Source organism: Biomphalaria glabrata, chromosome 8, assembly GCF_947242115.1.
Source record: "Biomphalaria glabrata chromosome 8, xgBioGlab47.1, whole genome shotgun sequence".
NCBI classification, from domain to species: Eukaryota; Metazoa; Mollusca; class Gastropoda; family Planorbidae; genus Biomphalaria; species Biomphalaria glabrata.
Genome location: NC_074718.1, coordinates 614,026 through 669,717, shown reverse-complemented (window position 1 = coordinate 669,717; position 55,692 = coordinate 614,026). Strand labels below are relative to the sequence as shown.

The 55,692-nt window shown below is 34.6% G+C and overlaps 2 protein-coding genes across 21 annotated transcripts in view; both read left to right on the top strand.

Moving 5' to 3' along the window:
* Positions 1-25,391, top strand: part of LOC129927616 (uncharacterized) — a 25,912-nt gene extending 521 nt beyond the window's left edge. Inside the window, exons 2-15 of one of the 18 annotated variants that reach the window (XR_008779220.1) lie at positions 2,567-2,746; positions 10,191-10,299; positions 11,728-11,852; positions 12,767-13,078; positions 14,239-14,349; positions 15,504-15,626; positions 15,891-16,033; positions 17,368-17,430; positions 17,578-17,644; positions 17,875-17,977; positions 18,084-18,207; positions 18,707-18,777; positions 18,977-19,099; positions 24,430-25,391. Coding sequence is in view for 1 of the 18 variants with exons in the window: in XM_056037303.1 (XP_055893278.1) it covers positions 13,306-13,365; positions 14,239-14,349; positions 14,613-14,708; positions 15,504-15,626; positions 17,368-17,430; positions 17,578-17,586 (462 nt within the window). In the remaining 17 variants the exon portion in view is untranslated. Of the gene's footprint in view, positions 1-2,566; positions 2,747-10,190; positions 10,300-10,467; positions 11,063-11,727; positions 13,079-13,233; positions 13,366-14,238; positions 14,350-14,612; positions 14,709-15,503; positions 15,627-15,890; positions 16,034-17,367; positions 17,431-17,577; positions 17,645-17,874; positions 17,978-18,083; positions 18,208-18,706; positions 18,778-18,976; positions 19,100-24,429 lie in introns of those variants that run through there. The other 17 variants (XR_008779218.1, XR_008779212.1, XR_008779221.1 and 14 more) reach the window with 17 other exon arrangements.
* A 9,970-nt stretch (positions 25,392-35,361) lies between these two features.
* LOC129927615 (piggyBac transposable element-derived protein 4-like) lies at positions 35,362-53,119 on the top strand. 3 transcript variants are annotated; one of them, XM_056037299.1, is made up of 8 exons: positions 35,362-37,751; positions 38,163-38,367; positions 39,039-39,152; positions 40,580-40,697; positions 43,582-43,720; positions 43,957-44,046; positions 44,694-44,782; positions 45,257-53,119. In XM_056037299.1, the coding sequence occupies exon 1, from the start codon at positions 36,110-36,112 to the stop codon at positions 37,214-37,216; it is 1,107 nt and encodes a 368-aa protein (XP_055893274.1). In that variant the 5' UTR covers positions 35,362-36,109; the 3' UTR covers positions 37,217-37,751; positions 38,163-38,367; positions 39,039-39,152; positions 40,580-40,697; positions 43,582-43,720; positions 43,957-44,046; positions 44,694-44,782; positions 45,257-53,119. The 3 variants fall into 3 exon arrangements, with proteins under 3 accessions (XP_055893274.1, XP_055893276.1, XP_055893277.1); XM_056037301.1 differs by lacking the exon at positions 39,039-39,152; XM_056037302.1 differs by lacking the exon at positions 40,580-40,697.
* The last annotated feature ends 2,573 nt before the right edge of the window (positions 53,120-55,692 follow it).

Genomic DNA, 55,692 nt, shown 5'->3' with positions numbered 1-55,692 from the left:
CTGGTTCAGAAGCCACTCAGTCACCATGTCTCAATGTAATGTTATATAGTTAGGCATTATCAAATAAATAATCTTAATGTATTTCATAATCTTATTAATCAATCATATACATATTTCATTATGAAGCTAAGTTAATAATATTTTGTAATGTCTCTTAGTTATTCATTGTTCTTTAACTATACACAAAAATCTAGACAGGTACACATGGACATGTATTTGACTTGGCCATTTGACATTATAAATATTTATTTTCATCAGTATTTAAAACTAATATTTGCCTTTAGATGTGGGATCTAGAGGCTAAGTACGCTTGAGATTGGCTTGAATACCTATCAAAGCAGCACGGAAAACCTTCTCCCAGATAACTACCCCCTACTGGTCCACAAATGAGATTAAGCCAAAGCGCTCTGAGCATGCTATAAGCATGAAAGTTGCACTATATAAAAGCAATAAATAAATTAATTAATTAGTTGAAAAATTTGATTTTAGTTATCAAAAAAAGTGTTTCTTTTAAAGTTTTTTTTTATGTTCCTTGAAAAATGAAGTTTATGTAGTAATCCAAACCTCCTCAAGGGTGGTGGGGATCCCAGAGTGCATAACATATGACCAGGGAACAATGTTATAAAAATTAGTTACAAACATACCTGGGAGCATGGGTGCTGAGTCGTAAAATGCTTGGCTTCCAAACTGAGGGATATTGAGTTCAAATACAGATGAAGATTGTGTTTTGAACTTCTGGAATCAAGGATGCCTTAGAGTCCACTAAACTCTAATGCCTACCTCATATGGGTTGCCTGAATCAGCAAGGGAAACCAATGACTTAGCAGAGTAATTCACTGATTGACTTGCACGACTAGATTGACATAAGAATTGCAAAGTAATTATCTTGTCTTTTGATGGAACATATATATATATATATAAGCCCTTCGAAGTATCAAACGGGGTAAAACAAGGCTGTGTCCTATCACCTATTTTGTTCAGTATCATGTTCTCCGCTATGCTGACAGATGCATTCACAAATAGAGAAAACAACGGGATAAATATATCATACAGATTTGATGGTGGCCTATTCAACCCGAGGCGGCTTAAAGCAAAATCAAAAACAAATGCAGCAGTAATCAGAGACTTGCTATTTGCTGACGACTGTGCCCTAAATGCCTGCTCTGAAAACAATCTGCAGATCATCGTCAGTGACTTCTCAAGAGCATGCTCAGACTTTGGCCTTACCATCAATACGAACAAGACTGAAGTCTTATATCTACCTGCTCCTGGGAAAGCCTACTCGGATCCAAGCATTACTATAAATGGACAGGATATAAATGCAGTGGACAAATTCACATATCTTGGCAGCACACTCTCCAGAAATGGAAAAATCGATATTGAAATCGACCTGCGTATCGCCAAGGCCAGTGCATCCTACGGCAGACTGTCTACAAATGTCTGGAACAGACGTGGTATCACCACAAACACCAAGCTAGGGGTCTATAGAGCCGTCATCCTCCCTACATTGCTATATGCCTCAGAAACATGGACAGTGTACAGTAAACATGCAAAGAAACTAAACCACTTCCACATGACATGTCTGAGAAAAATACTAAATGTCAAATTGCAAGACAAAATACCAGATACAGAAGTTCTTCTAAGAGTGTGTCTGCAAAGCATCCACACAATCCTGATGCAGTCCCAGCTGCGATGGGCAGGTCACATCTACAGAATGGAAGACCACCGCATCCCTAAACGACTCTTGAATGGCCAACTAAGCGAAGGAAAGCGCTTGCAAGGTGGTCAAAGAAAGCGCTTCAGGGACACCCTCAAAGCTTCTCTGAAGGCGTTCAGCATAGACCCAGGCACCTGGGAGACAGAGGCACATGACAGAGCATCATGGCGTCGCGCTGTGAAAACTGGCGCACAGGTTGCTGAGAAAAAAAGAACAACGCTGGCAGAAGAAAAACGCCAGAAAAGAAAAGCAAGGCAAACGACACTAGCTCCAGCTGGAATAACCTGCCCAGTGTGCGGCTGAATATTCCGGGCTCACATAGGTCTCACCAGCCACATGAGGAGGCATAAAACCCCAGTGCAAAGCCCTCAGCCCCCTGGATGACAAAGTGATCATCATCGAACCACGATGGACGAACTATATGTTATTTATATATATAATATGAGTGTTTCTCCAGTACTGGTGACAAAAAGTGTCACTTTAGGCCAAAAATTAAAGTGGAAGGTTTTGGTTTTATTTTAAGTGTATTCACTTCTTTACTCATTGTACTTTAAGAATTTATCAATAAAAAATTAATAGGAATACATACATTTCCTCAGCAGTGCTGGCAAAAGGGGGTACCCACCTAATTCTAATGGGTACCTGAAATAAGTTGGTCATTTTGCTGGCCACGACACCCTTGTTAACCATTACCACATAAACAGAAGAGCTTTATATCATCTCTCATAGATTGCAAGTACCTATCTCCTAAACTTCACTTTTGATATCTGAGTTTAAGGCAATAAGTCGTAATAGTCGTAAGCTATCAGAATGCTTAACCTTATATATCTTTTTTTTTTTCAAAAATAGAGATGTAATTCTGCTGTGTCCCCGTGAGTTGGAAACCAGTAAGCAAGTCATCTAATAGAGGTCTGATAGAGTCATGTACATCAAGCGATCTGCACTAAAAGATGTGGACCTGATGTGGTGTCATGAAGCTTTTGCTTGCTTCTTTTGGCTGTTCGTTTAACACAAGACAAAGCACATACTGTAAGATTTTTTTCCATTTTATGTTAGATTTTTGTTTTAAATTTCTTTTAAGATTAACTTCATGTTTCTTCACTTAACCTCATGTAAGTAAGACTGTCTAAAAATTTGATTCCATGAGTGGTACTCAGACATTGGTCTTTGAATGAAGCTTGCAATAATCTCCTGGTTAACTGAAAACACAAATTGCAGTCTCACTTCGAAACTGAATGATGCATACATATTACATATATATAATGACTGTTTCTGGGTTTACTGGTTATTGCCCTGCTTCTTACAGTCCCTTATTGTGTTTATATAATTCACTAATTTCTCTTATAAAAATGTGGACCCTAGTGCTTCACATATGCTATATGTATGCATTGTTCATTGTTTCAGCATTTAGCGTCACGTTGAAACTGGCAACAAAAAATTAAAGAAGCAAATTTGTTCAAGCTATTACCCCATAATATTTTTCTTTCTTTCTTTCTTCCACTTCTATTCTTCTTCTTCTTCATCATTCTCATTGTTATGTTGGAGTGTTCATATGACTAGACCAATACATGAGATGAACTGCGCAGTGGTTTCCAAATCAGGGAGCTCTCCATATAGTTTTCTTTCTATTGGGGTGATTTGGGGCCAATGTCTTATACGGGCCTCTTGGTAGAGAGAGCAGTTTTGGAGGACGTGGTCGGCATTTTCTGGTGATACTCCACATGGGCAGATTTCACTGGTTCCAATTTTGAGCTTCCGGAACATGTGTTGTCGCATTCTGTTGTGTCCGGTCCTGAGTCGAAAGATTAGACGTTGGTCTTGTCGGGATAGCTTATAGTAAGCGTCATCTTTCTTGTGATTTGGATGAGAGCTCGTCCATTTCTCATTTATTTTATGTACAATTAATTTCTTCATTTCTTCTGGATAGAGTGCAGAGTTTACTTGTGAGTTTGTTCTCCCACTCTTGGCGAGTGTGTCAGCCTTCTCATTTCCTGCTAGTTGTATGTGAGCTGGTATCCATTGAATAACAGTTTTTTTGCTGTTGTTGTTGAGCTTTATAAGTGCTGTTCTGAGGTTTTTAATATAAGGGGAATCAGAGTTGTGCAAGCTTTGGAGGGTTGTTTTCACGTCTGTTAGAAAGACAATCTGACTGTGAGGGGAACTTGGATGATTCGCTAGCATGGTAGCAGTTAGTGCTAGTGCTTCCCTTTCTGCTCTGTGACTGTCAGAGAGCTCTCCAGTTGCAATGGATTTTTCTAGTTTTCCTCCATCTGGCCATTCGATAAGTATTCCAGCTCCTCCATGTGTGGTGGCTTTATGGGATGAGCCATCCGTGTAAACTCTGATCCACTGATTGCTAGGGTAATTGGTATGTAGAAAACACTTCACTATTTCCTTGAGCTCTGTTGGTCTGTAATCAGATTTTCTTTTTATGTTTTCGATATGGTCCCTTATAGTAGGAAGAGGGCTTTCGTCCCAGGGTGGAGATTCATTATATATTATCATTGTTTCAGCATTTAGCGTCACCTTGAAACTGGCAACAAAAAAATAACAAACAAAAAATTAAAGAAGCAAATTTGTTCAAGCTATTACCCCATAATATTTTTCTTTTTCTCTTTCTTCCACTTCTATTGAAAATGCCAAATATTAAAAAAACAACTCTTTGGTGCTTAAAACAAGAAACACTGTTTTTTGTGACTGTTCTAAAGCCTGAGCTGGATTATGTACATTAAATAAAAATAAAATTCATCAAGATTTTCTAGTTTGTATGAGACTTTATTGAGTTTCTGAAATTTTTTCAATTTTATGCTCCAGACTAGTGGCAAGAACACTAAATTATTTATGTAACTACACTTGAACCACTGAGACATGATCTGACACCATTTTCTCTTTTTTCTTAGAAATATAATAAACACAATAGTGAATTAATAAAGGAAATTTCACAGGAGAAGTTAATTCATCGCAGACAGAACCAATTACCACAAAACAACCAAGACTCTGTATGGCTGTGTAGAACAGCTAAAAAATAAACAGCACATTTTTTTCTATGGGACAGGTTGTGGTGACTAAGTGGTAAATCACTTGGCTTTCAAACTGAGGGGTCTCGAGTTTGAATCCAAGTGATGACTGGGTTTTAAATTTTTTAAGGGCGCTCCTGAGTCCACAAAACTGTAATGGGTACCTGGAAATAGTTGGGGAAATGTAAAGGCCATTGGTCATTGTGCTGGCCACATGATACCCTCATTAACTGTGGGCCACAGAAAAAGATGACCTATACATCATCTGTCTTATAGATCACAAGGTCTAAATGAGGAAAAGTGGGCAGCTAAACAGCCTAAAAGTCAGCAACAAAAATGTGGCTTGAAGAAGAATGAATTAAAGCTCTCATTTTATAAGGTTACATCCTGACAAGTTGATTTTATAAAGAAATAATGTTGTAATACAGAAATATAAGATCACAATATAGTTTCTCAATACATTGAGCCTCTAATAAGAAAGAAATGTAACAAGCAAAATAAAAAATAAACAAAGCTTATAAAATAACTGCACATTTACAGGCACATATCTCAATACTGTTAGTTCTATTTCACTTTTCACATTCTTCTTCTTCTTCTAGCCAGCTTTATTGCTGCTGAGCTGTGAGCTCTTTTGCAGACTGTGCCAAGGAAAAAAGTGTGCTGTTTTCTACAGTTGTTCAGCACTGCCGTACAGGGTGTTGGTTATGTTGGGCTGTAGTGGAAGTAGTGTCTGCCTAAGGTGGATTAGGGAGGGGCATTCAAAGAGGATATGGTTTACGGTTTCAAAGGGGTGGGCGCAGTGTCTGCAAAGGGGTAGTTGTGTGGAGTTTATTTTGTTCAGGTGGTAATTTAATAGTGGTGTGTGTCCTGTTCTTAGTTGGAAAATTGTAGATTGTTCTTTGCGGGGGAGGAAGTTAATACTGTCTAGTTTGTTAGGCGTAGTCATTTCTCTGTACATGGCTCTGCCTGTGTTTCCTGATGCCCATAGGTTGAGCCACTCCTCTTTGTGATTGTTGATTAACATTGACCTTAGGGTGAGGTAGTTAACAGGTCTATCTGGTTGTTCCATAGATGAACCTGCCTTTGATAGCTTATCTGCCTTTTCATTTCCCATGATGCCAATGTGTCCAGGGATCCACTGTAGTGTGATATTGATATTTAATTTTGATATCATCTGGTGGATTATCACAATGAGTGTTGTCAACTCTCTTGGGCTGTTTGAGGTGCTGCTGTTAAGTGCTTGCAGAGTAGATTGGGAGTCTGTAAAGACAACAATATCTGATGGTGGTTGCACTCCTTCATATAATTTGTTTTCCACTGTCTGAAGTGCTATGGTAATTGCCTCAATTTCGGCTTGGAAGTTTGAGCAGTAATCGCCACAGGGTGTGCTTATCTCAAAGTGTTTATTTTTAGGGAAGACCAGGAAGGCACCAAGACCAGCATTGATGGTAGCTTTGAAAGCCGATCCGTCTGTATAAATATGGATAGCTGTTTTTTCATGGCTTTCGATTGTTTCAAGCGTGCCTACTTTGAGCTCCAGTGGATTTGATTCTTTTTTTAAGGTGTTATTTAGTAAATGTGTTTTGATGGTTGGTTGTTTGTAGTTTAGTCCGGGTGTAATGTTTGAAAACCTGTTAATTTTTTCTCTGTTATTGGGTAGGTGGTGTTTTAGGGCTAGTTCGTCAGTAAGTTGGATCAGAGTCCTTTGCTTTTTTTTGGTTGTTTTTCCTATATTTCCTCCAACCTTCTGTATCTCTCAATAGCTTCTAATGCTGCTCTGTTGCGCCTTAACTTAAGAGTTTCAATATTGGAGTCTATTTCACAGGCTGCTGTGGGAGTAGTTCTCATACCTCCACTAATTAGCCGCAAGGCTTGGTTTTGGATTGTATCTAATGATGATTGATAGGTTTTTGTTGGCAGCTACTTGTATGGAGAGACAGTTATCCATTACAGATCTGACATATCCAGTGTATAACTGTCTTAAGGTTTTCTTTTCAGCTCCCCAGGATGTTCCTGTTAGGTGTTTTATTAGGTTTAATCTTTGTGATGCCTTTTCTTTTAAATCTGCCATAAAGTGTTTTAGAGACAGTCTTTGGTCTAGTTTTACACCAAGATATGTTGGATTTTCTTCTTTATTTATTGGCTGAGAGTCTATTTTTAGGATGTAGTTTCTTTTTGCTGTTTTGTTGCTGTGGCTAAAGATTGAATAAACTGACTTTTCTTTGTTTATTTCCATTTTCCATATTTTTGAATATGTGGAGATAGTTGTGAGGGCTCTATTTAGTTTGGATCTAGTCAGCACTGGATATTTCTCTGTAGTCCAAATTAAAAGGTCAGAAAGAGAGTGCAGCTAAGGGCTGAACCTTGTGGTAGTCCTTCTTCCAAACTTTTTTTACTAGAGATGACACCTTCGAATTGGGTTTGGATGGTTCTGTTTTTTAAGAATGCCCTGATCCAGCTGTACATTTTTCCATGGATGCCCATTTTTTTCATCTTCAAAAATAGACCTTTTCTCTACACTCTATCATAGGCTTGCTGCAAATCTATAAATACTGCTGTAGTGTGCTTGTTTTCATGAAACCCTTCTACTGTGTCCTGGATAAAACGAAAGAGGTGGTCTTCTGTTCTACTTGCTTTCCTAAAGCCAGCTTGTGCATTGTGGAGTGAGCAAGTACTTTCTAGCCACCAATAAGTCGGTTATTGATCATTTTTTCTGCCATTTTGCCAATGTTGGATGTTAGAGATATTGGTCTATAACTTTTTGAGTCTCCAGGTGGTTTATTTTTCCTAAAAATTGGGTATTATGTTTGCGGTTCTCCATTCCTGTGGTATGTTTCCAGTTTTCCATGTATGGTTGATAAAGTTAAGTATACAGTTTTGGGCCTGTGGTCCTAGTCCCCGAATCATTTCATTTGTTATTTTATCGGGTCCAGGGGATTTTCTTGACTTGAGGCTTTTTAGGGCAGTATTGAGCTCATGTAGAGTGAAGGGAGTGTCCAAGATCTGACAGTTGCCTGTTGGAGCTTTTTCTTCTTTCTTTAAGATATTACTGAAGGCCTGGTCCAGTTGTTTTCTTGGCTTTGACTTGTTAATGCTGGCAAAATATTTATTGAAGGTTTCAGCCTTTTTAAGGTTTTCTGTTATTATGTCGTCAGTGCCTTTTATAGGTTGGGGGTTTGTTATTTGTTTCTTTCCTGCTAACCGGTGCAGAAGGGTCCAGGCCTTTTGACCATCCTTGTTTAAATCTAGTTGTTCGCATGTTGTGGTCCACTTTTTCTATTTTTCTGTTTTAATTTTGTATCTTATAAGCCCTGTCAATTTGTTGTACGTTGTCTTGTTCTCTCTAGTAGGTTTTTTTTCTATAGTCTTCCTGGCCATGTTTCTTTCTTTTACTAATTTATCTAATTCAGGTGTCCAAAAAGGTTTGTATTTCTTAACTTGGCCTCGAGGGATGTGTTTTTTTGCTGCTTGTAAGATGTTGGAGACTATAGTTGTGTAGGTTGATTTGACGTCTGTCTCAATTATGCTTGATAGTCTTGTGTCTGTTTCTTGTGAAAAAGCTGCCCAGTTAGCTTTTTTATAGTTCCATCTAGTTGTTTTGTTGGATTGGTATCTACCTGGCGTTCCAATATTGAGGAGTATAGGCCTGTGGTCACTACCTATGTCTTCAAGTACTGTTATTTTAGAAGAGTCGGTAATGTCTGTAGAGATAAAAGTTAGGTCAGGTCTGCTAGTTGTGTTGTGTGTTCTGTGGAGGAAAGTTGGAGGTGTAGTTTTGTTTTGCAGAAGGTGTAGGTAAGAGGCATTTGTTACATCCTCTATTTCTTTGCCACGCTTGTTGTAGTGTGGGTAGCCTAGGGAAGGTGTGTGTGCATTGAAGTCGCCAGCTATTATTGTCCTTGTGTAGTGTGGTAGTTGTATGTCTATTTCTGCTGTTGATGATGGTGGGCAATAGTAGTTTTTGATGGTGTACTTTGTTCCTCCTCTCCAAAGAAGTTTTTCCTGTGTGTTGATGTCTGTATTGTTCTGTATTTGTTTTACTGTGGCTTGTGTGTCATTTCTTATGAGGGTCATAATTCCCTGGCATTTGGTGCAAAGGCATCTGTACTGTGTGTAGCCTGTAGTAGTGTTTCTTGCAATAGCGCTATGTGTATATCATGCTTCTTGAGTATGTGTTGGAGTTCTGTTGTCTTGTTTTGTAGGCCTAAGATGTTGAGTTGCAAAAGGTTTAGGTGTTTGCTGCTAGTCTGTTTTTCCAGTAGCTGACTTATCACAGGCAGTCCTGGAAGAAACTGCCATGCGCAGACCTTTTATGATGTGACGCCTGAGCTCGTATGGATTTTTCGTTAAATTCCTTGGCATTTAGTGTAGGCTGGGTGTTTCCTCAGGCTTTTAAAAAATATATAAATATATAGTCCCTGCATTTTAAGTGAGTTTTCGGTCTTGGCAATTTTCTCCAATACTGACATAAAAGGAAACATCTAGGTCTGAAGACTGTAACCGGAATATCCATGGGACAAGGTGGGGTTGGCCAATGGTCCATTCTCTGCCATCCATAGAGCTCTCCAAATGGAACTTTTCTGCAGTAGAAAGCTTAAAGTGGACTGTGCCCTGGGTATGCCCTGTGGAATCATCACATCCTGGATCCAGGCCCCTTCACGATATCACATTCACCAGATCCAGAAAAAAAACACTTCATGATGGATTTATATCTAGTATTAGAATGTAGTGAGACAAGGACCTCCGTCTGGTGTAGTGCAATCCAGACCTCCGTCAAAAAGCACCTAGAGGGGGGGAAGGTCCACTATTATTCACTTAGTGAAATGCAAGTGGAAAGGCAGTGGGGTTATTTATTTCTCTTGGTCATTTCCAAGCCCCGATACCCACACGGGGGAGTATCGCCACAGAGTGGAGGTTTGGAGTCAGAGTTTTCCTTCTCCTAGATGGGTTGCGTTATTTAGGCTGACGTGCCCCATCAACACGAAGCTAAACTGGTTTTGAGGCGCCAGTGTTCCGCCTTTCATCCCTTCTCCTGTCAGTTTGTAAGAACACATAAAAAAGGAAAGTTCCCCTTTCAGACCTTGTGGTCTATAGGACAGATGATATCTGTTTCTGTGGCCTATTGTAAGTGAGGGTGTCATGTGGCCAGCACAATGACCAACCACCTTTACTTTTCCCCAATTAAGATTACATGTAGCCAATAATCATTTAACTCTTTGGTCAATTATGTTTTGTTAAGGACAATGAATAATAGTGCTATGTTTTAACTTGATCTGAGTATGGGAAGTGGGAGAATAACATGTACACAATGTTTTATCAAAAAGTCAGTCAGACTTGCTAAAAGCTTTATAAAAAGTATATTGATATATGGACTAGTTTAGGTAACCAAGGGAGCTACAAGAGAAACAAAACATTGGGAGGTTTGTGACTCATGCAGTTTTTAGTTGTATTTTAAGGATCGTCATACCATTTTAAGATCCTGGGATGTGAAAGACTTTGCACCAGACTGTCGTCAGTATCTTTACCTCTTCCATGCCGGCAATAAAATACATCTGAAACTTGTTGGTAAATATTTATTTTTTATTATATTGCTCTAGATCTAGATCCGAGAGGCTTTTTTCGCAGTCTGTAAATGTTTATTTTTAATTTTCAAACATTAATATACAAATATTTTTTTGTTTTATTATAATTGCTTTGTGCTATATTATAAACAAAAAATTTATAAAAGTCTAATCTAATTCATTTCACCCCGAATGGCAAAAAAAAATTAATTCCATCTAAACGTGGAAAATAATTCAGGATTTAAAGAGTTCTAATGGGTACCTGACTTTAGTTAGGGAATTGTAAAGGTGGTTGATCATTGTGTTGGCCACATGACACCCTCATTAACCATGGGCCACAGAAACAACATCTACCACATAGACCGCAAAGTCTGCAAGGGGAACTTAACATACATTTAATGCTTTACTTTTTGGTATAAACTTAAATTTTTTAGCTTCAACTAAATAATGACTTAAGGGGAGACTAACGCTCTGGAAACAATAAATTGGGAAAAAAAGATTTGAATGCTGGGACAAGAAGCCCCTGGATGAGGCTGCCAAGTGATTGGTTCAAATTTCACACAGTTCAGGCCAAACTCTTAGGCCCTTACTCAAATAGAGTAATGTTATTAATATATTTACATTTTGACATCAAAGTTTGTACTTCACCGATCATATTGTGCGTAAAGATGGGTTAGGTTAGATGAGTTCAGCTTTGCCTTGTTAGCCAACAACTGTCTGTATCCTGGACTGTCCACACTTGTATTATTGCTGGTACACTTTCAGCAGTAAGTTGACTTTAAAACATTCCTAAGTTATGACTGTTTTAGTTTTCAACTACCTTTTAAAATAACTCTAGAACAAAATGGTGACAAAATGAGCCTTATAAACTCAAGAACCCTACATATAACAAATAATTTAAAAGTTTTTAAAAACAATTTTTCAAATTGAAAAAAAAAAAAAGCTAAACATGTTCTCAGTGTGTTTTACAGCTCATTGCATTGCACTATTAGTTCATTCTAGATTTTTCTTTGTTTCTGGCATTCATCAAAACTGTATCTAGTTAAACTACCAACTATGTCATTTCTTTGGGCAGCTGCTGGAAAGGGTGGGTGCCTATTGTAAAGCTTGGCATTTCTTAAGATCAATAGAGAGGCAATAATGTTTGGGCAGCCCATGTTTTTAAAAAATCTAAAGCTAAGGAACTAAGCAGAAAGATGGTCAACAGATCTTTGTGGTGCCCCAATGGTCTAACATGCTAAAGGATAGGTAAATGTGATGAAGGAATGCAGCTTGGAAAAGAAATATTGTCTCTCTCAGCAGATGAAGATTAACAAATATTTCATTCTGAAATTGATTTAACATTTGTAATGTGTCTCTCTAACACCAGAATATAAAACTCTATAAGACTTGGAATAATCTAATTAGTTTCTTACTTCCAATGCCACACCAGGTGAGCCATGGCAGCAGACGTATAGAAGGCATGCTGGGAATGAAATTCATCACATACAGCTGCAAAAAAGTATTTTCATTGGTAATTATGTGGGCTGCACAAGCCTCAGCTGATGCTCACCAAAGGTCAGTGTATGCAAGTATAGTTTTGTACATTGATACAATAGATAAGCAGTTTTTATGATTGCTTTATTATATTAAGCAGATCCCTTTAAAAAAAAGTTACTTCAAAATGTATTGGCCCATCAGTCATGTGAATAATAATGTTTTCATAGCCAAATGACATAATTATAAAAAAAAGTTCCCCTTTCAGACCATGGGGCTGATGATGTAAAGTTCATCTGTTTCTCTGGCCCATGGTTAAATAGGGTGTAATGAGGCCAGCACAACAACCAACCACTAAACCCAAAGATCCCAAAATTAGAAATTCGACTCTTTGACAGGATTTGAACCCGGGACCCCTGGTTTAGATAGCTAAGTGCTTTACCACTCAGCTACTGCGCCTCCAATTAACAAAAGAGCGTAGTAGCAGAATCTTGTCTTGTTTTTCTAAGTACTATTCATGTGGCGTTGTTCTGAATACGTTGCATCTTTTGTCATCAAGTATACCTTCTAGCACGGCGTTGCAGTAGTCAAGGCGAGAGAGTATGAATGCCACAGCTAGCATTTTTGTTGACTCAACACATTTGGATCTACTAGTGGACCTCTTTTAATAGTTCATTTCACATAACACTTTTTCATTAATGTGGCTGTAGAGAGATGTTCCTTTCCACATGTGTCCCAGGTTAAGGTGACATTTGGCATGCTTTTTTTTCCAGAACTGAGGCAAATCTTTTTCGCTGTCCATACCTTTCTTGGTTACCATTTCTTTACATAGTGTGTACATCTGGAACCTGTCGTGAATTGTCCATAAAAATAACACTTGGTATATGATTGTCCTGCAGGACCAAGCCAGCTCAGACGTCGTTGTCTGAGGATTGTAAAGATATTTGGAAGACCAATTTTATCAAGTAACTTTATAAATGTTATAATATCATTAGCTCTTGGAAATCCTATGCCGAACTGGGAGTCGAACACTTAGTGAGGTTGTGACTGAACGTCGCATGAGGTTTGCGGGACATGTTCTACGTCAAAATGAAGTACGCACACCAAGAGTTGCGATAACATGGAAGCCAAAACAAGGAAAGCGCAAACAGGGACGTCCTCGTATTACCTGGCGACACACCTTCATGGAGGACCTCAGAACAGTGGACACCAGGTGGGAGGAGGCTTCAGACATTACCAGTGACAGATTATTATGGAGACAGCTTGCCGCCCAATGCGCCGAACGGCGCCGGAGGACCTATGTCTAAGTAAGTAAGCTCTTGATACCTCAACATCATCAGCAACTTACATCATTCAATAATTTTAGCTACATTTTATAACTTCAGCTATTAATGTTACTAAAATATAACATTATCAGCTATTGATGTAATTATATTGAAAGTTAAAAGTTACCTGCATCATGATATCAACAGTGATGTTATAATAATACAAGATACATCAGTATCTGGTCAGCATGAAAGAGAGATGAGTGCTGATGTTGGAAAGCCCAGCAATCACACATTTTATGCGCAGATTTTTCCTCAGTAATGGAGAGGTTAGTCCATATCAAATAGAGGGCAGTAGAGCTTCTCTATTCCATTTTTAAATGATTCTTGGCCTCCTTCAGTCATAAAGACAAAGGTTCATCTCATAGAACACTTTTTCAACTTAACAGTTTTATTCCTTAAATCCATGGTGTTGTTTTTTCACTCTGCTCTATATGAAGCTTTTCAAAATCAACACCAATAGCATGGAGAAAAAAAGCAAAAGCACAGGATAGACCCTCATGGAAAGCAAGCATAACAGAAATGACCTGGATCACAGTTGAATATGATGCAATGTTTAGTGATCAAAAATACCAAGCCTGTGACTGCAGATGTGTATCTAGGATTTAGGACTGGCCTCTTAAGGCACATGAGTAGTTGCAAAGGGAAAAGATCATCTATTGAGATGTTAAAGGATGTAGACAGACAAGCTTCATCCACAACAATATTTCTTGCAACTTATAACATTTTTATCTTGCATATCTTTGTCACACTTATTATAAGATTACTCTCTAAACCACAATAGTACAAGTTGCCTTATTTACAATACTGTTTGCTTACTGTCAGAATACTAAAAATAGCCATCTATGTTGTAATATCACTAGCTATTGATAACTTATTATCCATGGTTAGATACCAACTTCATTATTTAAATAAGTACCTTCTATTCATTATACTCATTAAAATAGAGAGGCAGGATAATATTTAAAGAGTTTAAAAAAATGAACATTTTTTGGGATTTTTGAAAGTTATTAGGAAAAAAAATTACATACTACACATTGTCAGTGTCAGAACACTAAGTCTGCAGAAACTGAAGTAAATCCTTTTTGTTTCAACTTACTTGTTTTATGCCATAAATCCATTTTTTTTTCACTCTGCTCTAGAATGTTGAGTCAGATATTGAAGCCAGAGCTTTGTATCTAAGTCAAAGACCACTAGTATTTGACAGTGTTTACAGAGGACAAGATGTTCCAGCTCAGTCCAAAATTCATAAAGTAAGTATAAATATTTATTAAATTATAAAAACATTTTATGTATAGAATTAAATAAGCAAAGGGTCACAATAGGTCTAGTGCAAGATACATTCTAGGATAACAAATCTATATACCAGTGATTATAGGCATGAAGAAAGTCGGTATACCATTGTTCTTAGAGGAAAACTTTAAAGACCAGCTCCTACAAATAAATAATATTTGCTACTCTGTCAAAATGTGTTTAAAAAGAAGATTTGTTTACAATTTCTTTCTGTTCTAATTAGGACTGTGTCTCAGCGAAGCATAAGAGTTGGTCTTGGATTCAAACAGTCAATGAATGTTTGGGCATTCATAGTGAAAATACTGCTAACTATCATCAGGTAAATATTATTTCTTTTCCTTTGTGACATTTTGTGTATTAGAAATTGCTAGCTAGAATCAAAAGTTATTGATTCTCAGTAAATAATTGTGTAGTAAATTTTCACCCAGCCAACATAGATTAAAAATAAAAATAAGTATTTCAAGACTTTCATCTTATATAGAACCAGAGAAATAGAAAAAAAATATGGTAAAAGAAACATTTAAAATACAATATTATGAAATGAGCTGGGCTCAAAACTGGTCATTGGAAAATGCAAAAAACTAAAGTGAAATCTAATTAGAAGCAGTAGACCAAGTGAAACATTATTACAAGAAGTAAATGAAACTGACACTAAAGTTTGAGTAGTTAACCAGTGTCAATAGCTGTAGAAGTGGACAACCAGATGACAGTTTAATACAGGCAGAAAACCAAAATTGCATGCCAATTTTAATACTAAATCAAACATCTTAGTACAATCAGTAAGACATGCATGAAACCAGGTCTATGTCTACAATAATTGCATCTTAATTGTACCAAGATGCTCTGATATTTTGACCATAATGTTCTTATAGATGTAGTATAATGATAAGACATTTCTATTCTAATGTTCTGAATGTTGTACCATGATGTTCTGATAGAAGTACCTTAATGATTAGACATTTCTACTCTAATGTTCTGAATGTTGTACCATGATGTTCTGATAGAAGTACCTTAATGATTAGACATTTCTACTCTAATGTTATGAATGTTGTACCATGATGTTCTGATAGAAGTACCTTAATGATTAGACATTTCTATTCTAATGTTCTCAAAGTTCTACCATGATGTTTGCCACCTGGAAGAAGACATGCTTTCATTCTTGCTTTGGATGGACAGTTCAACAGTTAGAGCTCAAGTCAAGACTCAAGATCCTGATGTCATGTTAAAACATTTCAGAGTAAGATTATTTATTATTCAGCTTTGTTTAGATTTAGATTATATATCATAAACAAAACAAAATATTTTTTTTCATATTGTAGTTCAAGATTATGTCCTTTTTTTAATTACTTTTTTTTATATTCAGAGCAACATATTTCATGTTAAGATTACTCTTTAGCAAAATTGTACAGGTTTTTTACAGCAATAAATATAAAGAAAGAAAGTGTCAGATGCTGATGCACAAATAGGAAAATAATTCTTTTGCTAATAATTTTTATTTCAGTTAATAAACAATTGTTGGACTATCAGGGCTAGTTAGATCTTCTCACAGAGCGAAGTTGAGATATTCACCCAGTTCATCACCACCAAGAACTGCCAGAATGGCATTTGAAGGCTAGAGCTCTTGTCCAATATCAGCACAAACATGTGAGTTTGCCATGGGACTTTTTCATTCAGTTTCCTTGTATGAATCTTTATTATTCTGGAGGAGAACCAAATTGTCAAAGTTGCATCTAAAATTGTTCTGTATAGCTGTGTCTATAAACTAAAGCCAGTTATCATCATTGAATTGTTTAGACGATTTTTTCAATGGTTAACCAGATAGTTGCTAATATCAACCTGATCTTGTACAATGAAAATTCTACAGCTACAAAGGACTTGTTTGAAGTCTTATGACCTTTGATGCACTTAAACTGTTAAATGGCACAAGAGTGATCAAAGCTAGGGCCAATTATGTCTTTGTCATTTATCTTTTGTACATTCTTTGAAGTTCTACAAGAAATTCCTTGTTAGCAGCATTATCAGCCATTCCCTAAAAGACACAATGATTTAGCCACTGTTCAAAGATTTATTTTCATGTCTGTTAAACAAATTTTTTTCTTTGTAGTGACATATTTTATTATAAGATAAGATTAGATAATTTTATTGATCCAATCAAATAGAAATTCAGTTTGACTACAGTTTACAGTTGACAACATCAGCGTAACTACTGTACAATAACATTATAGATGAAAAATTTGAACAACATTCACACACGAAACACAGCGCTTTATAAATTTGACTTCTATGTACTTCTCGATGACGACAGCTGATCTTGTAACACTCCGACCGAAAGTGGGATAAAGGAGTTTTTAAATCTTTCTGTTTTAGTCCTAATGGAAATGAGATGACCACTTCGTTCAGATCTTATGTAACAGGGGTTTAATGGGTGCAGGTTGTCCTTATTTCTTCATTCCCAATTAAAAGTCAGTCTGTTTTTGAAACAAAAATAAAAATATTATTCTCATTTAAACATACAACTGTTGTTATCAAAGATCTTGTTCTTTTTCATCATTCCAAATTGAGTTTCCTTGATTTTAAATTATCAGTAAAAGTTAGGTGCAATAATTGTATTGTTCCTGTTTGTTCATGAAATAGTTGGGAGCTTATCCATATATCTTGTGTTAGGACTTGTCCCTGGTCCATGTGTACCAACATCATATCATAGTCACAGTTTTAAAATGCTTGAAATAATGTTCATCCAAAGACCAAAATAATAAATAACCAGAAAATATTTAAATTTGGAAAGCCTCATAAGGAATTGTGTGAAATGAAATATCTTAATTGTAATATAAAAAAAAATGTTCCAAAAAGGTTTGATGTCACTTAGATCCCATGGTACCAGAGCAGGTTTAATTAATGATTAGTGGTAGCTAAGTCTTCTTAATGTGGTTGTATTTGTTGGGATTAATAGTAAAGATTTTTGTTTCTTATACATTCAGGTGTCATTAGCAAAAGGGGACTTTGTCAAGATTTTGGAAAATTTTGATGCTGAAAGATGGAAGGTAATTTTTGTAATTTTTTTCAGTATAAATCTAATTCATTAGCGATTATCAATATAGTCTTCTTATAAATATAACAGCCTAAGTGAAATCTTGGCCTAAACTGTTAATACTATCTCATCTTCTGTGTGTTTCATATCAAAATTTTAGATGGAATAGAAAGTGAAGTCCCTGCTATTGTGTTGGTCATTCCTTCCTGCTTCCAACAGATTGATAAGTAAGTGGATGAATGTTTACATGTTAGTGAAATTAAAACTAGTTGTAAAGTAGGTCAAGTTACAAAATGATTTTTATTTTCTATCCACAAACCTAAATCCTTTGTGAAGTAGCTCTAATAATCTCTTATTATTAAAGATTCACACTTTCATTGAAATACTGTCTATTGATTAGTATGCACTTTCAATGAAGTCATTTTCTAATCTTTTGTTTTGTCTTTGTTGATTTTAGATTAGGAGAACTAATCAAGGTCAATAGTTCTATTGCTGCTGATAAATGGTCACATTTAATCCAGTTTTTAAGTGCTGCTATTTCCCAGACACAGTCCAAAGATGTAAGTACACAGTTGGAATAGGGAGTTATTTATCTATTAATCATCTTTTTTTTTATTTCTGTATGTGGTAAAAGCTCATAAAATAGTATTTTGTTATTATTCATAGTTATGTTTTTCCTGCTGAAGATGATGAATGAGGCAGCAGACATCTTGAAAGGATTTGATTTCGAGTTCCTTCAACAGTCTTTTCATTTTATTTAGGAAGAAGCTCATCAGTCACTTCAAACCAGGTACAATAAGCAGTAATGTTTGTACTGTAGATATTAGGAATTAGTGTTGCAAACAGAAAGAGATTAATTTTTTCCTTCTCATGATTAAACTATTCTTACCATAATAATAATAATGTTTTAATCTGAGAGGAAATGTGTTTTACATATGTTTACTGTATATTGGAGTGGGGGCAGGGCTGGGTGGGGAATGTGGTCATTGACAGAGCATGTCAAACACAGAGTATAGAATCTTGAATGAGTTCTTTAATTGTGGTCTTAGTTTTTGAGATCTTAAATAACAGACTGCACAAAACAAATGCCATGGGTGCATGGAACAGCTTGCACTAATTTGAAAATGTGTTATGAATACAGTTTAAATCACTAATGAACAACTATATTTCCATGTACATATGTTGTTTTTTTTAAGAATTATTTGAAAAATAAAAATTAAGTTGTTACTAAGTCCATATATCCAAAATTAATTTGACTTGATCTCTAACACAAATTTGTTCTTATTTAGGTGATGATGGAGTCATAAACAGTAGGATACAGAGGTGGAACAAAACTGGAGCTTTAGTTTGTTTGTTTGTAGTAAGTCATTTTTCTTTTTTTGAAGTCATTTCATTGGGACAAATCAACTAATTTGTTTGAATTTTTTTTTTTAAGAAAAAGTTAGTTTTTGAGTTTTGTCAACACAAGTCAGTTACTTTAAAGCTGTAATTCTCTCTACTGTACAACAGTATTTCTGGATTAAGGCATGCAATAAAATTTTGGGTTATTTCTTGTCTAGGAACTTGGCATCTACTCCAGACATTATTCTGAAGAACACTCAAGTAAAAGAAAAGAAGAAATGTTAAAGGTTAAGGACTTGGGCACCAATCATACTTACACTTCAAAAGCTTTAATTTGAAAGGTCAGTACTTAGTGATGGGAACTAAACTAAATTTAAAAAGTTAAACTAAAACTAAGTTTCAACTAACAAAAAGTAGTTAAACTAAAAGTTTATCATGAATTTCAAAATGTAGTTAAACTAAACTAAAGAAGATTAATCATACCATACAAACCTTTTCATAACTTTGGGGGGGGGGGGGGGGGGGATCTAGACCTATCTATTATCATTCGACTCTATGCCTGCGGCTTGAACTAATTCTTTTAACATTGTAGAGCATAATAAAATCAGTATTGAGGAAGATGTTTCTTACATAAACGTTAATGCACAATAAAATTTAAAAAAAAAGATGTCTAAATAAATATGTGTGCTTGTATATTTGCCTTGAATTAAAACCTTTACCTGGTACTTTTACAAAAAAATTATATTAACTTATTATTATACCGGTAAAGTTTAAAATCTCATTAAATAACAGATTTAGAATTTCAGATTTAGATCTAGTAACGAAAGATATAGAAACAAAATTTTGGAGTGTTATTTTCTTGTCTGAACACTCACAAACACTATTGCATAACCGTTAAAAGTGTGCATAGAAAAAAACACGGGGTGGTCTTGTCACTATGGGCCGCACACTGCAGTACACTAGGCCTACATTGTCTATGTCTATCTGATCAGGTTGTCAAAATCACTGTCTGTTTACTTTTTGGGCAGGAAGGGTGTGTACAAATTTCAGTGTAAAGATAGATCTACGAACATGCTTGACTAAACATGGGCCAGTGTGTTATTTTCTTGTTTGACCACTCAACATTAAGCAAACACAATTGCATAACGTGCAGTGAAAAAAAAAACCAGGGTACTCTTGTAGTATCATTGACTACACATGTACAGTACACTAGGCCTACAGTCTATTTACTTTTTGGTCAGGGAGGGTATGGATTAGGATGTTGTTTTTTTCTAGAGTTCATTATGCTAATGCTTTTAGATCTATAATTTGTCAATTTAGACATAGATCTCAATAAAAAATGTTTGTAAAATGTTTTACATGTTTCGGATGTTCCTTCAGAGTTGAAGATAATTACTTCCTAGTCCAAACCTCCTGCAGGACGACGGGTGATGGGAGCGGGCAGGGTTTGAACCCTGGACCATCGATAAATCTGAACGACTGTCCAGCACGCAAACCGCACGACCAGGCAGCCATCCATAATAAGTCTTAAGACTAGAATCTATTATATGTCTCTGCTTCATCAAAGGTTTAAGCTATAAAAAGGTTGTACTTGATGTTCCTGCAGTTAATAAATTATTGTTTGCAGAGAATGAATTGACTAAAACTACTAAATATTGACCTAACTTGCTAATCAGATTCCCACTATAAACAGAAATTAAACACCAGAACATGATTTTAGAAAAAACTCGAAACAACTCTATTCATAATATTGCATAAAAGCTTTTGGTAAACAAATGTTTAGCAACATTTAATACTACTGCTAGTTTCAAGTGCAGATATTGACTCACGGGTAACTTCTACTTTACCCTCTTCAAATGCAGACTGACAAAATAGTTGTTAACTGCATCACTCTTTGATAATCAAAGGTTGTTGATATCACAAGACCAGAAAACTGGGATGTGCTTTTCAACCGCTACTACATGTTGAAAATTTTACAAATTTTTATTAAACATTTTAGTTTGTAACTAAAAAAAAAAATATGATTATAACTAAACTATTTTTTTCTAGTTAAACTTTGGCCTTAATTAATTTGTTTTAGTTAAACTAAAAGTTTCTAGCTTTTTAATTAACTCTTGCACAGTGATATATAATGTCTGATTAGATTTAAATAGATCTAGATATAGATAGATCTAGATCTAATGAGACTAATAAAAGTCCAATGACAAGTCTAGATTTATCTAGAGTTCTAATCTAGATTCTTGATCAAGAAAATATCATCTAATGAGTGATTTATAGTAGATAAATCTTTACTAGGAATTACTAGTGTCTAGAAAATCTAGGTTTAGTCCTAGATTTTAGTGATAATGAATGATACATTATTTAAAGAATATAATAAATATAATTAATTCTACATTATTTTAAAAAATTCAGCGACATCTTTTTAAAGTCGCTGCAACAGGCCAGTTTAAAAAACGCTGGTGGACAAAATTTCCTAAAATGTTTTCAAAGTCTGTTCCCATCACTGATTGAAGTTAATGTTAAACTATTGGTAGAGTTAGTGAGACAAAAAATTCAAGTTCAAAAATGGAGGCATGTGTTTGTGCGTGCTAAATAAAAACTTGAATGTAATAGCCACTAACTATCAGAAAAAAATTTTTATTCTTCTTCTTGAAACTGTCAGTTAGAGTTGAGCCTTCGGCTATTTGGAACTCTAGGCCAGCAAAAGTGAACAAGAGCTCTCTCTCACTGGCCTGAATGAGAACAGTGTACACTGTTCTGTCTGGCGGGTGGGTCAGACTCACGGCAAGAGGCCGCGTACACTAAGGACACACCCCCCCCCCCCCCCCCATTTTCCTTTTCTATACCAGGCTAACCATGCGGGACACGCCATTTATGTAACAGCCCCTTGAGGAACAGCGCCTGGATTGTGACAAGGTTGTGGGAGCTTTTTTACAACTCTGCGCAATGCAAGAGGATGCTCTCGCACCCCCTTAGGCACCCCCACGGGAGTCTTGTTTTGCTACCCTTTAACCTCGTTTCCTCCTACGATCGTTTCCACCCGGGCACCACTATGAGGCAGGGTATCATGCCCGGGAAAAAAATTTCTATCAAATGATGATTAATTTATATGTCAAGATAAATGTCAAGATTTTTTAACCACTTATTAATCTGCGTGTCATGTGTTTATCACAAATACCAACTATCTTTATTTTCCAACAAAGGAACCAAGGCCTTCTGAAAATCCTATTTTGAAAATTGTTTTATTTGGATTCATGTCAAAATATTTAAAAGATCCATTTTGTATAATTTAAATAATAATTGTGAAATTCAACTTGATATAGCCTAGATTTTAGTCCTACTCATAATATTCTGTATGTATAAATGATTATTTTTTCAATGAGGTTTATAGGCATATTAGTCAAATATTGGATATGTAGCATTAAACAATATAAAATTTGTTTATAGTAGGGGTGCACTGGATAGTACTTTTTTATATCCGGCCGGAGCCGAATACCTAAGTGTCTTGTAAATAGCTTGTATTGCTGAGCATTTTACGAAACTGTTAATAACATACCTATATTTGTTTGTTTTTTTCTCCTTTTATATACCTTATTGTTTTAAACTCTGTTACTGATTGATTTATAAAAGATTAACAGTATAAACAAAAATTAATCTGTGTAGCATGAGCGTGTCTGTATGTATGTACAAGGCCACCAACTATAAAGGCTGTGTGTTGGAGGGTCAATGTAAAATATGTTAGTAAATATTTAACTAGTTACTAATGTAAATCTCTCATCTGGCTTGTATGGTGGTTGGATGTATGTGTTCAAGAATTTCTGACCAACAACTTGTAATTTTAAGTCCAAAGACTGCTTCTGGATTCAAGGGCATAATACTGATAGCTGTTAGTTAATAGTTGGAATCTGAAGCGTTGTAGGTCATATATTTATTAATCCATTTGCGGCAAACGATATATTATTAACAGCAGGAACATCTATTATACCTACTCATAGCCAGAGCCTTAAATGTTGCGAAACATAGATTTAATTGTAGTCTGTAGGCCTTTTATTGATATCTATGTTTAGATCTACTGTTATATAGATCTAAGAGAATTAGGAAAACCAAAAAAAAACAAAAACATATTTGTTTTATTTTATTGTGCAACGAACGTTTGTTCAGCGCCCTAAATGACATTTCTCTCCAAGTAAACAAACTTAGTCTCATCATCTAGTTACCTCTAGACAGTGTCAATATTTCTCAACAATCTGCGTTAATCCATTCTGGCTTAAGAATGGTCAATGTCTATCAATACATTGTCATGGATTAAACAAATAAGAAGTTGAGCATGTTGAGTCTCTTGAGCCCTCCCTTAAAAGATACCCCTGGTCAGTGTCTGTTTGGCTTGTAGTCCAGCCTCCTAATTGAGACTTAAAGTAAACAAACTTATTGTCCCGGCCAAAAGTATAAAAGGTGTGGCATGTGGTCCAGACCCTTGATTGACAACCTATCTCATAATAAACAAACTCATACCAGATTAACCTTATAAAGATTTGGCTTGTAGTCCCGCCCCTAATAAAAATTCTTCTCCAAGTAAACGAACTCAGTTCCCTCATAAGATGTGACCTCTGGAAAGTGCCAACACGTTGACATCTGGCTTGATGTGGTAAGCTGCCTATCTGTGAACTCAATGTTATGGACTATACAAACAAAAAGAGGTGGGGGTTGCTCATCTCTACCTCTGGAGATATACCCGCACATCTAGACAGATTATCAGCGTGGCGTAGTTAAGGAATATTACATGTTTACTAGACCACTCAAAAGTCAAGACAAGCTTTTAAAATGTGCATGACATCATTGCTATGTATGTAATGTGAATTTATAATGTAAAGTCTTATTTCTATTTAGATTAACACGCCTTGTCTTTGTACTAAAAAAATATTTGGTGCATATTCATAGTTTTTAGTTTTAAAAACAGATTTTTTTATTTGAAACAAAAAAGTTAATGTATTTCAGAACTGACATTATTGAATCATGTCCACTTTATGAGTATTGGTTTATTTTTATTAACATGGAGATTTAGTTTAAACTTCTTGTTGGACATCGTTTATCAGCATCGACTACCTTTATATTGTTTGCCTTTCGCCTGTGTTGTTTCGATATTTAAGTGTTACCTCCGTTTGGCGTATCTGGAAAACACTTAGCACGGAGGCGCATAACAATATTCATAGAAATACAGGTGTAGCTTTTACTATCCGGTAGTGATATCCAACCGGAGCCGGATAGTGAAAAAGTGCAGAATATTCAGCAGAAGCCAGAGCCGGAGCAACTATCCGGTGCACCCCTAGTTTATAGGCATATACATCAAATAATATTCTATCTGCATGATGACTGGGTTAAGTTTAGGGATTTGGTTAGGTGAACCCCATGACAAAAGTCAAGGAACAGATGATATATAATATATACAGTTAAGCATTCTGTATTTAAAAGATCTCTAACATAAAAAGCTACTCACTAAAACAACTTAAATTTCCTTACTAAGTCATTGCAGTGTGTTAAATTAGTCTTTCTGATTTCATGATTAGCCATGTAAGCTGTCCATTTCACACACTAGAAAATGATTTTTTAAATATATTTAGTTACTTAACTTTATTTTTGATATTAATACAATGAACATTCTTTTATTTTACAGGTCTTATATTTTTGTGGAAATAAATTTTACTAGTGGAGTTTTTGTAGCTGCCAGAGTGGATCAAGGTGGATGTGATATCTATTTATAAACATGTATACCAGTATATTGTAATCAGTGATTTTCATTTTTTGGTAACAGTTTGTTTCCATTTAGATTGCAGTCTTTCTTATGTGAAAACAAGATGTCTGCATAATCTTAGAGGACATTTTTAAACTCATTTAAATTTATTAGATGAACTATTTATAAAACATACAATGTAAATTGTTTTGTAAAATGATTATACATTTGAGTTCATAAAAATGTGTAATTTTTTAATGGCATCATGTTTCTGCTTATCTGTATCTGATACTGATGATGTGTTTTCTAAATCTATTACTGCTTCACCATTGAGGAAAAACTGCACATGTTTAAACCCATATCTGAAGTAACTTTCCAGAAAAAAAAAAGATGTATGTTGGACAGTGTCCAAAATTTCAAATCATTTCCTTCAAAATGTTATCAATTTCCTCCATAACTTCATAACATTATTGAATTTTTTCCTTCAGAACACAATTGTAAATTATCTTTTTTTTTTTTTTTTTTGTTAAACCACAATGAGAGTCTAATAACTAATAGTCTAGCAAACAATTACTTATAATTTGCCTTATTATTATACAATATTAAGATTTACTTCTGCAGGGATGAAAAACTTTTTTAAAAATACAATAGACATGTATAATAATAAAGTACATTCACACCTGACTCACTCATAATTTACATGTGAAAAGTTTATATCAGATTGTTTCTATTTAATGATTTGATTGCCATCAGTGTCTTGTATCTCTTTTGTGATGGTAAAGTCACAAAATGTAGGAAACCCCACTGTGTTTGGTCCAGTATGTGGGTTATTATATGTAAGTCTATTGTATTTTCTATATTATTTTACAAATGTAAAAAAAATAAAAAGAAATTGTTACACTGTTGATGTTTTTAAACTAACATTTTTATTTATTTATGCTTACATATCTGTTGTGTTTTAGTTTGTTCATAAATATAGATTCTTAAATTAAATTGTTTGTTTCCGCACTTATAAACCATGATCATCTGTAAGCCTATCTTGACTCTTTTTTTTTTTTTAAGTTCCAGAAAACATTTATATTTTTTTTCTTGAAACCACTCTATGGAAGCCTCAATTTTAATTATATTAACTTTCATCATAAACATTGGATAGCTGCCTGGTTGTAATGTAGCGGTTTGCTACCATCTCAAGAAGAGCTTTTCCATGAAACATGCCTTTCCAAAACACTCACTATTCTTAAAGATAACCTTCACCCATTAAACCACTGTTACATAAGATCTGAATGAAGTGGTTGTCTCCTTTCCATTAGAACTAAAACAGAAAGATTTTAAAACTCCTTCATCTCACTGTCGGTCAGAGTGTTACAAGATCATCTATCATCATCGAGAAGTTCATAGAAGTCTAATTCATAAAGCGCTGGGTGTGAGTGTGTCTGTGTTTTGTGTGTGAATGTTGTTCGTATTTGCATCTATAATGTTATTGTTACAGTAGTTGTGCTGAGGTTGTCAATTGATGTCAAACTGAATATCCATTTTCTGGACTGTCGATCAGAATTCTCAATGGTCCAGAGTTCATACTCTGGCAGTCTGCCCAATGACATCCCCGTCATCTTGCAGGAGGTTTGTACGTGGAATTATGTTATCCTGAAGGTACATCTGAAACATGTAAAGCAAACATTTCTTTAGTCTGGCACACAACTTGCACAAGCTTGGACATATGTCGAATACCAGAATAGTTTACTCTAAAGAAAAGTGTAAATATTTGAAATCCATAAATCTATATATGAAAGTCAAAACATGGACTCGCTCTTCTGTGATTCTCCTATTTAAAGATAATTTAAAATTTTACCCAGTTTTTCATTACCTCTTCCTTGGAATAAGTGATCACTTTTTGCAATCCATTTCTTTACTAGAACTGATTTGGTACTCTTTCCTAAATGTTTTTTTTTTTATTTCTGCACATAAATTTGTAAAATGTAAAATGCAACTTTTTATTCAACACAATATTTTTATTTTTTGAAAAAACTGAATATCACACTATAGCTTTTAGCCTTTATATGAGCCAATGCATGGACTAGATTGAGAATGGTAATGCCTTTTGGCAATGGTGAGTGACTACAAATTGAAAGATGTCGTAATGAACTTAAAACAGTTCACAGCCATTAAAAGAACAATAAATACAATAATATTTTTAATTACAATTTGACTAAGCCAAACTTAAAATACACTCAAAAGTACATTCAGCTTAATGTCCATGTTAACATTTCGGAGAAAAAAACAACAAATCTGTTTCATTATGTTATTAGTAGAGTTGGATCATGGATTCTCCGTAATGAAGAAAATCCTGTTAAAGGGAAAGAATCAAACTAAGGATCTATAGTAATAAGGCTTGTCTTCGAGTCCGAAGATTGATGAGGAATACAGTATTTCCTGTTGCTTCGCAGCACCAGCTATGACCTATATATTTTGCCACTTGCAGCACAGCATTACCATTGTTCATCTATTGTGGTTAACAAAATGCTTCTCATTCATGATCAAAGATGTCTACAAAACATCATCATGTACCGGTTAACAAAATGCTTCTCATTCGTGATCAAAGATGTCTATAAAACATCATCGTCATGTACTGGTACTGAGCACGAATCCCTCTTAGTTCACACACACATAAAATCTCAATGTGTTCGCAAAGTTTAAGTATATTCTGATTTTGAATGTAGCCTTCACTAATATGGATGCAAAAGACGAGTTTATCTGGATCATTAAATTAGTCATGGCCTACGGAAGCATATACCTTAATAAATTAGCTCTATTCTACGTTTCTTGTTGCAGCTGTTGTCTTTCTTTCACAGCAAGACAATTTCGACTACAAGAAATCGATTTTAAGCTACGTTTTCCCAGTCCGATATTAGTTCCACATTCTTGGATAGAAATCTTGAGTGTAATTTCATAGCGTTTTTAATGATCCCCTTGTGTCTTCCTCTGCAGTCAATCGGCCATACGCTTAAGGCAATCCTTATGTTTTGGTGAGCAGAAAGGTCGGCCTAACATATGTTCACCCCCCCCCCTCCTCTCCAATCCCATGAAATCATTTTAAGATCAGCTTAGAGCCAGCAAGCTTTAACTGACATAGAAAACACCTGGCAGAAGCGACTTCAGAACGAGACTTCGAGACTTGTTATAAAGGCTGCGAGATACACTATTGAGACAAAAAAAAAAGAAATCTAGGCTACTGCCGAGGACTGAGTTATTTTATAACAATAATAATAAGGCTCGTCTTCGAGTCCAAATATATTATACAGACGTTACTTCAAAAAAAGAAGATGATTACGTCCTACGCGTCATGCATTTAGTCATGCATATTAAACAATGACCTAAACTCTTCCAAGCCACGTAGGCCTACTGGTTTTTCCTGGCTAGCTCAGGCTACCCATTCCAAGCACTAATAGCACAAGGGAAGAAGGAGCATTTTTACACATTTGTCCTAGCATACGGAACGAAGAATATGCCTTTATCTTTGTTTCTTTTTGAGTATTTTATTAAATTTTGTATTTGAAGATTATGGATAAAAAGTGTTTTATGTATAATTGCTACTTTACTTTTGAGTCTTCTATCCTGAAGATTAATGAGGAATGCAGTATTTCCCGTAGCTACGCCTCCTCAGCTGCGACCTACATGTTTTGCCACATCTAGCGCAGGCATAAACATTGTCCGCCGCTGGTCGATTTAGATTTTCTTTTCGCTGTCTACAACAGTCCTCGGCAGCAGATTTTCTTATGGTCTCAAATGTGTATCCCGAGGCCTTTGTAAGTGAACCTCCGACTGTCTCGTTCTGAAGCCGCCTCCAACCATTGCCAGCAGGCGACTTTTAGAGGTATCCTATCGACCTGTTGCGGCTAGTAATTAGTTGGCTATTTATCTAAAATACTGTATTGCCTCTAATATATTAGGCTATCAATTAAGTCTAATATTTAATTTCAACACTGATGTTTAAGATGCAACTCAATTTTATTGACATGAAAACTAGAAGATGAAAAACAACACACTAACAGGAGACTGTAATACACAATTATATGCCAAACAAACTTGAGAAAAACACGTCAACACACTAATAAGGCTTGTCTTCGAAGATTAGTGAGGAATGCAGTATTTCCCATGGATGCGCACCCCTAGCTGTGACCTACATACCCTGCCACACACAGGGCAAGAATAACCATTGTCCTCAGGTGGTCGAATTAGATTTTCTTATCGCCGTCTTCGTCTGTCCTCGGCAGCAGATTTTCTTTTGGTCTCAAATGTGTATGCCGCGGCCTTTGTAAGTGACCAGCTGTCTCGATCTGTTCGAACGTGAAAACACTGAACAGTAGAATAAGGGAGACTACAAGAAAACAAACACACAGCATACACAAATACACATATAAATGTAACAGCCTCCTTTATAATAATAATAATGTTATATTATTACAAGCAGGGGCGGACTGGCTATATGGACATTTGGGGAAATGCCCGGTGGGCCGGTACTTAAAGGGGCCTAAAGCATGCATATCAAACACGGCGTTCGGCAACACTTTGCATGCGGCCCGCTTGGCCAGCTCAAAAATTATCAAAATAATATTAGACTATTACGCTGGGAAATAAGAGATAACAAGTTACTTGAATTGAAACAAGTATTTGTTAAGCTGAACAACGAGAATGAGTCTGCAGTGAAAGCAAGCTACATTTCGTCAAACGTAATTGCAAGCCATAGCAAATCATTAGTGAATGTGAGTTTATGAAGGAATGTGTCGTTAAAGCTGAGATTTTTTTGCACTGCGTGAAGAAAATGTATTGTTTATGAACATGTTGAACATTTCCAAACTTACGAATGGATTCAGGATTTTTGCATTTATAGTTGATCTCAATGGTCACCTGCAAGACTTGAATTTGAAACTTCAAAGTAAAGACAAAATTGTCACTACTGCGTGTGATCATGTCAAGTGCTTTCAAACAAAATTACGACTATGGATAAATCAAATATGAATAAAAAATCTTGTTTACGTCTCAACGTGCCAGGAACTAAAAAGATTAAATACGGCTACAACATTAGGTAAATATGTCCTACACCTGGAATCATAAGTAGATGCTTTTCAATGACCGTTTTCTTGACTTCGTTTCATACGAGCAAGAATTTTCGTTGTTAGTATCTCCATTTTTATTTGCTTCTGAAAATGCTGCTATAATGTGCAACTAGAGCTGATGGAAAAGCAGTCTGGATCTTTGTTGAAAGCGAAGTAGATAGAAGTGGCTGTGCCAAAATTTTTACAGTTATTTACCTGTAAAGAAAGTTAAATTGCGGAAATTTACAGCCCGAATTCTTGCTATGTTTGGAAGCACTGATCTCTGTGAGCAGTTCTTTTCCTTAATGAAAGCTACAAAAACACCTTCCCGTTCGAGATTATCTGATCAAAATTTGTCATCAGTGATGAAAGTGTCAGTGGCAAACAAGCTTCAATCAGACATTTATAAACTTGTATCCCAGAAAGAATGTTAAGCATCAGGACAAAGAAAATAACGCGTAATCATAGTAATTTATAATTACCAAATAGTAGGCTACTACAAATTTAGCTAACTATGGGACAGGTATGCTATTAAATAATGTATTCTATTGTATTGTTTATCATCATCACTATTTTGAGTTCCTCATGGAACATAGGGCCTCGACAAAAACACGCCACTCTCCACGGTCTCTTGCTAGTTTTTTGATGGTTTCCCAACTCTTCCCGGTCTTCTCTACTTCTTCAAGTACACTGATGCGCCATGTTCTTTTTGGTCTTCCTCTGCGTCTTGTTCCCTGGTGGTTCCACTCTAAGGCCTTCCTAGCGCTGTTGCTGGTATCTTTTCTAAGGGTCTGACCAATCCATCTCCACTTCCTCTCTATTGTTTATAATTTACATAAAACTAGTAGGCTGTTTTGCAACTGATTTTTGGCTGCGGCCCCTCAGGTCATAGTAAGTTTTTTATGTGGCCCATACTTAATGAGTTTGACATGCCTGGCGTAAATGGTCTCATGGATGCCACTATGGCACGCATAAAATTTTTAAAGGTTTTATAATATTCTCTTATATAAGGGGCTATATGAGCGTCAAGTTAAATACATCTTTTACAGACTACAGTGTAATACTCATTTAATCTCACACATGTTCAAAAATAATGTAGGCTAATATACCTACATACGTAGACAGTGCTATTAGTAGGCTTCATTCTTTAGGACGATTCAAAAGCAACATAAGTCCTATATTTCTTTTAAAGATGTAGAGTATTATAGAGCATGCATATATTTACCGATACGTCATTAAAAAAAACCCAATGATTTTGAGAACAGATAGGCATATAATTGGAGACCCATCGAATGATATACAATTTACGAAATGTACTGTTTAGAAATGCCTGGACCGATTTTGACATCCAATCCGCCCTTGATTACAAGTACAAGTTCTTCCCTAGTGCCATTAGAGTCTGGAATGGGTTGCCTGGATTAGCAAGGAAAACCAACTTAGAGTTTAAGCCACTTATTAACATGCATGACTAGATTGACAAATTAAACGCATTTGACGTAGACGTAATTAGAATGTCTTCTTGAAGACGTGTCTGTAATTTAAAAGATAAGATTAGCCTATAATAAAGTCACCACACTCAACCATTCCCTGGCCACTGCCAACAAAAGGTAGATAGGACAAGGACGCCGCGGATTAGAGTATTTAAACGTTTGGAAACGCGCACGGTTTGGAAACACCCATCGTATTTTTTTAATCACGGCGCTTTTATTGTAAAAGGAAATAGAAAACTACTACATTGGTAATGCGCATGCATCATTTCTGTTTCTTTCCTGCACGTCTGCTATTCGTTGCTATCCAGACGATCGAGGTTACACGAGGTCAAAGACCACAGGTACATGAACTTTTTTTTTCCTCCTACGTAGGGAAAATGAAACCAGGTCAGGGGTGATTGCTATTTTTAAGCATCCTGACGTATTAGCTATAGCAGACTTGTGTTTTAGGGTTTAAAAATGGTTGGAAAACACGCACTAAACAGCCCAGATTATTCACTGAACTGAATTAGAAATAAAAGGGGGGTGATCACAATTATTTACAAATGTCATAGAGAAGCAAATGGAAACAGTAGTAAAATATAAGAGTAGAGCATAACGTTTACTATGATTAAGTTAGATGTAATTGCTTTATTAATTTGATTTGTTTATAATATTTTTTTTCTCTGTGACAGTCTAGATACCCGTATCCAATACTTGATCATCTATTAATGTCTATATGGCTTCAGAAAAGAAAAGAAAATATATTCACCACAAGCCTGAAATTGTTAAAGCTGCCATAAAGGCAATGAATAAAAATGAAATGTCTATAAGAAAAGGCAACTAACAAAGTTGTAAAGGACAAGGAAAAAGAAAAACAAATGCACAAGCAAGTAATAGAAAGGAAGAAACTAGAAGCTAAGAAAATGAACAAACCGAGTACTTCAAAAGACATAGATGAAGACAGCGATGACAATCCATTATTAAGAAGGGAAAGATGGAAAAAGAGCTGGCTGCAGGTGTTGATGGTGCTGACCAAGTAATAAATCAAACCACAAAAGATACTTGCTCAGGTTGTGGCTAAAAAAGGTGGAAATATTTAGATCTTGTGTGAAATATGTGATCAGTGGCTTCATGTGGAATGCACTCACATGTCAAATAATTTGACAACTGAAGAACTTGAAGATCTTTCTTTTGTGTGTCAATTATGTTGCCCAGATCAATGATCTTGACTTTGGGTGGTTTCCATGCCTTTATGCAAATTTTAATTGTATAAAATGAGTTAACATCTGCTGTATGTCTGTATTAGTGTATGTAGTATGTGTATAAAATGTATATATATGTAAATATCTAAATGTAAATATGTTTAAAACTAACATTTCCTTTGCAGCTAAATAAATACTTAAAGGCTAAATATGTATATAAATATGTAGACGTTTTTTTCTTGTAAAATTGTAAAGATCAATTTTAAATATTGGCTGTATATTTGTATATATATATAAATGTAAATATAATGTAAATATATATAATATATATGTTTAAAAAAAACATTGTTTTGTTATTGTTTTATTTCTTTGAAATCAAATTAATAAAAATACCAAAATATTTATAACAGAATCTAAATATTAAACATCTCTTGCATCAAGCGAAAAAAAAAAAAAGAGAACGAAAAAAGAACATGTATTTTATAAGGGGGAGGGGGCATTGATATCACCTAAAATACTACAAAGTCTAGGCACTCTAGGCAACCATATTTATACTCCAGACTGAATAAAAAGAAAGAATAGATGCTGAAGTAAATGTTAAAAATGACTTTAGTTAGGAATCTTAAATTAAAATTAATTTTAAAAACATTTTAATTAACGTGTTTACAAATTCTTCTCAGTGTATTCATTTGTTGCACCTCGAGAAAAAGTGTTTTCAAATGTTGACGACCCTACAGTAAGTTTACATGAATTTCAATATGAAAAATGCAATGCAGAGACTTGCAACTGACTTATCATTATAGATTAAAAGTTGAAGATTTTCTGGGTACTTTCTTTTTTTTTCTAGGTATTGCCATTACTGAACTATAAATAAAAAACAAAAGATCGTGCCAAAGTGTTTCCAAACGTTTAAATACTATATATACCGTAAGTAGATCTAGATCTAGACGACTAGACAGATATCTAGAATCTAGATATATTAGAATTAGATTGTTAAATCTGCTTATCTTATAAAATAAAGACGTTACTTCGAAAAAAAGAAGATGATTATGTCATGCATCTAGTCATGCAATGACTTAAATTCTGCCAAGTTGAAACTTGAATCTTATCATTTTTATTTTACACCATGTGACATGTCATAATAAGATAATTTATAATCAGATTACCAGTCATCATAACATGTTATGAATTAAAGATTAATAGACTATAGATCTATATATGCACAACAGAGCAAATCTTAAACCTCAGAATACTCTGTGAGAAATATCTCCAACACCAAGAGAATCTTTTCCATGTCTTTATTGATTTCAAGAAAGCTTTCGATCGAGTATGGCACAGAGCACTCTGGCCGACAATGGAAAAGTACAACATTAATAAAAACATAATCAAAGTTATCCAGAACCTCTACAAGGATGCCACCAGTGTGGTGTACTTCAACAATAATATTGGAGACTGGTTCAAAACCACAGTTGGAGTAAGACAAGGCTGCCTACTGTCACCAACACTCTTCGTCTTCAATATCTTTCTTGAAAGGATAATGGAAGATGCCCTCGAGGGCTATGAAGGTACTGGAGGAAGAAGAATTACTAACTTGCGCTTCGCAGATGACATTGACGGCCTAGCAGGGACAGAAGAAGAACTAGCTGACCTGGTGATGCGCATTGACAAGACTGCCGCAGCATATGGCATACAAATAAATGCCGAAAAAACTCAAATTATGACCAATAGCCATCAGGGCTTTAAAAGAGGCATCAGTATTGGAGGTGAAAAGCTAACTAGTGTTAACAGCTTCAAATACCTCGGAGCTATTGTCTCAGATGAGGGAACAAAACCCGAATTATTGGCCCGAATAGCACATTCCACAGCAGCCCTTTCGAAACTTAAAATAATATGGAAAGATAAGGGCTTAGCCCTCGGCACCAAAATTAGACTGCTGCTCTCTCTGGTCATGGCCACATTTTTATATGCTTGCGAGTCGTGGACGTTGAATGCAGAGCTTGAGAGGAGGATCCTAATAATGGAATTGAGATGCTACAGAAGGATCCTAGGCATCACATTCACAAACCAAGAAATCAGAGTCAGGGTTACTGTAGCGATCAGAGCCCATGACGACCTGCTAACTATTGTGAAAAGACGAAAGCTTAAAACCTTTGGCCACATTACAAGATCTACGGGGCTCGCAAAGACCTTCCTTCAGGGAACAGTGCCAGGAAAAGAAGAAGAGGCAGACAGAAAAAGCGATGGGAGGACAACATTAAAGAATGGACAGGCCTGCCATTGAGAGATGTTCTAAACAAGGCAAAAAAAAAGGGAGGAATGGAGAAAGACAGTCGACAAATCTTGCCTGGTGCCCCAACGGTCCAACAGACTAAGGGATAGGTAAAGGTAAAGATCTATATAAATCTAATTTACATCTTTGTCCAAACCAAATTAAATTAACTAATTTGGTAATGTGCATAGTGCATAATATCATTATGGCTTCTAAACAAAAAACTGCTGTAATTTGGAAGTTCAAAATATATAGAGATCTATGTAGGCCTATTAAAGAAAAACATAATAAAAAGGCACAAAAAAAAATTACATCAAAAAGATATTATTTTTTTCTTTATGTAAATTTGATGCTTTAAAAAACAACAACAACTAAGCAAATAAAAAAAAAAACAACAACATGTAAAATAGAATAAATGAGACTGCATAGAGTTGATAAAGTAAGCTTACAGTGTTACACTAGAAACAAACAGATAAGTTTAAAAGTCAGGCCACTGATTTTAGAGATTTAATGTTATTTAATTAAGAGAATTCAAAACATAAATAAAAAAAATAACAACGAGACTAATAAAGCTTAAACTGACCCCATGATACCAAACACAGGATTTTTTTTTATAGTTCTGGTAACTGAGGAAGGTTTATTACAGGCATGAGTTTGATCTTTTTGAAACTAATTCCTAAAAAAAATTTTTTCCTAGGCAACTTCAAAACTACTTTGTCAACTATCCAGAGATTCAGGGGAATGAAATCTTAGACTATTTATAATTAAGGTAAATTTGAGAAAAATAGTAATTTCTTGATTATGATTTTAAAACTGCTTTTTTCTATGACTTATTTATTATAATGTAATAATGTTTGTTTTTTTCAGTTAACACTTTCAGTGCGGGGTTACTCTCCAGGAGTAACTTCCCTAGCGCTGTAGAGTGCGGCGTTACTCTCCCTGAGTAACTTGGTATATAGTGTTTGTTTCATTATATTTCTTTATTTTAAAGTTCGTTTTTTTAAATTCTTTATTACTTTCCGGTTAAGAGAGTGATTGTTCTTTCCTTTTATTGTTGATTGGACGCCATACGTACACGTTTTATTTTCAAATCTTTGTTTTAGTGACACTGTGTTTTTCGTTTTGAGTGGATTCTAAAATGGATTTAGGTGAATCTAGTGGACTTTCTAGACCTGAGACTAATTCTAGATCTAGGCGAATCACTGCTCAGCAAGCATTAGAAATGTTTAATAACTTTTCCTCAGATGATAGTGATAATGCGTATTCATCAGATAGTGACTATGAGAATCAGAATGGCATTAGACCTAGATCTAGTGAAAGCAGTGACGATGAAGAAGAAACAGCTGGGGCAACGCCCACTTCTTTGTTATCATGTTTTCCAGTTGTTGGTAGCAAAAGCAAAAAAAGAAAACTAAATGATAATCATAATGTTGTTATAAATAGATCTATCTCTGACTGGATAATGGTTGGAGATGGTTTTGAAACCAAAAACCTGTTCAGTTTTGCACCCAAGAATGAGCCTGGGATAAATGAAAATTATTTATCCCAGTCATCTTCTGTTCTGGACTGCTTCTCTTCCCTCTTCACATGTACCATCATGGATATTGTGATAGAGTACATCAATGCCTATGCTCTAAAAAAAGTGAAGCAAAACACGCCATTGAGGATAGGTCAAGATTTCAAAACTGGAAACCTGTAACCAAGTATGAGATGATAAAATTTTTGGCAACCACCATGGCTATGGGCTTGAACAAAAAACCAAGCATACAGGATTACTTCTCAACCGATGATATTTTTTTTACTCCATTTTTCTCGGAAATGTTTGAAAGGGACAGGTTCTTGTCCTTATTTTGTTCAATGTTACATTGCGGGGAACCAGATGCTGAAGGTAAAAGAAAAATAGAGCCTTTTATCAATCTCTTGATTGATAATTACAACACAGTTTACACACCTTTCCAAAATGTGGCCATCGACGAAATGATTGTGGGCTTCAAAGGCAGATGGCTGTACAAGCAATTTAATCCTTCAAAGCCTTATAAATATCACATCAAAAGCTTTGGGCTTCTTGACAGCTGTACAGGATATGTTCTGAATCTTCTGACATATTATGGGAAAAACACCTCATTTGACCCAAACAGTGACAAGGACGGAGGGCAGGCAGTACAGATTTTTAGGACTTTGCTTGGCGTCATTGGCAGGGGTTATCATGTATTTGCTGATCGCTTTTTCACGACCAGAAAACTAGTTGACTATCTCTTGTCAGAAGAGCAATATTATACTGGAACAGTACAGTTCACCCGCAAAGGATTTCCTGATGAAATTAAAAAACTAACGAGGCACAAGGAGTCTAGATATTGGGCGACAGCTGAAGAAAAACTACTGGTAGTAAGCTGGCAAGACAAAAAGGCTAAAAAGCCTGTAGCTATTGTGTCTACCATGGCAAAAGCTGAAAACAGGGAAATAAAGAATAAAGTGAAGCCTGCTGTTGTCGATACATACAATAAATACATGTATGGATGCGATCTGGTCGATCAGAAAATTGGCTACTACGGTCTACAGAACAGGAAAAGCATAAAGTGGTGGAAAAAATTGTTTCACTGGATAGTTGAAATAACAATTTCAAATGCCCATGTTCTCTATTTGATGTGCAAAAATGGAGAAAAAAAAGAAATGCTCAGTTTGAAAAAATTTTAAATTCAACTTGTCCATGCACTATGTATGGAAGCAGCCGCTGTGATGCCTCCAGAAGAGAAAGACAGAAGAAAGCCAGTAGTAGGAAGACCTATGAAAAATCCTATCCCCAGGCTAGATGCAGGCAGGCATATAATTGACTATTCTGATAAAGAAAACCGGTGTAAAGTGTGCAGCACACGAAAAAAAACAGCGCGCACTCATTTCATTTGTAGTGATTGTCCTGATAGACCTCATCTGCATCCAAAAGATTGTTTTAAGAAATGGCATACACAAGTTCATTTTTAACATGCTGATGAAAAAAACTGTAAATATGTATAAAGTGACATTGATTTTCAATTTGGTTTTGAGATTTGTGTAAATATTGTGTAAATAGAATTTTTTCTTCATTTTTGTGAACATCAAAGAAGCTGAAAAAACAACCCAGACTTGTGCTAATGTTTTTTTTTTTTATTATTTTTATGTGACATATATGTGTGGTTAAGTGAAAATTCTTTTATATTGGATTTACTTTATTAACATGGGAATAAACCTTTCAGTAAGTTGGATTTTTACTTCATTTTTTCGAGAAAAAAAAATTTTTTGACACACTTCAAATTGATATAAAAAAAATATTTTATTGAATTTTTATTTATCTAATACTTCAGCGTTTGACACATTCATTTCCCTTTAAATTGATATCAAATCTATTCATATATTTTAAGAAATAAAAAAGTTATAGTAGTTTTTGTAGCGCCACCCTCTCTCCCATTTTGGTTCTTCCTGAAAAAACTCAATTTTTTCAGTGAAAAAAATTCGCACTCGAGTTAAATTAAACTGATGCAAACAGTATTTACTTATTAACTTTGACTTACTGATTATCTATGATGAGTCTGGAATTATTATGTGTGCAGGATCTAAATTGTGGTGACCCATTCTGATTATTGTAAAAATGTTTTACATGTTTCAGATGTTCCTTCAGAGTTGAAAACAACTACATTCTAGCTTGAACGTCCCACAAGAAGATGTGGGGTGGCAGCAGGCAGGGGTCTAACCTAGGATCTTGGAGACCACTAAACGATAGTCCAGAGTGTATATGATTAATTGAGTAGACAAAGAAGGGATGGATTACTGGAGCTAAAAGAAGGCATAATTTAACAATAGACTACTTTGGGGTAAGTTTCCGTTGCCGCCCCTACACTTTCTATGGTCTTATGTATTGGTTTTCTCTAGACTGTTTTTGTTTTTTTGTTGGTCTCTATTACATACACAGTTTAGTTCATAATATAAAGATATTTATATTTAACTTTATATGAAAAAGTTTATGTTAATATGTATTACAAGTGCTATGCCCCTTTGCTTGGGTTTGAAATGCCCTCTGTGTCAAATGAGTTAGCCTTAGTCAAGATAGCAACATAAAAAAAAAACATTCTTGAAAATGAACTCTACAAAACGAATATTTGTTCTAGTTTCTACTAGCCTTAATTAACAGTTGACTGTCTAGATTTTACTTTTCTGTTGAATGAAATTTAGATGTTTATTTATTTATTATTTTTCTTTGGTTTATCATAACATAAAGCTTGCTCTTTGCTCAGTTTAAGCTCTTTGGGGAACATGTGGGGAGAAGCAGTATTTGGGAGAAGATTTCCATGCTGTTTCCAACCCTTACTTAACCCTTTCTGCAACATAGCTCAAGCCAAATCTAAATTGAAAATTTATGAAAATGTATGGTGCTTACTGGAATTCTAAATCCAGCCCCTTGAAAGGTAGCCAACTGGTGTATGCCCCTCAGCCCCACAGGGACTTTGTATAAATCTAACAACTAATTTTAATTTATCTTCATCAGATATGGAATGAGAGAGGCTATAGTGTTGATTAAATAAATATGTAGGTCTCAGCTGGGGCTGCACAGCCACGGGAAATACTGCATTCCTAACTTATCTTGGGACTTATTATAAAGGTAATTGTCTACATTTTATACTATACTATCTTTATAAGACATACTGTATAATAATACTTGTATATTTTTGGAAAAGGTGAAGATCTTTGTTTTTACCAGATCATATTGGATGTATCTGATAGTTGTCAAAGAGTTAGAATAGTTTCTTGTCATCAAAAGGCATCACTTATTCTATAGGGAATCATTGTAGAAATGATATAAAATGTATATTGACATTTTTTCTCAAGTGATCATAAGGACAATCTTCTATAACTTTTAAACTTATCAAAATATTTTTTGAATATATAATAAACCAGATGGTTCATAAATAAATTGATTATTGAAATTCAACAGATTGTATATTTAGGGTCATATTTTCCAAATCATTTTTTGTTTTTGAAATTATTAGTTCTGTTAGAAGGCCTGCATACAACATTTACCAGACATCTTTGTTATCTCTCTCTTTGCAGACTTTGAGAAATGCATTAGATTTAAACTTACTTTAGACTTAGGTCCTCCCGCGCCGTTCGGCGCATTGGGCGGCAAGCTGTCTCCATAAAGATCTGGCAATGTCTGAAGCCTCCTCCCACCTGGTGTGTCGAGTTTGCCGTTTCTGTAGCAATAGTGGTTTTACAGGGTGGGGGTCGCTAGCCCCACGCCAAACCCTCCTCCTTTTTCACCCAGGCTTGGGATTTAAATGGCTTTTAAAAATATTTTAATTATAGCACATGATGGAGGATGGGATATTGCTCATGACATCTTAAAAGATTTTTAAAAAATGAGCTAAATCTGTTTATGCTATTGGGTTGTTTATGCTATTGGGTATGTTGGTTACGTTTTTTACTCCCCAAAACTAGTGATGATGAGATAGAAACAGATAAAAAGACAACACCACATAATTATTTTCAATTTTCCCTAATGCCATTAGAAAAGGGGAATGGGATGCCTCAATTGGCCAGGAAAACCAATGACTTAGTAGAGGTGAAGTAACTTATTAACATGCCTGACTAGATTGATCATGAAATGCATAGGACATAATTATATTCTCTTTTGAAGTAATGCCTGTAATCTAGAAGATATAAAGATTGTGTTGTCCTGTTCGTTTTGGTCTTCCTCTGTGCCTTGTGCCTGTGGGTTCCCATCTAAAGCCTGAATAGCTCTTTTATTGGCATTTTTATTTTAGGTGTAACTTGTGTATTGTTCACTATTTATTAAGTTTTGAAAGTGGTTTTCTGAGTTTGGAAAGATCTAATCAACTTTCTAACAAACAGCTCTGCTAGCTTGTAGACATCTAGGTGAACATATAAGGATATCTAACATGTAATAAATTCTATGAAACTTTTAAAAGAATAAGTATATTATTATGAGGTTGTTTTTAGAATAAAGGCATATATTAATATATTTAAATAGTTTTGGAAAGTGTTATGCTAAAGTGATTCTGTTCACAGCTGCCATTATCCAAGGACATATGATTCTCTGGAGGCTTACATCACTGGAAAAAGTCTTTGGTCCCCTGAAGATTACAGTACATGTAATGCTGCAAAAGGAGGAGGATGCTGGGCCAGGGTAAACACTCCATAACATAATGGCATAGTGAATGAAATAACATTTTATTTTAGTGTATAATAGTTATAATTTTAGTCTAAAATATTTAAATAAATGTTACAGTATAAGCCAGTTCCTGAATTAGCTTGTCACATTCAGCCAAAGTTAAAAATTCTTGAATAAAGTTATCTCTATTGTACTTAAGCTAGCTATATCCTGTATAGGCACAAGATTGGCAGCAATTCTCTCTGCAAATGATGATGTGCTGATTCATAATGGAACATTTGATTTTTTTAATGGGGGGAGGGAGGACTTGCTAAGTGGTTAAGTGCAGCTGCTTTTGAGCTAGAGTTTTCAGGTTCAAATCTTGGTGAAGATTGTTTTTGAATTTCAGGATCATAGAGTGCCTCAAGTCTGTGCAATTTTAATGACATTAGTTGGGGAAAGTAAAGAAGGTTTATCATTGTGCTGGCCATATCATGATACCTTTATAACTGTAGGCCACAGAGAAACAGATGACATTTACATCATCTGCCCTATAGATTGCAAGTTTTAAAAGGCATTCTTATTACATTTTAATCCGCAACTATTCTAAAAATTATAATCATTTTTTCAGACATTTCTTCTTTTCTGAGCCACTAAATTGATGATTATGTTAAATCAACAATTGATTTTAAAATAATATTTCTACTTTACTTTGCAAGAAAAAGCTAATATTATAAGCAATACTTACTATAGTCAAATTATGCACTTTTATAAAGTATGCTAAGCAAGCTTAAACAAAGCATTAAAAAAAATATTTGCTATTGATCTTTTAGAAAATGGGGCTATAGAATATACTATATATTTCTTATAATTTTAATGAAGGTTTTTTTTTTACATTTTATCCTCAAATTTAAATCAAAACTATGTCAATAGCTATATGTCTTCATAAGCTATAACTAATTTAACATGTATTTATCTTTGGAATGTTTGTAAATTGTTTTACATGTTTCGGATGTCCCTTCAGAGTTGAAGATAGTTTACTTCCTAGTCCAAACCTCCCACAGGGTGACGGGGGATGGGAGCAGGCAGGGTTTGAACCAGAGACCATCGATAAATCCGATTGACAGTCCAGCGCGCAAACTGCACGACCTGGCAGTCAGGACCGTTATCTGGGTAACTATTGTCTGATAAATTGAAATAATGATTAAGTCTAGAAGAAGTAAAACTATGGCATGCATCCTGTCTGGAACTATCTATTCACCTAAATAGATATCGATTTAATTCCACTAACTTCGATAGTAAAGCGGTTTACTTGCTATGTTGTGAGTCTTTTTTTTTAAAAAAAGATTTAAAAAAAAATGAAACATCTGTTGGTGCTTCTGCTCTGACACTGAAAAAAAAGTAGGTCTGTTGAAGTTAATGAATAATAAAAACAAAGAAGAATATCCAGATTATACATGATTACATTTTGTAGTGTCATTCAATAAGGAAATCTACTTGAATTGTAATGTTTCTAAATGTTTCTAACCCTAAATATTTACTATATAAATAAATTATGGCTTTCATATAGTGCTACTTTCATGCTTATAGCATGCTCAGAGCACTATGGTCCAATCTCATTTGTGAACCAGTAGGAGTAGGTTTTCTAACTGCCTTAAAGCACTCAGTAAACACAACTCAACTCGAGTTGTGTGTCGAACCTCTTGCCCCCTTCATAGGCAGCCAAGCTAAGCCAAGTTCAAGCGTAGTTGGCCTCTTGACCAACCTTCCTACTAGGCTCAATTGGTTACCTTGGTTGTGGAAAAGGAAATATTTAAAGTTCTTGAAGTGTTCAGTATCCTCATTTTGTAATTAAACCTGATGCATGATGGACATTAAAATTTTTACTTTATATTTTCATATGTTTCCAACTGTGAATTGCCTCTTACTTTAAAATTTAGCTCTAGCTGGATAACTTTGTGCAATAAAAAAATTATGTTTAGATTTTGGAAATTATAATTTATGTGCTACATCTTAAATTCACTATATACGTGTAGAACTATTGCTTGGAATCTAATTGCAAGTTTCTACTGTCGACTGTCATACTAGATATGGTCTTATGGCTCCATTAGAACCTTGGTCAGGCAACTATAATGTTTGCCTCCCCCCCCCCCCTCCCTCCCTTCATATGGAAAGTAGGTAAATCTTTCATTTAGAGCCAAATTATATAACCCTTACCGTATTTATACAATAAAAGTGTACTGAGCATGTTATAGTAGAAAGAAGACACATTATAGAAATCTTATACATAAGAATTTGGATACCAAGAAAAAAAATCTTTTCTCTAGTGAAACTAGATCTGTATGGATAATGGTTTGCTTTTAATCTTTAACAATACAGCCAATCAACCTAACTGGTACATCTGGTAACAGGTACATCTCTTATGACTAAAATCACCAGTGTGTGTGTTTTGTATCAAGGATGTGCATGTTGTTGGTTTTGAAAAAATGTTTGATGTGACTGCCAAGGCTTTTTACAAATCTTTTGTGTGTGTGTATGTGTTTTTTTTTCTATTTTTTTAAATTTTATATTGTAATCGGAATTCTTAAATGGTGGGGAAAATATGTAAACCACTATTTTGACTGTCAAAAACAGTAAACCTAAAAAAAATAAATTTTGTAGTTTTAAACAAATTGAATCACACTTATAACATATATAAAATATAGATTTATAACATATTGAATCACACTTATAATACATACAGGCTGGCTGCCTGGTCGTGTGGTATATTGTTTGGACTTCTCGATGGTCCTGGGTTAATACCCTGCCTGCTGTCATCCTGCTGGAAGTTAGGACTAGGAAGTAAATTATCTTCAACTCTGAAGGAACAACTAAAATATGTGAAACATTTTACAAACATTTTTTTGTCTTCCTTTCTCAGCACATACAACTCAATTTACTTCTATTGGCTGGAAATATTTAAAGCATGACAGTGGCGTAGGTAAATTACCAAATATTGGATCTTATGTTGGATTGATCAGCCCTGATGAACTGACCTGACCATTGTAATTGAAACCATAGTGAGTAATAATTTCTTAAAAGCACTCTTCTTACCTCCCTCCCCTCCCCTTAAGATTCTAAAGAAAAAATTTGTCAGCATGTTACATTACTAGACTGTAAGACTCTTTATGACATATCTGTCAGACATACCTACAGGTTGGAAAACTTATCTATTTGACATACCTAGATGACATATTAACTCTGATTAATAAAAGAAAAAAGTTTTTCAGACACAATCACTTTATTTGTATTTCAGACTCATGACCACTCTATCTGTATAGGTCCTGGTATACCCTGGGATGATGTTCACCCACAACTTTTAACTTGAAATCTTAAAGGAAGTTTTGTAAGTATATTTCATTAGATTCTTCTGCTTAAAATAATTTATAACAATAAAGAAAAAGTTAAAGACTGCTGTTGCATGAGGCTTGTATTTAAAAAAAAAAAAAAGAAAATATAATTACTGACAAATGAATTCAAAAGTTTGATGTCAGATGGCAGAATATGAACCTGGCACCATTATTATTATTATTATAGCTTTTATATAGCGCTACTTTCATGCTTATAGCATGCTCAGAGCGCTTTTTGGTCCAATCTCATTTGTGGACCGGTGGGGGGGAGGGGGTATCTAGGAGTTGGTTTTCTGTGCTGCCTTTGGGCGCTCAGTAAACACATCTCTGCCCGAGTCGGGTGTCAAACCTCGAGCCCCCTTCTAGGTAGCCTAGCCAAGTTCAAGCGCACTTGGCCTCTCGACCACGCTTCCCACCATTGTGAAAGATAATCCAGTGTGCATACTGCACAACCAGGCAGCCATCCAGTCTTAAAAAGAATGTGTTAATTAATCATTTTATTTAGTTTTAAATTAGACTGTTTAATGTTTTATTTGTATCTCTTTTCTATGGACTTTCTTTTGTTTTAACAATAATTTATTACCAGTTATATAAATTTAGTAAAATGTTTGCAGCTAAATATCACTACCATTGTTATCTTTAGGCTAAACTAACAAGCATGAATGTCTGGTACAGTAAGATAGGGTTAATGGTCAACCTGACATTATGGTTCATTCATTGGGACAGCTAATGGTGAGTCAATTCTATTTTTAAATATTAAATTAATCTGATGAATTCCTTTGACTCTTTTTGTATTAAGTATCAAACTTGGCAGTGAAACAAAGAGCAAGGAAAAGAAGCATAACTTAATTTATTTAGGTGATAGAGTAGCAGAGAAGGCCTAAAGTGTCTAATGCAGAACATTCTCAGGACATAAGCAATGTATTCATATCTTGTACCTTTGCTGAAATGTTAACAGACAGAAATTTAAAGTAGGGAATCCACCTGGGAAATAGTTTAAAGAGTGTTGGTAGACAAAAAGATTTAAAAAAAATAACCATAGACTTGCAATGAAAAAAAAAAGAGCCTACTGCTGTGCCACACCAGTTGGTTAAAAGAAAGACTTAGCAAAAGAAAATCTGGAGATGCTTTTGTAATAAATAAGTCAGCACTTTAATATTGTATTCATATATATATATTCATATTATCACATTCCATCTTTCACAGTTTGTGTCTGACCAAGCAGTTCTCAAGTTAGGGCTTGATGAAGTCTACAAACTGACCATTATATCTACTGGACAAAAAAGGATCTTATATGTATATTTTAAACCTGGTCAATGCCTATTTCTCCACTATTGTCGACATCTTGAGACATCACCATCGGCAGAAACCGAAGACGGCTGATACATTTGTGTGGGTGAAAAACTGAAGGCGTCGCTCGAAGACAGCTGATACATTTGTGTGGGTGAAAAACTCAAGGTTTCGCTCGAAGACAGCTGATACATTTGTGTGGGTGTAAAATTCAAGGCGTCGCCTGAAGACAGATGATACATCGTTTCCACGTGAGCGCTTGTCACCAACTTTTGACACGCTCTTGCATTGTCGAGGTTTCACCTTACATTGCTATACAGAAGGTCCTCCATTTAGACCTCTGTTCACTTATGGTCATTCTAATTTTTCAGAGACTTTACATATTTGGATTATCTAAGCTGAAGTTCTCCACTTAAGTACTGTTGGATTATTTATACGAATGTTCAAGTACTTTTGGATTATTGATCTTTGACGTTGAAGTTGGACTAACTTGTACCTATTGGCGCTCTCCTAGTCATCGCTGTACGACGAAGAAATAACACATGCCTGCATTACTACACTTACATTTTGGATTATCTTATTGGATTATTTGGATTACCTGTTGGACTTGTGTTAATTGTAAAGGTCAAGAGGAAATATTTTTTGACATTACTTGAGCATTTGAGCCATCTTATGGCATATGACTGGATTATTTTACTACTACTTTGATGCTCACATTGATGTGTATTCTCAATCGGATTACTTAGTTACCTTACCCATGGATTATTATTGAACTACTCAAGCTGTATTTGTATTTGACAAGCTACAAGAGAGGATTAATCTACATCAGTCTACAAAAGAAAGTCTGTAAGTTATAATTAAGGATTGAATATATTCATATGATTAATAAAGTACATTGATTTTGCTGTGGTATAGCAGTAATTGAAGTTGATTATATATAGAGTTAGTGATTGATAACTCTTGGAACCATATTAAATTGATTTTCATTTTTTATATTTGTTACCTTAAAGGGCGGTCGGCGTGGGTCTGTCTTATGTTTTGAGACTGAATCGGCACAATTTATTTGTTCCGTTCCATTTCACTTCATGTGATAGGGATCTTTAGGGATTTTCTTGTTGTTCTCTTAGTCCTAATAAGGTCCGAGTAGACCAGCCTTGTTCGGTAGGGACTTCTAGATCATTTTGAAATTTTTTGTTTAGTGGTATATAGTTTTGTTTGTACAATCGTAGTGTGATTTCTCTTTGTATTCATATTGTTTGTTTGTGTAAGTCTTGTATTTACATATCTGTGATTCTCTTGTCAAAGTCTTCTATTTATTGATTTCTTTTAAAGCAGACTGTATTGTTATCTATATTGTTTTTGTGTTCGTCACCTATACTTTAATTTATCTCTTTATTCTCTCATTAATTAATTTTTTTTTCATTTTTTCACTGCACATATAACATGTTACAAAGATATATTTGAAGTAATAATATTGTGTACATATATACTATCACTTGAATTAGAGCCTTATTTTTTGAGCTCTTGTACTTATTTTGTATTGACACATTTCTCGTACTCTGATTATTTTGTTGGTACATTTTGACGCAACACTTATTACTATTGACTCATTTGTACATTGTATTTGGCACACATTGATTACAAACTCAACACATTTATTGGCCATCTATTATTTAAATATCAAAGATACATGCAAAGTGAGACATTATTATTTGTATTTTGATAACTAAGCACTCACTACACAGTTAATACTACATACAGATTGGAATCCTATATATTTGTTGACTTTATACACGTTGAAGATTATTTAATATTTATTGACATTATACACACTTGAAGCCTAAACCCATACCTATCAACAATGTCTACCTATGATAAAATCTTGGAGTTGGCCATAGAAATGGAATTGAAGGGTGAAAAGAAAAGAGAATTTATCGAAAGAGAATTGGATGAATTAAAGAAGAAAGAACGTGAAGTAGCGGAACGAGATGAACGAGCGGCAGAAAGAGCGCATCAGAAAGAAATGAAAGAAATAGAGGGAAAAGTTGAGTTAGCTAAACTGGAAGCTGCAAAAGTGAATCCGAACATATTACAACCACTGACACAGCAAGCCAAACCATACGTCTCGAAGTTCCATAAGTTCAATGAGAAAAACGAAACTCTTGAAAACTACATTGTGCAATTTGAGCACATAGCCTCAACGTATGACATGTCTCCTAGAGATATGGCCAAGCACCTACTCGCCAATCTTGCAGGTGAACCGCTGAACATAATAGCCACCCTGACACCTGAACAAAAGACTGACTACAAGGCTGTGAAAAACAGACTCCTCGAACACTTTGGCAAATCCGAGGACCACTACAGAAAACTCTTTCGAGACATCAGATTGCAAAAGAACGGTGATTACAACAGAATTATTTTTGAAATTAAGCAAAATATCTTAAAGTGGCTTGAACTCTCCAACTGTGATATGACGAGACCAGACCAAATCATTGATATGTTCTTAATTGACAGTGTTACAGACAACATTTTCACTTTCCTGAAAGAGAAGAAAATTAAAAACGAAACAGAACTCATAACTAACCTGAATTTATTCAAAGACAGCCATCCCAATCACACCATCGACAGAAGAGACCATCATTAACACTGATTCAAGTAAATTCAAATACAGCAGCAACAATAAAACCTGCTTTAACTGCGGCATAAAGGGTCACATAAAGAGCCAATGTAGATCAATCAACAGAAGCACTTTCCAGTATCAAAGTGGCACATATCGAGACAATAAATATGACAACAGAAGAAACAGCAGAGCAACCCAAAGTTACAGCCCTAATGATAGAAGAAGGCAATACAACACCAACAACGATAATTACAACTTCCAGAACTATCAAAGAAGACAGCAATACAATACCAACAACTTTCAGAACTATCACAGACGATCCAGACGTGATGGCTACGAACGAAACAGATACAACAGAAATACTTCAAACAGATGGCAAAGTAACAGCAACAATAGAATCCATAGACGCCCTAGCAGTTATGACAACTCAGCCGCAACCATCGACACTCACGAACACGAACATGTAGCATTCATGAACTCAACTCCAGAAAATAATTCCTATCCATTACTTACAAACGGGCTGGACAACGCATCACGAAACAGTAACATTAGAACTGGAAACACACATGACACTAGTAGTTAGCAAGCTAGACATAGGGCAGCACAACATACAATTTTGTTTATTATACAATAGGATACAACACCATCACAAAATCACTAAATATCAGTAATATAACTAAACAATGACATTGTTCACATAAGTCAACAACTATAATTATCACACTATTTTACATAACACTAGCACCGTTAAGGACTCATTAGCCAGTACAAGTGTAATTCATTGAATCTGTTGATGCCATATTCTACATATAACTTTGATTGTATTTGTACACATGACACTTCAAAAGGTCATATGTGCCCAATTTTTGCATATGTGTAAATTATTTTTCCAAGAGTCCATTTGAACAGAACGCAGTCATATTAAAACCTGAGTATGTGACACTATTTATTGAAATGTATTTTTCATTTTTTCAAATGTACATAACCTTTGTAAATTGTATAGATATGACTGTGACATTGATCTTCACTGATGAATTTATTTTTTCCCACATATCAGTTTTGAAGACTATTTGAGCTTAATTTGAGGCTTGATGATATGTAATGCAAACAATGATTTTTTGAAAAGAATATTGTATTTAATTAGTGAGATCTATTTGAGCATTACTGATGGCTTGAAAAATAATTGATACTGTGTAATGCAAACTGAATCTTTGAATAGAAGATTGTACTTAATATGAGAAGTATTGGAGCATTATTGATGGCTCATGAAGTAATATATATAATGTGTGATGTAATCGCTGATTTTTTGAGGAGAAGATTGTATTTAATATGAGAAAATTATTTGAGCATTATTGATGGCTCGTGAAGCAATACATTTGATGTGTGTCGTAGACACTGACTTTTTGAGAAGATTGTATTTAATATGAGAAAATTATTGGAGCATTATTGATGGCTCGTGAAGTAATATATTTGATGATGTGTGATGTAGACACTGATATTTTTTGAGGAGAAGATTGTATTTAATGACAAAACTTTTGGAGCATTATTGATGGCTCAAGCAGTATATTTTATATTATGTGATGATAACACTAATTTTGAGAAGAATATTGTATGGATATGAGAAAACTATCGAAGCATGATTAATGGCTCGAAGTAATATACTTGATTTTTGAAAGAACATTGTACTTGATTCATGAAGACTATTGGAGCACTATTAATGGCTCAAAGTAATATATTTGATTTTTGAATAGAACATTGTATTTGAGTGATGAAGACTATTAGAGCACTATTAATGGCTCGAAGTAACATATTTGATGTTACATAACGTGAAAAGCTGATTCATTTTTTCGAGAGAAGATTGTAACTTACACTTATGTTAAAAGAACTTGTGCTCACAGTAAGACATATGAGCCAAATGAATATCATGATAACGACCTTGATGCTTTAATATGCTTATGACTTTGATGATTTAAATATGTTCCTCATAAATCATCATTAAAGAATATATTTTCTTGACTTTCATGATTTAGTAGCATTGTCAAAACATTGCCATTATTTTTGTACATAAACCATTGAGACAACATAAATATTTATTATAGATACATTTCACTTGCATTGATTTATTTTAAAGAACATTGTCAATATCTTTTCATTTGACCATGTAACCATTGTCAATATTTTTCATTTGATTATGTAACCTGATGGGATAAACTAAGTATATTTGTATACGAGCATTTTTCATGGCTGCTCATTCCTTTGTAAAATTAATATTGAAAGCATTCTTTTGATAAATTGAGAATTTACTTTGAAATTTTGTGTAAAGAAACACTTGCTTTTTGAGTAATGTTGACAACTATGAGTATTGTCTACACAGACAAATATTTTTTCAAATATTGTAAGGTCAAATGAGACCATATATTAGTCTCATCAAATTTTTTGATGGCATGATAAGACATGTGCCAGAGATTATAGCACACATTGTACATTTGTATGGATTATTTCTCTCTCAAAAGATGTGACTATATAATAGTATTATTACTTAAATTTCAAAAGATTTTTACAAAATCTTTTTTTTTTGAGGGAAAGGGCGTAATGTCACAGTCTTAGTTGACATTGCATGATCTAAAGTTCACATCATGTTAATAGTTTAAAAGACACGTGGAATTCCTAATGTAGAAAACAGGAAGTAGAATGAATAAAGTTGACTTTGAAGTCAGTCAGTCAGTCAAGTAAAGCAGACAAGTGAAGTCAAGTTAGAAGTCAAGTGTTATTCTTTGGACCGAGTGGTCAAATATATTTTAGTCCGGGATGGACAGTAGCGACTTAGAAAAGTCTGTAGTAATTTCAGTTAGAAAGTAACTTGTGGGCAGTTGTTGCCAGTGGTCTTTTGAGACATGTATTAGTTAATCTATATTTCTACACAGTGTTGCCCGCTGAGATGCGGACATGATTTGTTGTTAACGTATTGGATACTTTTGATACCGCTGTTATGCGGATAGGATTATTATTTCTTGACTTGTAGCACTAACAAGGAGTGCAGTATATTATTATTATTATAGTAAAATAAACTTCATGTTGTCTGCTGAACGGACTTGAGTCAGTCGTATAGTGTTTGTCTTGTCACGTGTCTAGAGTACTTCAGGAAGTAAGAACTCAGTATTACACCATTCAACGTTCATTGACAGACCCCCTCCCTCCCAACCATTTCCTCTGCCTTATCTTGATGACTTTGACTTTAATTAGACATTAAGCTTTCCATGTGCTGAAATTTAGCATTGTAGAACGGGAAATAAATTGTCTATGACAGTTCAAAGTGTGTATACATTTTTTTTGACGCACCCTGTAAATATATTGTATTCAGTGATTTTTTTATTTTACCATTTTCTAATATTAGTTTGTTAGCTCAATAACTATTAACCTTTTAGATTGTTATCTTTTGTAATGTTAAGACTAGAAAACAAGATCTCAAAATTATATTTAGGACGATGATTACAATTACTTAGTCAATTACTTAGATAAAATAATTATAAAACAAAAGTTATATAAAGACATAATTATACAATGTTTATATTTTGTATGTTCATAAAAATGTGTATAGCAGTGTTATGGAGTGTGGGTGTTTCCAAGGTAACGTTGAGAAATTAGCGATTGGTTGGCGGATATGCAGTGAGGATGGTGAAATTACAAAAATGGTCTAGTGTAATGCAAATTACCCAGGGATCTGAAACTGTACAGACAGGTTTTTTGTAGTGAGTTAGATTTTGTTTAAAATACCATTTTATATTATTGCTACTAGATTTATTTCATTTCATCTAGGTTAGTATTAGGGTTAGTGTTATGTTGTAATAAAAGTTATATTTAGTTTTGTTTCAAAAAAGAAGTTTTTTCAAGTTTCATATTAAATATATATATATATATCCAAGCAGTAGTTCTCACCAAACTTTCATACACTGGCAGAACTACCTTAAAAAAATGTTCTGCTGGAGGCTGGTGTGGGTAGTATAGAAGAAATACTTATTCAACAGCTGTGATGGGTTGGAAAATTATCCCACATGGGGGGCGACTGCATGCCAAATGGTATCTTCAAGGATGGCGTAACGGGGTACTCCTGTAAGCACTATAAAGATTAACTCAGGCGCCTTTTTGCCATAGAGGAAAGTAGGTTGTAATAGGGTTTATGAAAACACTGCACTCATCTTTTATCTTCAGCATCATTATTATTATTAAACCATTACTCAAATTTTGCTTTGTTATTTTGCCATGTAGCGATTTACTGCTGCTGGGGTGAACAATGCTTAAAAAAATAAAAATATGCTGTGTTTTTACTTTGGCCCAGCGGTGGCTCCCACATTTATGTCTTTTGTATTTTTCTATACCAGTTCTGTTACTATGCAAATGCAAAAAAAAAAATGCAAGTTGTTGCACTATTGATATTTTTTATACTAATTTTTTATTTATATTATTAATTATTTATTATTATCTAAGCATCTGTTTGTATTTGAGCTGAGTAATGAATATAGATTCTTAAATTTAATTGTTGTTTGTTGCTTTACTCACTTTTAAACTGTGACCATGTAAATTTTGTCTAGGCGGAGAATGGTAATGTCTTAGTGTTAATGATTAGATTGAGAATGTTAATGTCTTAGTGTCAATGATAACAGTGAGAATGGTAATGTCGTAGTGTCAATGATAACAGTGAGAATGGTAATGTCTTAGTGTTATTGATTAGATTGATAATGGTAATGTCTTAGTGTCAATGATTACATTGAGAATAGTAATGTCTTAGTGCCAATGATAACACTGAGACAATCATTAGATTGAGGATGGTAATGTCTTAGTGTCAATGGTGTAACACTATGATTAGAGTGAGATGCACGAGATGATTTCAGTTCACGTGAAAATGGGTCTTACACATTGTCGAGCAAAGAGGTATCATTTTTGATCACATGACCACGATTTTTTAGTAAGTTAGCACCATGATGTATCAAGAGACGTAGGTGTCTCTGTTTTATGAAATTGGATTAAATAATATGAGTACCTAATTGGAGATATTTCTAAGGATGTAGTTTGTATTTGATGTGAAATAATTCGTGATATTTTATGGCTGAGATTGCCTACTTTATGAACTATTATTTGATGTAATAAATATTTGTCTGCCAGAGAGGAGTTTGTAATTATTTTATCCATAATATGTGATGTGTTTGATTAAGAATACAAGAACACTACATCAAGGCCAGAAGAGGCCCTTATACCATTCAATCAACATTCACACCATTCAAGACGGTACAAATAGTTAGATTGAGAATGATAATGTCTTAGTGTCAATGATTACATTGAGAATAGCAATATCTTAGTGTCAATGATTATATTGAAAATGGTAATGTCTTAGTGTCAATGATTATATTGAAAATGGTAATGTCTTAGTGTCAATGATTAGATTGAGAATGGTAATGTCTTAGTGTCAATGATTAGATTGAGAATGGTAATGTCTTAGTGTCGATGATTACATTGAGAATGGTAATGTCTTAGTGTCAATGATTACATTGAGAATGGTAATGTCTTAGTGTCATTGATTACATTGAGAATGTTATGTTAATGATTAGATTGAGAATGGTAATGTCTTAGTGTCAATGATTAGATTGAGAATGGTAATGACTTAGTGTCATTGATTACATTGAGAATGTTATGTTAATGATTAGATTGAGAATGGTAATGTCTTAGTGTCAATGATTACATTGAGAATGGTAATGTCTTAGTGTCATTGATTACATTGAGAATGTTATGTCAATGATTAGATTGAGTATGGTAATGTCTTAGTGTCAATGATTAGATTGAGAATAGTAATGTCTTAGTGTCAATGATTAGATTGAGAATGGAAACATCTTAACCTCATTGATTAGATTGAGAATGGAAATGACTTAGTGTCAATGATTAGATTAAGAATGGAAGGTCTTAGTGTCAATGATTACTTTGAGAATGGTAATGTCATAGTGTCAATGGTAATGTCTTAGTGTCAATGATTAGATTGGGATTGGTAATGCCTTAGTGTCAATGATTAGATTGCGAATGGTAATGTCTTAGTGTCAATGATTAGATTGGGAATGGTAATGACTTAGTGTCAATGATTAGATTGCGAATGGTAATGTCTTAGTGTCAATGATTAGATTGAGAATGGTAATGTCTTAGTGTCAATGATTACATTGAGAATGGTAATGCCTTAGTGTCAATGGTAATGTCTTAGTGTCAATGATTAGATTGGGAATGGTAATGTCTTAGTGTTGATGATTAGATTGAGAATGGTAATGTCTTAGTGTCGATGATTACATTGAGAATGGTAATGTCTTAGTGTCGATGATTAGATTGAGAATGGTAATGTGTTAGTGTCAATGATTAGATTGAGAATGGTAATGTCTTAGTGTCGATGATTACTTTGAGAATGGTAATGTATTAGTGTCATTGATTACATTGAGAATGTTATGTTAATGATTAGATTGAGAATGGTAATGTCTTAGTGTCAATGATTAGATTGAGAATGGTAATGACTTAGTGTCAATGGTAATGACTTAGTGTCAATGATTAGATTGAGAATGGTAATGTCTTAGTGTCGATGATTACATTGAGAATGGTAATGTCTTAGTGTCAATGATTACATTGAGAATGGTAATGTCTTAGTGTCATTGATTACATTGAGAATGTTATGTTAATGATTAGATTGAGAATGGTAATGTCTTAGTGTCAATGATTAGATTGAGAATGGTAATGACTTAAGTGTCAATGGTAATGACTTAGTGTCAATGATTAGATTGAGAATGGTAATGTCTTAGTGTCAATGATTAGATTGAGAATGGTAATGACTTAGTGTCAATGATTAGATTGAGAATGGTAATGACTTAGTGTCCATGATTAGATTAAGAATGGAAGGTCTTAGTGTCAATGATTAGATTGGGAATGGTAATGACTTAGTGTCAATGATTAGATTGAGAATGGTAATGTCTTAGTGTCAATGATTACATTGAGAATGGTAATGTCTTAGTGTCAATGATTAGATTGAGAATGGTAATGACTTAGTGTCAATGATTAGATTAAGAATGGAAGGTCTTAGTGTCAATGATTAGATTGGGAAAGGTAATGACTTAGTGTCAATGATTAGATTGAGAATGGTAATGTCTTAGTGTCAATGATTACATTGAGAATGGTAATGTCTTATGTCAATGATTACATTGAGAATGGTAATGTCTTAGTGTCAATGATTACATTGAGAATGGTAATGTCTTAGTGTCGATGATTACATTGAGAATGGTAATGCCTTAGTGTCAATGATTAGATTGAGAATGGTAATGTCTTAGTGTCAATGATTACATTGAGAATGGTAATGTCTTAGTGTCGATGATTACATTGAGAATGGTAATGTCTTAGTGTCAATGATTAGATTGAGAATGGTAATGTCTTAGTGTCAATGATTAGATTGAGAATGGAAACATCTTAACCTCATTGATTAGATTGAAAATGGTAATGACTTAGTGTCAATGATTAGATTGAGAATGGTAATGCCTTAGTGTCAATGATTACATTGAGAATGGAAACATCTTAACCTCATTGATTAGATTGAGAATGGTAATGACTTAGTGTCAATGATTAGATTGAGAATGGTAATGTCTTAGTGTCGATGATTACATTGAGAAAGGTAATGTCTTAGTGTCAATGATTACATTGAGAATGTTATGTCAATGAT

Coding starts and splice junctions, on each gene's coding strand:
- LOC129927615 (XM_056037301.1), top strand. CDS start 36,110: ATGTACCATCATGGATATTGTGATAGAGTACATCAATGCCTATGCTCT.